Source organism: Martes martes (genome assembly GCF_963455335.1).
Source record: "Martes martes genome assembly, chromosome: 2".
NCBI lineage: Eukaryota > Metazoa > Chordata > Mammalia > Carnivora > Mustelidae > Martes > Martes martes.
The window spans coordinates 107795177-107867265 of NC_137889.1; positions in this window are offsets into that span (position 1 = coordinate 107795177).

The following is a 72089-nucleotide window of genomic DNA, read 5'->3' on the forward strand; positions in this document are numbered from 1 at the left end:
GAGCAGCTCTGTGAAACAAAACTACTTACACGATCCAGGCGGGGGCAAGGCTTGGGCGATGAGCTGGAGGCGCCGACTTTTGCTTTCTCTGACCATCTGGCCCCCTTGGTGAGTCGCCCTTTCTGCCGACTTCACAGGGGAGCCAAGCGACCGAGAGCGAATGGCTCATTTTCCAAACAAAAATGCAGACAGTTGGGAGAGCCTGTGTAAGCGGGCTTACAAATTGCTGTCAGGCCTGGGTGGGAAGTTGGCAGTCAGGAACGGAGCCGCAGGTTCCCTGCCACTGGAAGGAAGGGAAGCGACCTGTAATTCATGCTGGAAGGACAGCGGAGGAATTCCTGGTATGAGAACCGTCGGGCTCTCTCCCCATCTGCAGACACCATGTGGCTGGCCCCTTGGTGGCCTGGGACATTACATAAAGAGTTGGAAGGCTCGCCGTCTTTGTGAAGGATAAACATCTTCCTTCTGCCACCAAAGTGGTAGCAATTGTGGTTCCGGGATGGGAGGTTTCAAAACAAAACTAGGCCAGGGCTGGGGGCATTGCCTTGCCTCTGAGAAGATATCATCAGCTCTCATCAGACACCGATTTTCTAGTCTGTGGATGACCCAGACCTTTATTCTTCCCTTCCCACTTGGCAGAGTCAATGAGACAAAATGAGAGCCGGACAGTTTTTCGATTTGTGAACACCTTATGGAAAAGGTTCGGTTGCAGAAATGATTCAAGCATCTGATCAAAATGTAGCTTGCCGACTATGTGTGCCTATAAGTGTCTCTGGCCCCTTGGAGAGAGGTCTGAGGGAGATCAAAAGGCTTGACCAAGCAGGTTCCGGGTCTCCCCACACCTTACGTCTTAAGTCACCGTGAGGCCAAGAAGAGGGTGAGGCCTGTTCCTATTTGAGCATTTTTGGTCCTCAGGGGGATCCTGGATCCTCTCTCAAAGCTCTGGGCAGCATGAGGTACGGTGGGTTGCTCTCACCACAGAGCATATATATCATGGTCTTGGTGAAATAACCTTCAGAGCGAAGAAGTACTTTGAGGGTTACGACCACCCAGGATGAAGAACTGTCTGAACATGTTGACTCCATTTTTTATACAAAGGATTGAGGAGGCTATAAGGCTGTTTCTCAGGGGAAATTACCTGAAGATTATGTGTCTCTGTGAAGCCTCACATGCTATTGACCTAGTGAAATGAATTTGGAAGGGAACTGAGTCGTGCTTCTGGGGCTTCTGTGCTCTAATCTTTCCCTCACACACTTCAGTTCCATCAGCTATATCAGAATCGAGCCAGGAGAGTTTGGAGAGAAAAATACGCTTTTCAGTTCTTGTCTTGCCACTTGATGGGTGTTGTTTATCCTTCCTGAGATGCAGTTGTCTGATCCGTAAAATTGCGATGATCGTGTCTATTGTAGAGAGCTGCTGAGTGAGGAGATAAATCAGATAAAGCTTGCGGGGTGTCTGGCCCCATGCTAGGTGTATAATTAACACCCAACAAGGGTAATCACCTCCTTTCTGTTCCTTATTCCCCTGTACCCAAGATCAACTGAGAAAAGACACTGACAGGGATGCCTGGGTGGCTCAGTCAGTTGAGTCTCAGACTCTTGGTTTCAGCTCAGGTCATGATCGCAGGGTAATGAGATCCAGCTCCACGTAGGACTCCACGCTCAGTGCAGAGTCTGCTGGAGATTCTCTCTCTTTCTCTGGCCCTCCCCCTACTCGCTCATTCTCTCTGTCTCTCTTTGAAATAAAAAAAAAAAATATCTTGGGCCTCTGGGTGGCTCAGTCAATTAAGCCATCTGCCTTTGGCTCAGGTCATGATCTCAGGGTCCTGGGATTGAGCCCCGCATCAGGCTCTCTGCTGCGTGGGGAGTCTACTTCTCTTCCCTCTGCCTGCTGCTCTCCTTGCTTGTAGTCTCTGTCTCTTTCTCTGTCAAATAAATGAAAAAAAAAAAAAAAGACCTTAAAATAAATACATAAATAAATAAAATCAATCTTTAAAGGGAAAAAAGAAAAGAAAGAAAAAGCACTGACATATGGGTTTTAGCTATTTGAGACATAAACCGGAAGGTCGAGATGAACTGGAAGATCCGTCTGAGCGGAAAAGAACGGGTGCTGTGCCTCAAGCCACCCAATAATGTCCTGGGCCTGACATCTAGCATGTGCATGTGAAGCACAGGCTGAATAAGTGGACCACGGTGGAGAAAATTACAGAAAAAGAAGAGTTAAGGTCGGCACAGAGATGAATAAAAAGTAAGACGAGCAAATGTACACTACAAACTACCAATGTGTGATTACTTGTACAAAACCCTAAGAGGCAGGAAAAAGATGTATAAGTATATGTAGTTGGGAAAAAATTCAAAATATTTCCAAATATGTTGCTAACAGGGACACCTGGGTGGCTCAGTAGCTTAGCATCCAACTCTTGATTTTGACTCAGGTCATGATCACAGGGTCATGAGATTGGACCCCACATCGGGCTCCATGCTCAGGGTGGAGTCTGCTTCTCCCTCTCCTTCTGCTCCTCCTCCTGCTCTCACTCTCACGCTCTCAAATAAATAACTAACTAACTAAATAAATATCTTTTAAAAAGTATGTTGCTAATAAACAAAACTGGGCCAACATGACTGGTACTGAGTTCCCCACTCCTCGGTGGAAGTTTTCCTCTGTAATAATGATATTTAGTAATAAATATCATAAACCAGTGTATTTATTTCTCAATTATTCTGTCTACATTGTAACAAAGATAGAGAATATTCTAGAAACTCTCCTGAGGATTTTGACATTTCCACTGTTAAACCCTAGACCTCAAGATAATTCGCATGTGCCTGGGTACAAGTGTGGAAAAAGCTACAAATCCCTTGACAATTTCTGAAAGATTTGGAGGATGGGGGGTGGGGGAGTGGACAGTGAGCATCTGTTTCTTCCCTCCCCAGAAGTCTAAGTCAGTCATGTCAGCCAGGCACAGGCAGATTGGAGGGTAGGAAGCTGCTGACTACTAAATTGATCCCTAAACTCTCCAGCGGACTGGTAGTTAGAATGGGCTGGGGGTAGAGGAAAGGGAGAGAGAATACTTCTGATGCCAGGATAGACTTCCCATCCTCCTGCCACTTCCCACTCCAGAAGGGAGGCACCGGTAGCTAATTGCACCTGGCGCCCAGGGAGCGACATCTGGGGTCACTGATGTTTGGCCGTTCCTCTGCCCAGTTCCTTTACTTTGTGTGCTTGGGTCAATTTCTTCTCTTGCCCATAAATATTTACAGCTCCTACATGCCCTTGCAAATTGGATTAATCTCAGCATATTTCTGGGACAGAGACGCCCCTGTCCAGCCCTAGTCCTGAGGAATAGGCTGAAGGATTTTTTTTTTTAATGTCTTTATACTGAGTGAGTTCAAGGAGAGAAAAAGAAGGGAGAAAGATGGAAAGCAAATATTAAAAATTTCTAAATGTACGCCAAATGTCAAAGGAGATAAGAGCTCAACATTTGGGGAACAAACTCGGGAAACGGGGCTTGCGGAAGGATGGTATCGGTACCCAGGTCAGGGTGTGAAGAGATTGGGTGAGTGAGTCCAAAAATAGATTGTGGCATATCTCAGTTCTGGAGAATGATGGCAATTAATTGAAACCTTCTTCCCCAGGTGAGGAATCAAGGAGATGCCTTGCAGTCTTTACAACGTTCGGGAAGTGAAACCCCAGATAAAGAAGTTTCTGAGCAAGGTTATTAGTGTGGATAATTACCATAATCATTCAAGTTTTATTTAGATTCATACGGTATCTTTGGTAAAGGAATTTTAAAGCAGTTCAACTGCCAGGAACTCCTTCCTTGCAAATTTTAAACTGCCTGAGGTTTCTATCTTTTCAGATATTCACCATTTTCTGTTAAGAAAATGCCTTCCCTGAAATGTTGCCTGTTAAAGGAAATTTATCTTTTCCTTCAGTCTTCGCAGGAATGCAGGCGATTAGCCACGGAGCCCTTCTCTGTCTAGCACCAGGCATCAGTCGCCCAGCTACGCAGAGACCGTTTGAATGGAACCACAGAATAATCTTCAGAAGAAAAAGCAAGCTCACACGAGTAGCGGCAGCCCATTGTGCGGAGTTAAACACGCTGGACGGAGTCTGATTGGTGGCAGGGAGGTGTGGTGTTAATGACAATGGGGAGGGGGCGTGGCAGTGGTGGAAAGATTGGTATCTGTCTCCCCAAGCCTCGGTAATTAGTATTCCTTGTTACATCCTAATTAAAGACCCTGAGTGCTTTAAAAACTTTAAGTATTTTTTGTTGCTGTTGTTGGCAGCAGAAGACCTTTAAACCCTTTAAACCTAAAAAATAAAGAAATAAATACAGGAAACCCCTTTAAACCTAAACATTATGGGGAATTCCAATATATAAAATGGACAATAATACCTAAAATTTATATAGCATTTTTCGTGTACCAACTTTTATATATTGATTTACTTAGTCTTCATAATACCCTGTAAAAATATTACAGCCATCCCTATTTACAGGTGAGGAAACTGAGGCACAGGAAATGTAGGTAACTTGCAGGAGATCCCGGCTTGCTGATTTGCAGGGCTGTGAGTTGAACTTGGACAGTCCGCTTCCTGCTTAGGTGGGTGGGGAGGACTCTCTGGGCTCTGGCTTCCTCCCTCTCTCCTTCTGCTTTACAGAATTCCTTTAGCTCGGGGCACCTGGGTGGCTCAGTGGGTTAAAGCCTCTGTCTTCGGCTCGGGTCATGATCCCAGGGTCCTGAATTCGAGCCCCGCATCAGGCTCCCTGCTGCGCAGAGAGCCCGCTTCCCCCTCTCTCTGCCTGCCTCTCTGCCTACTTGTGACCTCTCTCTCTCTCTCTCTCTCTCTCTGTAAAAAAAAAAAAAAAAAAAAAAAGAATTCCTTGGGCTCTATGAAACTGCTCACAGCCCCAGAAGCTGCTCACACAAGAAACTGTAAAGAGAAGACAACTCTCTTCTTTCAGGGAGGGGGAACTTGAAACTGAGAGAGGTAAAGTGACTTTCCTAAGATCTCACAATCAGCAAACAAGATGGTGACTCACAGCCTCTTCTTCATGTTAGAGATTCACCAGATTTTCTCCCTATTGGCACACTTTGTGTATTTCCCATTGAGAAAAATGCCTTGAGGGCGGGTGAGACTATACCGAAGAGAGTTTAAATGGATGAAAGAACCGGATGAGCATCAAAATGATCGAAGAGCAGCTTGGGGAAAAAATTCCGATTAATTAAATTGAGTCTCCCCTTCTTCCTCCTTACACGAAGCTCAGAATAAGATGAGGGAAAATGAGATGCAAGTCACAAATTGTCATCATTCACTTACTCAATAAATAATGACTGAGAGCTTAGTATGTGTCATGGACTGATCTCATGCAGACACATACCACGTGTTACCTACTAGGTCGGGGGATGCAGTGGAGAAAAAGTCAAGTTCCTGCTCCCTTGGAACTCACGTTCTAGGACTGGTGGGAAGGCCCATTAATTTAGCATGGAGATGGTATTTAGAGGGCTTGGAGCCAGTCTGTATGTACCCTGGCCAACTGTCTCATGGCTGTGGGCCCTGGGTCACTGGAAGACAAAGTGAGAAGATAGATGGCCTAGAGCAAATCCATCACTATTTCTCAGATGCTCCTGTCTTCCTCATGGTGAACCGTTAGGGGAATTGTTTAAAAGATTTTTACCTTAATAATTTTAAGGTCTGTGGCTCACTTCATATTTGAATAGTGAGTACATGTAACATCCTTTATTTCCATGGAAGCATATAGAAATCTTTAAGGAACTGATAGCAACTTTTCCTGTCTACTAATTCACTAGGCAATGGTCTATTCCCATGGATAAAAAAATATAATACTTTGCAATTTTTAGATCATTTCTAGAGCTTGTGGATGATAGAAACTTTAGTAACAGAAATGTGGTGATTAGTAATGTCATATTTTTATGTGGACAAAATGATAGTATTTATAACTATGCGACCATTCAGCAAATATTTACTGAACAATGTTATGTTAATTTGGAAGCTTTTGACTGCAAGTAACTGAAGCTCAAAGCAGCTTAAAATAAAGATTATTTGTTGGTTAAAAGTAAAAAGGGTTATTTCAAGCTTCAGGATGTGCTGATCAGAGCTCTGTTTTTTAAATTATTTTTTAGTTTAAAGATTTTATTTATTTATTTGACAGAGCAAGAGAGCACAAGCAGCAGAGTGAGAAAGAGCAAACTCCCTACTGAGCAAGGAGCCCCATTACGGGGACTCCATCCCAGGACCCCAGGATCATGACCTGAGGGGAAGGCAGATGCTTAACCAACTGAGTCACCCATGCGCCCTGGGGCTCTGTTTCTTTAAACTTCTCTCAGGACTGGCCTTCCTCTGGGTACTTCCTTTATTCTCAGACTGGTTTTCCTTCTCATAGAAAAATGGTTGTTTTATTTTAAGGCTCATATTTGCACATCACCGCGTCTAGAGTCAGAAAACATTTATCTCCTAATCTGCAAAGGAAAGTCTGGGCTTCACTCATTGGACTAACTTGGGTCACGTGCTTTCTCTAACCCAATCACAGTGGGTAGGAAATTTGCGTCACACTGATTGGTCAAGGCTATTTAAGGTTGGCCCCTGGAGTTGAAGGAGAGGTAGCCCCTCTCAAACAAACCACACAGCAGCTACCCAATAGCCCAGGGGAAGATGCTGTGAGGCAATTCAATTTTGCTTCAACCTACCATGTGCTATGCACTGTGCTGGACTTTGGGAGGATCACTGTGGACCATTCGGTCTAGCCAAACACGCATAGGCAGATCTTGAAAACATTCATAGCACAGCTTTGGGATTCTTAAAATATGAGGTAGGGCAAAACTCCCAATTGCTGTCCTGATATTTCTGGAATGATTGCCTGGTCTCCAGTGCACAGTGAAGGAATTGAACCAGGAGTCAGAGGGCTTGTTCATTGACATCCCCAACAAGTAGATTTTGTGTATGAAACCCAGAACTAGAGGAAGCAAAAGCAGTAGGTTCACTCTGAGGATTTATAATCTTCCCATTAGACTCTGCTTTAGATTTTCAGTTGGAAGCAATTAAGCTCCATTTCTGTATTCTACTAGAAAGAATATATTTAAATATTTAGGTAAATTGAACTAAAATAATTGATTTAGATGATTACATTGTACACTGAACCTAAGACTTAAGCAAGAGTACAGATGGGAAAGGGAAAGTTGTCTGGAAATAGTCTCAGTAACAAGTTGTGTCTGCAGTTTCCTGGCCTAGCAGCCCCCATGTGTGACAGGACGGTCACTAGTGGATCCACCATGTCATTAGGGCTGAAAGTAGGGATGAGAGCTAATGGAGGCATCCTGAAAATTCCATTCCTCATACTTGGGGCTATGCAAGTTCTATCTACTGCATAGGAATGAACCATATCCTTCCCCAAAGTATGCTGTATCCCTGAAAATCTTTAAATTGCTGTCTGAGTAACACTCGTGAGCTATCTTTTATAGATTTCTAAATTACGTGATGCTATAGCCTAGTGATCTTTGTCTTATTCACAGTTCAAGCAGAGATCGACAGAAAGCTCATGAAGTTTGCTCTAGGATGACCATATCAAGCCTTATTCAATGAAGCTCAGTACAATCCAGTCTCTGCCTGTAGTCTACTGTTCCAATCATTGTCACATCACTTGTGTAACACGCACAAGTTCATTGCCTTATGTTGAGATCCTTGGTCAACTTCGAGAGAACTTCAAAAATGCGAAAAATTAGGTATTGAGGTTGAAAGAGAAGAATCAAGTTTCTGCTGTGTCCATTTCATGACACTTAGTTTAGAACAAATTGTACATTTTCCCAATGAACCATAATGATAAAATAGGTAATGTGGAACAACATTTCCCTTTCTCTATGTCTGCCAAGACATCAGGAGTGGGTGGGTGAGAGGGGACCTCATATGACTCAGTGGGCTAGAAGGACAAATCTTCTTACAGAGGGCAATAGGGTACATTTCACCCGAGGATCCCATCTCATAATCCTTTAGTTAAGAGAACCAGGGATGGCCTCAGAAGCACAAAGGCATAGCGTTCTGCCTATTCAATGTGGTTCTACGTTAATTTAGAAATTCTTTGTTGATAACCAAATGCATAGCAACCACATTTAAATTTCCGAACACCACAATCAGATGTGTTTGAATAAAGAAGAAAAAAGGGACCCCAAAGCTATTAAGTGGAGCCTCTAAAGTCATGGGTAGGTGGTATTTCAAAACAAACATGGCAGCTCTATCCTGGTTAAAGTAGATAGAATCCTCTGGTCTCTTTGGGAGTTGTACTTGGAATCTGAAACAGGAATTTTGTTGAGGGCTCTCCAGGTGTGATGTTTAAAAAATATTTTTGCAAATACTCTTTTCAATGCAGTTGCCTTTGAACACGGCAGTCGGGGAAGCCAAGTTAGGTTAACAGATCGACCAGAGAAAATTCAAGAGGGTCCTTTGCAAGGTGAGAGGGAGTCTGTGGCTTGACCATGTGGTTGTGTGGCTCCCCCGAGTTGCTCTGCCTGTTTTGCAGGGGTTTGTGGTGTGTTCGCTGACACTCTGGCGGCTGCAGGGCTGAGGATGGCTTTTCTGCGGGCTCAGCCCGCTTGGCACACTCTCAGCCCCGGGAAGTCCACGCTGTTTTACAAAGAGCAGGTGGGCGAGACAGCTCAACACTGCAGGGCACATTGCGCAGCTGGGAGAGGTGGAATTCCCCTCAAAAGGATCGGCACTGCTTTGAACATAAATTCATCATTAAAATGGGAGGATTTCTGAAGCGGTAGAGGAACACAGGGCTTGATTGGTTTCGAATTAACTCTTTGTACTCGTCTTTCATTCGTCCTTTAAGGGAATGTCTCTGCCTCTTCCAGAGAGGTAACACAAATAATCCTTGACGTCTTTTCAAGGAGGGGAGTGCAATGTTGGAGCACTTAGGCTGCATCTGCTTTCCATTCCCCCCTCATCTTGCCTCTCTCCCGCAGCAGGGAGGGCCCCGGGGCTGCCATCCCAGCACCCTGCTTGACTTCACGTGCAGTATTTCGAAAATGCTCCGGCTGTGCTTCTCCCTGGCGGGAGGGCCTGGGCCTCTGCTGCGGGCCACAGCAAGGTGGGGTGTTGATCGTCGCTCCTCCTTCCTTCTTGCTTTCCCTTTCTCCCCCTCCTCCTTTCTGGGTCCGTGCTCTTCCCTGGGCTCTCTTCCTCCCTCCCCACTCCCGGGGAGGTAAGACCGGCCTCCTCGCTTCTGTTCTTGCTACTACGGGTAAAAGCCTGTTCGCTCTCCTGGGGAAAGCATCTGATAACACCGTTTTCTCTGAGGGAGTCTCTTTATATATCTGTTAAAAGTGTCTTTCACCCACGAATCCCATAAACAATTAAATGCAGAGCGGGGCTAGCCTGTGGAAACCTTTCTGGCTACTTAAGTGAAGTTTCCTAATCCTTTTCTGCAGCGGCGACCAGGACCCAAGCGCTAGGGCCCATTCATTGGCTGTGGCTCCTCAAGCACTTTGATCTCGGGCCTTCATTACAGCTCATTTCAGCATTAAGGATGATCTGAATTCATGAGCTCTTCCCTTTCTAATAAGTGCCATTCATATCCATCCTCGGGAGCCACCACAGCTCACGGAAAACTGGTTCAAACCACACGCAGGAGAATAATGGACCAGCTTCAAACACCAGTGAGAAACGGAGGTTTTATTAGCCAAATGAACCTTTGAATGAGAGGCTTCATTAAACAGGGGAGTCTCATTTCCAGGGCGCTGTTAAATCCACCAATTGCCACTCCGAGATTAGTAAGTGTGAATCTCTCACTTTTTTTCAGGTGGGAATCCTGAGGTGATGAGGAGGCTATCCCCACTGTATTCCAAGCGGGGCTGGAGGTGACTTGGGCTTCATTCAGCTTCATAGATTTCCGAAAACCAGGGATGCTTTTACGTGGCTTTCCTGTTTGATTCGTCTGGAGTGAATTGTGCCCCTCCAGCAAAGAACTTACTCTTTTTTTTTTTTTAAATTTTCTTTAAAAAAAAGAAAGAGAGAAAGAAAGAAATTCATTTGGATTCACATAATACCCTTACAACATCTAAAGCTGTCGAGCAAAAAGAGGAACAGATAATTAGAAGATGACAGGAGCCAGCACAGAGCCAAATGGAGGAAAAGACAGGCACACAGTAAGGCGGCAAAAGCCACCACCTAATCCATCCACAGCCTTCGCTATAATTATGTTTTGCTCTGGCTTTAAAGTGGTGAGAGCACAAAGGAGGCACTATGAAAGTCTTATTTCCTGCAAGACAAAGCTCACCCTGTGTAACAGCACCTAGTGTGCACCAAAGGAGTTCCACAGTTAGCACTCTGGCAAATTTTAATTTAGCACTTAGTAGGAGCATTCAATAACATGGCCCAAATAAAGGGGAAAGAGTGGGTAGTCTTTTGTTGAAAAGTCCCTCGGAGCTCCTACAGAGCATTCCTTTTTGCTGCTCCATTGGTTCATTTTCTCCCTACCTCCCAATCTTCTGGACTCTTCTCCCGCACCCCCCCCACCCCAATCCAGGTACCCTGTTCCTCCGACCCTCCCCATCCAGGCCTTATGAATGTGGCTTTCATGAAAGGTGACTGAGGGGGCATCACGGGCCAAGCCTTCTTCCTTTGGCAGAAGGAGGCATGGCATGGCAACAAGCTTGCAGAGGCAGAAGACTTCAGCTGTTGAGAAAAACAGGTCGGAGGGGATGGAACCTCCACACACCTTTGTGGGGGCACCACCTGTTGTGCCCCACTCCACCGTGGTTTTGCAGGTTTCTGTGGGTCAGCCCTTCAGCCTCTCTCCAGGCGAACCTCATGATTCAAAATGGCTGCTTCTGGCCATCACCTTCACTCCTGTCGGTATCTGGTGAGAGAGCTCACATTGAAATTAGTGGCAGGAAGAGGAGCCTTGAGATCCCCTTCACTGAGCCTTTCAATTAAGGCTACTGATTAGATCCTAGATTCCCTTACCACATAAAAAAGACTGAGGGTTTGTTCACAGGAGTGGTTGTTTCTCCCCGCTTTGGCCCAGCCTGATGTTTTTAATTTTGCCGGGCTGCGGAACAGAGCGTGGAGGCTCCGCGGCTGTGGGGGCCGACACAGGGCATCTAGGATGCTCCTTCCCTCTGGAGCCCTGCTCCTCCCCAGTACAGCTGAATCTTGAATGCATCCAGAGCCCCCTGCAGAGTTGAAAACCCCAGTAAAGGGGCGCTTGGGAGGCTCAGTCAGTTAAGCATCTGCCTTCAGCTCAGGTCATGACCCCAGGGTCCTGGGATCAAGCCCCACATCAGTGGGGAACCTGCTTCTCCTTCTCCCACTCCCCCCCGCCCCCGCTTGTGTTCCCTCTCTTGCTGTCTTTCTCTCTCTGTCAAATAAATAAGTAAAATCTGAGGAAAAAAAAAAGAAAATCCAAGTATAACTTTGACTCCCCCCAAACTTCACTGTTAATAGCTGACTGTTGACCAGAAATCTTACTGATAATACAGTCGATTAACACATATTTTGTATGTCATACATATTGCATACTGTTATAGATGAAGAGTATGTAGTCTTACAATAAAGTAAGCTGGAGAACAGGAAATGTCAAAAAAAATCACAAGGAAAACACACTTAAAGTACTGTACTGTATTTATCAAACAAAATCTGCACGTGAGTGGAATGCAAACCCCTGTTTGTTGTGCAAGGATCAACTGTGGCATGATCCCCCACACATCTTGTCTCTGCCAGTGAATCAGGGTAATTACAGCCATTCCCCCTCAGAGGGAACCATCACTTGGTCAGAGTTAACTCTCCCTTCCCACCCCGTGGAGGCTGAGCAGCCAGTTGGAGCAAGACTTACACATTTTTTGTCCTACTATTAGTTAAGGGCACAAATAATTTCTTTTTTTTAGATGACTGGTTTGAAAAAAGACCACTAAGACATTTGTGTATCTTTGGTGACAATCACTGTTATTTCTCCTTCTCTCTGTGTAAGTCTTGCCCTGAGACTTCTTTGCTTCTGGGACATTCTCTGGCTAAATTCGTGTGTGTGTGTGTATAGTGCTTGCAGGTCAGACATGTTGGAAATAGGGTAGTCGTGGGCGCCAAATATTAGACCAAATCTGTGGAGTGCAAACTAGTGAATTTGACCGTGAATAGAAAGTCAGTGTTGATAACCTAGCATTTTAACTGTTGCTCTGAGGCCTGAATACCTTGGTTTTGATTCTACACAGTTTATATTCATGAAGAATTGCCAAAACTTTTCTGTTTTTGTTATGTAGACCTATTTCACTAAACCTGAATAATTAATTATTTAAACTGACCACAGTGCGCTAAGAGGGCTTATATGCAAAGGAACCAGTATACCCAGTTTTTGTAACTTGTGTTGTTGGAGAAATTGGAAGGACCACTTTTACCTGTTCCCTCTGGTTCCACCACAAATAGAAAGACAATTGTCATTCATTTCTTCCCTATCTTTTGACTTTTCTGTGCCAAATATACTAAGTTCAGGACATAGGTGGGCAGATATTATTATTATCACTTTAGAGACCAGAAAGCTAAAAAAACGTATAGTGAATGCTCTTAGCCAGGGTTGTGTAAATGAACTTACACCTGAGACCTCCTGACGACCAGCCCTAAGAAAATCGTGATTAAGAATGGTGACTCTACAGTCAGCAAGCTTCACTGAAAACGCTGGCTTTTGCATCCTTTTTGTTTGTTTGTTTGTTTAAGATTTTATTTCTTTTGAGAGAGAGAGCGCTTGAGCAGTGGGGGGAGCAGAGGGAGAGGGAGAAAAGCAGACCCCCCACTGAGCGTGGAGACTGACGAGGGGCTCAGTCTCACGGCCCATGAGATCATGACCTAATCAGGTGCTTAACAGACTGAGCCACCCAGGCGCCCCCAGCTTTCACCTTCTTAAAAGCGCAGGTGAGTCACTGCACCTCTCTGAGTCTCAGTTTCTTCACCTATAAAAAGGGGGCATAATGGCACCACCTCAGGGCTGTCGTGAGAGTTAAAAGAGATAAGTGTGTGAACTTGTTAGAACAGAGCCACTCTCATAATATATGTTGAATTCCCAATAAATGTACTTGTATTATTATGGTGATTATTACTGCTATTGATGAAGAAACCAAGGATCAGACCACACAATTAAAGAAAGAGTTAGGACCATGGCCAAGACCATGTGTTTTTTTTGTTGTTGTTGTTCTTTTATTTTGTTTTGTTTGTTTGCTTTTTGGTAGCTTTTGAGCCCCTTCCCTAGCCAGAGCTCGTAATTCTTTTTCAGCTAGAACTGTGAATTTCCTCTAAGACTGCTGTTGTTCAGTTTGGTCAGTTTCCTAAGAATATACATGTTTTTAAGCAGGATTAGTTTGCAGAAGCAGCCAGATGGAGAGCTGGTGGAAGCACTCATCCTAATACTGCTTCAAACATAAATTCTAACGTGGCCGAATGCCTCTGAGGACAAGGACTCTGTTTAGCTGGGTACCAAGTATTCCAACAAGTATTACTCCTTGGGGGCGCCTAGCAATGCAATTGCCCTAAAATGCTATACCATTTGGAAACGAGCGAGCAGTCAGATTTGCCAACAAACATGTCTGCAATTCTAAATCCATCATTCCAGCAGCGCTCATGAAACAAGGTCCAGATTTATTTTCCACTTGCTGTTTATTCTGCTCATTAATTATATTCATATCTGCTTCTTTGAAGTGATTGAGACTATTGGGAAATGCAAAAGAAAGCTGTATTGATTTCAGTCTTAATATCATTCCATCTCTATTTCCTTCATCTCTGAGCGCTCAGGCATGTTGAGTGACGTGTGGTGGCGGGTGTAGCATGTTGGGCACAGAGTAGGGCATTATCAACAGAGCCCAGGCTCTCCAGATCCGCAGTCTCTTTGGTGTGAGGGTTTAGATTTAGAACGTCTGGATTGTATTCTACGAAAATCTCCACAGCCTTTCCTTTCAAAATCAATTTCAGTTGTCAAGAAAGGGGGGGTAGTGATGGTGGTGGTGAGTCACTTTGAAATCATATAGCTTATTATGATCATCGTTTTTTAAAAGCTTATTACTTTAATTTTTCTCCCAAGGGAGTTGAGTTGATTTATAACCCCACCCTCCTTATCTCAACATGTGGCTGAGTTCAGAAGGGAATTAAAATTGGGGGATTTTTTTCCCCTCCAGGAAAAACTGATAGAACACACCCCAGCCTCATTTTCAAGTTCAGTGGGAACTTTTTCAGCCCCTTGATTTGACTTTAAAAATGCATATGCAGCAACTAAGCTCCCACCTCACTCCCAAATGGACATATTTGTGCTGGGTATTTTGGAGGCAATGCGTACCTGCGAACAGTCTTCACAGCCGTGGAGTGTAGACTCAACAATGCCGCCATATAGACTGGGTCAAATGTAACTTCTTGGAGGCTGGGGATTCCTGTCTGATTTGTCCTTTGTTGTATCCTAAGCACCTAGAACAGCGCCTGCTTCATAGCAGATGCACAGTAAATGTTAGGTAATTGGTTTTCTTCCTCCAAAGATTTTGTCGTTGTTGTTTTGTTTGTTTGTTTTTTTAAATGAATGGGGAAGTAACTGAGAGTGGTAGCTAGGAGTCAGGACATTAGGATCAAACAGACAGACCTGGGTTCAAATTGCAACCTGCTGCTCATGAGCTTGGTGAGCTTACCTAGGCTGTTTAGCTACAGCATCACCCTCTGTAAAATGGGCATAAGCGTGAGGCCCCCTGCTCAGACTGTGGGGAGGCCATGTGTGGAGAAGGCGCGGTGGGCTTCTGTGGATGTAAATGCTCCATACTCGGTTCATGCTCTTATTCTTGCGAATCCTCCAGAACGGGGTGTGAAGGTTCCCTTCAGGTCAAGGTATTTGGGGCTCAGGAAGCACCATCTGTCTTCCCAAACTGTGCTTCACATTAACACGTGGAAGTAACCCTCCCCCTGGGTCCCATCTCCCTTCACATTTCTCGGATGGTGGGAGCAGCTCCTCTGTGTCCCTGCCCAGGGCTCCTATCACTCACGGGCTAAGGGTCTAGGTCATGCCATCCCAGGCACAGCAAAGGGAGAGGAAGAAGCCGTTTTAAGCTTGGATGACTGATGGCCTGGGATTATTATTCTTCAGCTTCCAGGACACAGCGCTCCTATTATTTCCAGAGCGCTTTCATTTATTTTTTCAATGTTGAAAGCTCTTGCCAGTAGGCTCCGAAACCTCAAGGCAGCATATATATGAGCTGATCATATTCCATTCTTGGTTCCCCTAAACAGGGTGCTACTGTTGCAGAAAGGAAGTTCCAGAGGTAACTATTCCCCTGTGACTCCAATGTGGTCAGCGGAACGGTCTTATGCAAAGTAGCCTTTGAAAAGGTGTTTGCTGGCTGCAGCGCAGGACTTGCCATTCCCAGCTGGCCTGTGCGCCCATCCTGGCGCGTATCCTGTCTCGCCGCGGCCACCACGTGACATGCCAGACGAAGCTTTCCTTTAGCTCCCTTCTGTGAGAACAAAGACGCATCCTTCTCCCACCTCTTAGGCCCTTCCAGAAGAGACTGCGGGTGTGAGGGAAATCCGAGAGGGGAGACCCGCGGGAGCACACACGTGTTGGGAATGGCAGTCCCGAAGAAAGGAAGACCCTGTGACGGGATGGGGAGTGCAACATGCCTGACAAGGGGCCAAGCTGGGGGCGGGGGACACTGCTAAATGAGTGAAGAGGGCAGACCATGAGGCCGAGACACAGAAGGAGGGACAGAAACTGGTGTGGCAAACTGCAAAGTGAATGTCTTGCCCCAAGGGGACAGCCATGACTCGATTTCGATTCACGGTCCTGTGTGGGAATTGAAGCCTAATGTGGCCAGATCTTTTGATTTTTAAAAGAGAAGCCAATAATCCACTTTTTTTCTTTGAAAACTCTGAAATGGTAAACATTCACATTTTTATTATTATTTGTAAGTGGCGTGCTTCAGAAAGAAAACCCATGCGTTGGGCTTGAGACTTCTCTTGAGACGAGAAGTCATTCTACAGTCATTGGCTGAGTACCTCAGTGTTCCTGGCCCTGTTAGGAGCCAGCAGATCTAAAATGCAAAAGACATGCTATGTGTTTTCATAAATTTTGCTAAAAGAAGGAGAGAGATTCAGAAGTCGATATAATACAATGGTGAAGATCAACAGGACAGGATAGGAAGAGACCGTCTCAGTTTCTGAGGTGGGAGGTCCTCAGAAATCAGGAGAGGGGTTGTACTTGCCAGAGAGACAGCGGGTAGGAAGGGAGGCTGGCGGTGGTGATTAAGGGCTGTCGTGGCAGAGGGAAGAGCCTTACCAAAAGGAGGCAGGGGAGACCCTGCACGCACACCTGGGAAGCCATGAGTGGGCTTGCTGGGCTGGTGTGCAGGGCAGAGACAGGCGAGGCGGCTGGCTCAACCAGCGCGGGCTTATCTGACTTTCTTGGGTCTCAGGTTGGTCCAGTGATGGCAGGACACACTTCGGCTCACCTCCAGCCCTCACGGTGGCACAGCAGCAGCCTGGAGGACTGTTGGGGAACCCACATGGATGTGTTTGCCTTTATCCACGTCCAGCCCACATCTGTCGCCATTCTGTCTCTGCTCACCATCTGCATTTCTCGTCCCATTGTAACTGTATCCATTCAGCATCTGCACACTTCAATACCCACCCATACCCAGCATCTGTTTAGAGTTGTGTACGCGAGCTGGAGGGCAGCAACACTGATTTCCAACAGCTAAAATTCCAATATTAGGTAATTGCTTATCCTCCTCCAAAGTTTTTTTAATACACAGCTGCAAATTCATATGGTTGTCTTTAATAATCTTGGAATAGGATTCCGTTGTGCTGGGCCTGTCTAATATGTTTGTTGTTCGTTTTTTCTGTGTCTTGCCTTTATCCTCTTACCTGAGTTGCACAGGTCACAGTATGAAATACATACATACATTGCCTTTCCCCCACACCAGTTGTAATATGGGACAGGGCAGCATGATGGTTAAGCATCTAACTTGTGCCTGGGTTCAAATCCCAGCTCTGCCTCTGATGTCGTGACACTGCAGGGGGGCTACTTTACTGTAATGGGTTGAATTGTGTCTCCCCCCACCACCCCCAAATCTTTGTGCTGAAGCTCTAATCCCTAGTACCCAGGAACGTGACTGTATTTGGAGGTAGGGCCTGTAAAGAGGGTGATTAACTTATAAGGAGGCCTGTAGGGTCGGCTTCAATCCAGTGGGGCTGGTGTCCTCATAAAAGAGGGAAATCTGGACCCACAAAGAGACCTCAGGGAGGCGGGTGCACAGAGGAAAGCCCATGTGAGGACACAGAGAGAAGGGGGCTGTGTGCAAGGCGAGAAAAGAGGCTTCAAGAGAAGCCAACGCTGCTCACACTTTGGTCTCCTTCTTGCTCTTCCAGCCTCCAGAACTGCGAGAATAGAATTTTTGGTTGTTTCTGCCCCCTGGTCTGTGGGATTTTGTTATGGCAAACGAGTATGTTTACCTCTCTGTGTCTGTTTACCATGTAAACCCCCACAGGGTTTTTCTAAAGATTAAACATGCTAACATAAGGAAAACACTTAGATGTATATAAGCATTAGCCACCATTAATAGTAATGATATTATTTCTAATGGCCCAAAGTCAAAGAACAGTATAATAAAATTCTGTCTTCCGCTGGTCCACACGCTTCTCCAGCTCTATAGTCGAAATGTGCAATTTTTGTAGGTGGATAGAGTAGATCAGTTGAAAAGGGCTAAAACATTTTAGCATGCAGACGTTGGTGAGTATGGCGTATTTTTTTTACTTCTTTGTATTAAACTGCAGTGTGTAATTCTAGAATTTACTCGCAGATTGGTTAGAAGAGGTTTCCTCTCTAGATTGAAGTAATAATAATCTCATTTGCCCCAACTCTGAAACCCTTTGAAGTTAAACATTGAGAGAGAGGATGGCGGGCCCACTCAGCAGAGATTAGATCTTGTTTTAAATACTAGCTGCTCTGAGAATAATTTCCTTAATTAATATTCACAAGATATCATACACTTGAGACTGTATTTTCATGTAACCTACTTGCATGTAATTGTTCTTCGCTAAGGCTCTTCACCGCGTTTGTATTTGCCTTTTGTGTCCGTATTCAACAAATCATTTCCATCTAAAAGCAGGGCTGAAGGGGGTGGGAAGTTGGTTGGGTCTCCCTTCTGTGTGAAAGCTAGCACACATGGGCTTTCATCTCATTTCTAAAGTTAATATTGTTTTGTGCTTATTCCTATTCTTAACTGGATACACATGGCTCCCAGACCCCCTCTCCCTTCTGGACTCGAGGCCCGGACATTTTCAGGTGCTGCCCTCTTGTCGTCTCACAGCACATGGCGCGGAGCCTTTATCAAAGCACCCTACAGTTCCCCTGGCCCAGGGGCCTGAAAACCTCCAAGAAGCCACATCTGCGATCAGTAACAGCTTCAGAGGTTATCAATACACATCTGTGTCAGGCAATCAAACATCCTCAACTGAAGGAACTATAGGTTATTTAAGAGTCTGCTTGCCCAAAGATCCGTGAAAGGAGCTAAAAATGACTTGGAAAGAAATCTTTCTGCATGTCTAATTTCAAAGCTTTGCAAGTATTGCATATATTTCTGAGTAAATTGAAAAAATTAAAAGGCTACCTTTTAAATACATTTTTTTAAAAAGAAGTTTAAATAAATTTGCTCACTGCTTAAGATCTCCAACCAGTGACTTTTCTATATTTGCAAGCAGATGCCTCCCATGGGAAAAGAGCATCCCCTACCCCCAACACACCCTGCAACACACACACACACACACACACACACACGCACTCACTGGCAAAAATATTTTTTCCTTGTTTTGTTTTCACAGCTATTTGTTGCATAGAATTTTTAAAATAGTTGATGATTCTGCCATCAAACAATCAATGGTTGAGCTAACTCTCAGGATAGATGAACATTACTGTCATAAAGGTACAAAATACTTGAATACTAAAACATATAATGTGTATGTTATTATATATATTAAATACAGTATATTCTATGTATGTATTCATATTCATCTATCTATCTTTCTAGCTACATATTTTTCCCTCCCTGGATTCAGTAACTTCAAGACCAAATTTCTTTAGTGCTGATAGGTTAGGGGGTCTTACATGGGGAGGGTACCAAGTATTTTCAAGAATTTTTGCTTGTCTTGCAATTTCCTGATTGTCCTGTTCAGCTGCAGCATATCTGCCAACAATTCTCTCTCTGAAATCATCCCCCATCTGTGGATTTGCTGGCATTAGGGACATGACCCAAGAACTGTCTCTGTGCCCAGCTACAGGTCGCCACTGTCTAAATTTGCATCGTGAAGCACGGGGCCCCTTCCCCGTGACATGACATCTCACCAGCGCGACCACTGAAGTAATTGCCCCGGCATTTTCACACCTGTCCTGGTAAGCCTTCAGACATCGTGTGCAAGACAGTTCACAAAATGAGAATGCACGGGTAACTGAAATGTATGGACATTGTTTGCTCAGCCTCACTCAACTGAGATTCAGCATGTCACCGATCAGATAGCCGAGATTAAGAAGTGTGATAGCGCTGCATGGTGGCAAGTCTGAGGAGATGGGCACTCTGTTGGGGGGGGAAGGGGGGGAGTCACTGCTACACCTCCAGGGGAAGGCAATTTGGCGACATCATTAGAGTGATAACTTCTCACGTACTCTGACCAGCAATTTGTCCTGTAGGTGTATTTTCACATGAGCTACAGGATGCGTTTAGATTATTTATTGCAGCATTATTTGTGATAGAGGTTGGAATGTTCAAGAAGGGACAGGTTGAATAAACTGGGGAGCATCTGGGCCAAGGGGCTATCATGCAGCTACAGAAGGGGATGAAGAACTTCTTTTGTAATTTGGGGGATCTTGAATGTATTCTTACAAGGGGAGAAAAAACCCAAGAAGAACAGTAACCACTATTTATGAGAAAAATATGAAAGTGTGAGGCTGAGTGAGGGTACAGAATATAAATACACAGTTGTTTGTATCGCCTGACTATTGCTGGAAAGATTCTCAAGGAACTACTTACTCTCATTCTGGGGGGTGAGGGATAGTGCTGGGTGGCTTTGGGACAAGAATGGAAAAGACACTCTCACCATATGCACTTTTGTAACTTCTGGATTTTGAAGTATAAAAAAGTATTCTCTACCAAAAATAGTAATTGAACTAAAAATTAAATAAAATGACAAAAATCATGCTTGTATCTTGTGTGTTCATTCCTCTGATGTACAAATTACTTGAAGTGTGGTAAAACTAGAGAAATTAGAAGAGAAAAATCAAAATTATTAAACGCCTTGGTTCAATGGCTGTAAGAATTGGGATCATCTAGCTTCTTCTTTTTTTTAAGATTTTATTTATTTATTTGAGAAAGAGAATGAGAGAGAGACAGAGAGAGAGGGAGCAAGGGGGAGGGGCAGTGGGAGAGGGAGAAGCAGACTCCCCACTGAGGAGAGAGCCCAATGCAAGACTTGATCCCAGGACCCCAGGATCATGACCTGAACTGAAGGCAGACGCTTAACTGACTGAGCCACCCAGGTGCCCAGGATCATTTAGCTTCTGAAAGAAGAAGCCAGAGGCAGATTTTCTAACAGTCTTTAAATACCGGCAAGCATACAAGTAAAGTTGCTGTTCTCTTGTGCTGGGTGTTACCATTAAAGTTTCACAATAGATGTTGGCGAGGAGAAAGGGGAATCCTCCTATATTGCTGGTGGGAATGCAAGCTGGTGCAGCTGCTCTGGAAAACAACATGGGGATTCCTCAAAAACTTCAAAATAGAGCTTCCCTACGACCCAGCAATCTCACTACTGGGTATTTACTCCAAAGACACAAATGTAGTGAAAAGAAGGGGCACATGCACCCGAATGTTTATAGCAGCAATGTCCACAATAGTCAAACTATGGAAAGAGCCCAGATGTCCATCAACAGGTGAGTGGATAAAGAAAATGTGGTATATATATACAATGGAATATTATGAAGCCATCAAAAAACCCCCAAATCCTGCCATTTGCAACGTTGTGGATGGAACTAGAGGGATTATGCCAAAAGAAATAAGTCACTCAGAGAAAGACAATTATCATATGATTTGACTGATACGAGGAATTTGAGAAACAAGACAGAGAATCATAGGGGAAGAAAGGGGAAAATGACACAAGATGAAACCAGAGAGGGAGACAAACCATAAGAGACTCATTTCAGGAAATAAATTCAGGAGGGGAGGGGAGTGGGAGGGATGGGGTGATGGACACTGGGGAGAGTATGTGTTGTGGTGAGTGCTACGTGTTGTGTAAGATTGATGAATCACAGACCTGTACCCTTGAAACAAATAATACATTATATGTTAATTTAAAAAATTAAAAAATTTTAAAAATCACACACAAAAGAAACCCCAAAACAAAAAACATTAAAGTTTCGAATGAGAAAAACATAGCTGGGAAATTCCAAGTGAATTGGAGTTACCAGATTATCACTTGCACATTCTCTGAAGGAAAACAAAAATCAAAGAATTGGCTCTATGGTTCTTGGACACCTTCAGCCAGACTGTGGCCCAAAGTGGGTCAGAGTATGTGGGAGAGGACCAGGAGCTATTTGCAAGGAAATTTCTCTTCAAGGGAACTGTGGGTACACTGTGATTCCCCACTCCCTCCAAGATTGGGGTGCTCTTTCCTTCACTGGATTTTAGGAGGCATTGTTAGGGGATTGGTCAGAGGACCTGGCGATGAAAGACAGGCTGGTCTTGAGTCTGGTCCTTGGGCAGGTGTAGAGGACGGAGGAAGTGAAGGGCTTTGATGGCAGCCTCGGGAGAGTAAAATTCAGCTGGGGGTGGGCTGCATGTCTGATTTCTTGGAGGAAAGGATGCATGGATGTTTCCCGGAGATTATATGTGGGCCACGTCTGAGAGGAGAACACAGTAGAACTGCTCAAGTCCTGCACAAGAGGACCCCACCTGCGGGCCCACCTGCGGGGAAAGCTGCCAAAGGGGCTGCAAGAGGCGGGGTCCCAGGAAGGAGAATCTTGGAAAGGTAAGTGTCAATCATCTGCTAATGGCAGAGAGCACAAAGCCGGCAACCAAAGGATTAATTCCATTCACTTTCCTGGCCTGTCTTGCCTCCCAGTGCATAGTTGGAGTTAGCGTAAGTGGTGAGAAGTTGGCGAGCAGGCGATCAGGGGCAGAAGCTGCCACATTCCCCTTCCTTCCAGGAAGGCAGAATCCAACTACAGACCTCGAGGAGAAGGAAGAGGAGGAGCTGTCCACTCTCCGATTGAAAATTGAAGAGTTGATTATCATCTTTGGCTGGATACATTCTGTTTACTGATTTGAGCAAATAGGCTGTTTTCTTATCCCGGAATGATCAGAAAAGCAGTAGGGCCTGCTGGGTGTTCATCAAGTGGCAGAAGAGTAAGTTTGAAGGAGACTAGATGGCAAGAGACAGAACTTCAAAGGAAAGACAAGAATAAAATTAAGTTTGGGTCCTCTACCACGTATCCAGTTCCTTGGTGAGATTTATTTTCATAAAATCAATAGAACTGAATGTAAAGTGCAATCAGGAATAGGGAGGCAGAGTGGACACCGTGAGGAAATTTCTTGCTCTAAAATTAGCAATATATGAACTTGCTTGCTATGGAAAATTGTGATACCTTTCTATTTTTGTAAGACACAACTTAACCAATACAATTTTCTTTTCTTTTCTCTTCCTTTCTCTTGTTTTCTTCTTCCCTGTCTCCTCCTCCTTCTTCTTCAACTCTCTTTCTAAACAAGGTTAAAAAAACAAAAAGTTGATCTCAGAAAAATTTAAAGTGAAAATTAGAAGAAGGAGATGAAAATTTGACCTAACCTGTGAAGATGGGACATAAATGAAGTTTGGAAAATATTATATTCTAAACAAGGTTTGTAGAGAAGTCAGAAAACAAAATGCTGAGGAGTTCTATTCTAAATTAACATTCAGAGGAAAGTGTGTAGAATTACCTTCAGCTAAAGTTTTCCCATGATTAGTTAAAAATAATCCATAGATTTATGATGTTTTTCTAAATGATAATTCCAATCAATTGGGTCTAGTGGCAGTCTCAGGAATCAGTAGTGTAGGACTCAAAAAAGGGGGGGGCAAAAAAAAACCCCTTAAAATAAAGAGAAAAGTGAAAGAACAGAAGGAAGGAAGGAGAGGAAAGGAAAGGAAAGAAGAAAGAAAGATAGGTTCCAAGCAATGGAATATGGATTATGAGCACTTTGGGCCTTTAATTTCATTTTGATGGCTCTGATAGCTCATAAGACACTTCGATTTGCACTCTTGCTTTAAAATATTAATTAAGCTCTTCTGACTCCATAATTCTGGGCCTATAATACATAGGCATTATTCAGTTTTCCCCGTTATACATTTAAATGTACAGACACTATGATTTTATTTAGCTAATTTCAAGATTAAAGATTTCCTTAATTGTAGTCTTCCGTTAGTTCTTTGTAGTTGCTAAAACTGCATGCTTCATAGCTTAAGGGAAAATTTCTACTATTTGAGTCCTTGTTAAAAGTAAACCATGGGCTTCCGCTTCCAGGAAGATAGAGTAGACATTGCTCCCTGTTACTCCCACTAAGTACAGCTAAAAACTCCGGCTTATATATAAAGCAAACATGAGAAGACTATGAAGGGTAGAGACAAGAGGGCAATCCAACTAATGAGTTCAGGACCTAGAAACAATACAGTGGTGAGTTCCTTGGGTTTTCTTTTTTGCCTCATATCCTAGCCCCAGAACTAAAGAAGTTGACCGCTAGAAACACCAATGGGCCTAGATGAAGAAAAAAATAGAAAGGTCCCAACAAAAGTTGGCTCCCTCCAACCAGTGGAGCAGAAATGGGACAATGTAGCAAAGCAGAAAACTTGACAATAACTGGTCTACTCCAGCCAAAAACTACAGGAAAAAAAATTGTGGCCACACCCCCTCTAATAACAGTCTATGCTGAATGGAGCCTAGATGTCTACTCTCACCAGGTTTTAATGAGGTACCCCAACCCTTGCTCCAAGTTGGTGCCAGAGAAGGCCAAGTAGGGAGTCAGGACTCTCACCACTGCCCAACAAGGCCAATACCTCCAGTGGTGTCAGTGGATGGAGGACACATGAAGAACAGCAGGAGGCACTCCTACCCTGCCCAGTCCAGGGCTCAGTGGGGGCTCAGTGGGGAACACAGCTCCTACCACTGCCCAGCAGTAATGAGGAATAATCCCATCTCAGGTGTCAATAGAGGTCAAGAGGAGAGCTTGGAAGTCTACTCCTTCCTGGTTATAATAAGAAAATGCTCCTTCCTTCTTCCTCTACCAGACCCGTATCACAGACAGTTAAAACTGAGGCTTAAATATGATCCAGAGTCTCATAACATAATACCCTAAGTGTCTAGGTTTTAAGGGAAAATCATTCACCATAGCAAGAATGAAGAAGCCTTAAGACTGAGTAATGAAAGAAAATCAATAGATGCTAGCACTCAGATGACAGAGATAGTAGACTTACCTGACAAAGTTTTTAAAGGTGCCGTTATAAAATGCCTTACCATTCAATTAGGCACATGCTAAGACAAATAAAAATTAGAAAGTCTCCAAAAAGAAATAAAAAATGTAAACATGAACAAAATGGAAATTAAGAAATGAAAAATACAATAATAACCAATAATAACAATCAAAGCCAAAGGTTAGTCTTGACAGTGGAGTGGAAGGGACAGAAGAAAGAATCAGTGAACTTAAAGATTAAACAACATAAAGAATATAATCTGAACAACACAAGAAAAATAGACTGAAAAAAAAAAAAAAAAAGAACAGAATCTCAAGGAGCTGTAGAACTATAAATAAAAATCTGATACTCCTGTCATCAGTGTTCCAGAAGGAGAAGAGCAAGAGGATGGGTATGAAAGAGACTCAGAAAAAAAAAAAAAAGTCATGAAAACTTGCCAAATTTGGTAAAAAACATACATCTGTAGATTCAAGAAGCTGAGAGAATCTCAACTAGAATCCGAAAAGAAATCTACACCAAGACATATCATAGTCAAACTTCTGAAAACAAAGCAAAGAAAAAAACCTTGAAAACAGCAAGAGAAAACAAAACCTATTCCATATGGGGAAAACAATTCCAATGACAGCAGATTTCTTATCAGAAACTATGGAAAGCAGAAGGAATAAAGGATATGATAAAAGAATCTTGGGGGCACCTGGGTGGCTCAGTCAGTTAAGCCTCCAACTCTTGATTTCATCTCAGGTCATAATCTCAGGGTCATGGGATCAAAGCCCACGGTGGGCTCCATGCTCAGTGTGCAGAGTCTGTTGGGGTTCTCTCTCTTCCTCTGCCCCTCTCCTCACATTCTAAATAAATAAAGCCTTTTAAAAAAGAGAATTTTGGAACATTAGGAAGGAGGAAAAAATCATAAGTAAAAATATGGCTAAATATAACAGACTTTCCTTCTTCTCTTGAGTTTTTAAAATTGTTTCACTTGAAGCAAACAGGGTAACACTCTGATGTAGTTCTCAACATATGCAAAGGAAATATTTAAGATAAATATAATGTGAATTTAGGCAAGTAAAGACATATAAAGGGAGGTGATGTTCCTATAATTCACTTATACAGCTAACACCAGTTGGCTGGAAGAAATTATGTGTATGTAATGTAATGCCTAGAGCACCCACTAAAAGGGCTTTATAAAAATACACATTTAAAAACATTGATATGTAATATAGATATAAATACAATATATGCTTAGTTACATGCGTATATATCCTAGTGGCTCTGCTTCTCTTTCTTATTGAACCTAGACACATCATACAAAATATATTCTCTGACAATAGTGGAATTAATATAGAAATCAGTAATAGATACTAAAAATCACCAAACAGTTGGCAATTAAAAAACTATTATAAGGAATGAAAAAATGGTTATCACTAAAAACACTGTAAACATCAAGAGATAATAAGACAATATTACAAATACCTGTGCACATTTAAATTTGACTTAGTTGAAATGGGCAATTTCTTGAAAAATATAAACTAGTACAACTCCCCCAGTATGAAACAGAGAATTTGAGTGGATCTCTGTTAAAGAAATTAAATTTGTCATTTAAAAATTTCCAATAAATAAATCTCCAGGCCCAGATGGTTTTACTGGAGAATTCTACCAAATATTTTTAAAAAGAATGCAACCAATTCTATACAATATCTTCCAGAAAATAGAAGAAGAATAGTGCCCTGTTCATTTTATGAAGCTGGTATTACCCTGATACCTGAACTAGATAAAATTAGTACAACAAACAAACAAAAACCCAAGAAAACTACTCCTTCATAAGTATAGATGCAAAAGTCCTTAACAAAATATTAGCAAATAGAATTCAGCAATATAAAAAAGAATTACACACTATGGAAAGTGGGATTTATTCCAGGGATACAAGGCTGATTTGATATGTGAAAATCTATCATAATCTACCATATCAACAAGCAAAAGAACAAAAATGGTGATTTTATCAGTCGACACAGAAAACGCATTTGACAAAATTCAATACTCTTTCATGATGAAAGTTCTCAGAAAAATAAGAATAAGGAGGAACCTCCTCAACTTGGTATAGAGCATCTACAAAAGCCAACAGCTAGCACCATAGTTGATGGTGAAAAACTGAATGCTTTTCCTAAGATCAGAAACAAGGCAAAAATGTACACCCTTACCACTCTTCTTCAATATAGTTCTATAGCCAGTGCAATAAGTCAAAGAAGGAAATAAAAGGCATATAGATTGGAGAAGAAGTAAATCGTCCCTAATTTCAGAGGATGTGATTTCCAACGTAGAAAATCCCAAGGATTCTACAAATACTGCCTATAGTGAATAAGTGAGTTCAGCAAGAACACCGATAAACATACAAAACCTATTTTATTTCTCTATACTAATAATCAACATATGAGCACCAAAATTTAAACTATAATACTATTTACAACTGACATAAAAAGAGGCACATAGACCAATGAGCAGGATCAAGAGCACAGAAATAAATGCAAGCATATCCAGTCAACAAACACTTGGCAAAGGGACCGAGAATATTCAATTCATTGGGGAATGATTAGTCTTTTAAATAAATGGTGCTAGGAAAACCAGATATTCTCATGCAAAAGAATGAAATCGGACCCCTATCTTAGACCATTCACAAAATTAACTCAAAATGGATTAAATATTCAAGTGTAATACCTGAAACTGTAAAAGTCGTATCAGAAAATATAGGGTAAAAGGTCTCTATGACATTGGTCTTGGCAATAGTTTTTGAATATCACCCCAAAAGCATAAGCAACAATAGCAAAAATAAACAAGTAGGACTACAGCAAACTAAAAAGCTTTTTCATAGCAGAAGAAACAATCAACAAAATGAAAACACAACCTATGGTATAGGAGAAAATATTTGCAAATCATATATCAGGTAATGAGTTAATATCCAAAATGTACAAGGAACTCATACAACTCAATAACAAAAAAAACCTAAATAATCCAATTAAAAGTTGGGTAGAAGACTTGAATAGACATTTTTCCAAAGAAGATATACAAATGGCCAACAGGTAAACAAAAAGATGTTCAGCATCACTAATCAGCAGGGAAATGCAAATCAAAACCACAATGAGATATCACCTAGTATCTGTTAGAATGGCTACTATTGAAAATAAATAACAAATGTTGCCAAGGACATAGAGAAAAGGAAGCTCTTGTGCACTATTGGTAAGAATGTTAATTGGTGCAATCACTATGAAACACGGTATGGAGGTTCTTCAAAAAATTAAAAGTAGAACTACCATATTATCCAGCATTCCCACTTCTGGGTATTTATCTAAAGAAAATGTAATCACTATATTGAAGAGATATCTGCACCATCCCCATGTTCGTTGCGGCATTATTCACAATAGCCAAAACATGAAAACAACCCAAGTGTCCATCAGTGGATGAATGGATAAAGAAAATGTGTGTGCACACACACACATGCATGCACACACAATCATTACACAGTATACCTTAGATTTACCCAATGTTGTATGTTAATTATATATCAATAAAGCTGAAAAAATTCTCGAAAATATTATATAAAAATATATAACAAGATGCTATCTATAATCACGAAAATATGAAATACTTAGGTTAAATCAAACAAAACAGGTATAAAAGAAGTCAAAAACAATCTTAATAAATGGAGAGACATACTGCGTTCAGAGACTGGAAGACTCAGTATGGTAAAGTATGTCAGTTGTCCCCAAATTGATATACAGATTTAATGCAATTCCTATATAAATCCAAGCAAGACTTTTTGTAAATATAGATGAGGTTATTCTAAAATTTACATGGTAAGGCAAAAGAAGTAGAATTCTAAAACAATTTTGAAAAGAATAATATAATAAGAGGAATCAGCCTACCTATATTAAGCCTTATTCTATAGCTACAATAAAGAGGACTGTGTGGTACTGGCATAGAGATTAGTGACACAGATAAATGAACAGAACAGAGAGCCTGGAAATAGACCTCCAACTGATTTTTGACAAAAGTGCACAAGCAATTCAATGGAGGCAGAACAGCCCTTTCGACCAATGAAGATGGATCACTTGGACATCCATAGGAAAATACAAACAATCAAAACCTCGACCTAAGTTGCATGCCACTTACAAAAACATTAAAAACAAAAACAAAACAAAAGATCATAAAACCTTTTTTTTTCCCCTAAAGATTTTATTTATTTATTTGACAGAGAGAGAGTGAGCATGGGCAGGGGGAGGGGCAGAGAGAGAGAGAGAGAGGAAGAAGCAGACTCCCTGCTGAGCAAGGAGCCTGATGTGGGGCTTGATCCCAGAACCCTGGGGTCATGACCTGAGTCTAAGGCAGATGCTTAATCAACTGACCCACCCAGGTGCCCAAAAGATTATAAAACCTTTAGAACATAGTAAGAGAAAATCACTGAGATCTAGGGCTAGAGAGAGAGTTCTCAGACTTAATACCGGAAGCATGATCCAGAAAAGGAAAAAAAAAAAGGTAAACTGGATTTCATTAAAATTAAAAACTTCACCCTGCGAAAAAGCCATTTAGAGAATAAAAAGACAAACTAAAGACTGACTGGGAGAAAAAATATTTGAAAAGGACATATCCAACCAAAGACTAGCATCTAGAATACATCACAATCTCTCAAGCTCAACAGTGAAGAAACAATCTATTTAGAACATGGCCAAAAGATGTGAAGAGACATTTTACTGATGAAGATATACGGATGGTAAATAAGCAAATTAGGCAAATTAGCAAATTAGGCAAACGCAAATTTAGACTACAACGAGATATTACTACATACCTATCAGAATGAAGAAAATAAAAAATAGTGACAACACCAAATGCTGATGAGGATGGGGAGAAACTGGATCACTCGTTCACTGCTGGTGGAAATGTAAATGGTACAGATACTCTGGGAAAAAGTTTGGCACTTTCTTAAAAAAAATCAACATGAAACTACCATATGATCTAGCAATTGCACTTCTGGGCATTTATCCCAGAGCAGTGAAGAGTTGCATTCACACAAAAACCTGTACATGAATGTTTATAGCAATTTCTCTTGTAAAAGCCCCAAACTGGGCATAACTCAGATGTCCTCCAACAGATAAATAGCTTAACCAACGGTGGTCCATCTGTACCATGGAATGTCATTCAGGAATAAAAAAAGGAACAATCTATCAATGCATTTAACAATCTGAATGAATCTCTAGGGAACTATGCTGAGTGAAAAAAAGTCAATCCCCAAACTTTACATACTATCTGATTCCGTTTATATGACATGTTTGAAATGACAAAATTGTACAAATGGAGAACCAATGGTTTCCTGGGGCTAATGTGAAAAGGAAGTGAATGTACTCTAGGGCCACATGAGGGATCCTTGTGGATATGGGAAAGTTCTGTCCCTTCACAGGAAACGTACTGATAATGTCAATATCCTGGTCATGGTATCGTACTATAGTTTTGCAAAATGTTACCACTGGGGGAGACTGGGTAAAGGGTACATAGTGTTTTCAGTATTATTTCCTTTAACTGAACATGAATCTATGATGATCTCAAATAAAAAGCTGAGTTTAAAAGTCAAACACATTATAATATATATGTGTGGTGTATCAGCCCCAAACAGCTGGAGGGCTACACACCCAGCTTTACCAGAGATTACTCCTGGGAAGGTGGGCGAGTGGATCTGACGGTCAGGTGGGGATGAAGGGAGGCCTCTTTCCATTTTACTTCCTTTGGAATTGTATGAAAATAAATTCTTAGCAGGAGCATGTACTGCTTTTATAATAAAAGGAAACAAGTTAATAAAATTTTAAAAAAGTAAACCATGTTCCCTTATTATGACTTCAAGAGGATCTTTTCCACACTTTTCCATGTTAAAGAAAAAAAAAGTTTTTTGGCAGAAGCAGCCCTGGAATTTAGGAAATGTGTTAAGTTCAGTCTTTTACAGAAGGAGAAAAGTGAACCTTGTCTTTCTGAAGAAAAATTCACGCCAAAACCAATAGCTCACAAGATCTAGGCATTATGAAATGCAATTGTGTTCTACAAAGTGCTTCTCAGCTATTTCAACACAATCTCTGACCCAAAGTGCCAGAGGTGATTTAGGATACATCAGGGTCATTTCTCTCATTCATTCATGGAAGTAGAGGGTGTGATCAACACACCAAGATACCCACATATTGTAGTACCAAGGGACTGGGAGCCCAGCTGTCCCTGAGAAAAACCTAACCATTGGGAACACCCCAGCTGAGGGACAGGAAACTGGGACAGACCAGGCGACTCTGACTATTCTCCTCTAAAGAAAAGTTCCCACCCCATGGTAGGGCAACCCCTTTTGGGTGTAGGCAACATGGTAGAACACAGGACAACTTCATTTACCCATTAAAGTCAGGTTGTATTCTGTCTTTATCCTGTAGACCACTTTCTATCGTGGTTCTCCACTGGTTTCACAGCTTTGGGAAAAGGAATGAGGCTATGGGTTCATGACAACAGGTTTGGGCTTTCCACATCTTCCGAATATTGGTGAGAAAGCTGAAAAGAGAAGATTGTTGGAAAGCTCCAGAGAACATCTTTAAGTGGATAGAAACAGAACTTTGTCTATTGGAATTGCTTTGAAGCCTCAGGTTATTTGACATACTCTTTCCCCACAGATTTGGAATCAGATGAGGGAATGCTTGAGTGCAGTCAGTGATGAAAAAGCTGACCTGGCAAATGTGGGTATCACCAAAGGAGAGTTGGACCACGATAAGGACACATCGTAGGTGGTGATGTCATCCTTTTGACCCAGGAGAAATGAAGAGCTAGACTAAATGAAGATCTTCTCAGATTGCTTTATTCCAATGAACCCTAAACAATAATTAAAGTTCCTGGTTACTGAACATTTACTATATGCCAGGCACTTTCCTGGTGCCTAATTCTCTCCAAATCACGTAAGGTCAGAGTCATGAGAGATTTGCAGATAAATAGATAAAGGCTCAGAGAGATGAAATAACTTGTCAGCATCATACAGGTGAAGAGTCTCAGGATTTGGATCATACCCACGCCAGTCTGATGCCAGAGCCCACATCCTTTTTATTCTTGAATGTCTCCATCCACACCATATCTTGGATGTAACAGGGCTTTGGGAGGTTTTGCTATCACATCTCAGAATATGTCACCGAGATCCTTCAATCTTTCCTCACTTAGGAAAGTAACCAGCTGGGATGGCCATGTCCTCAAAAGGGAAAATCTTAACTCCTGGTTCCCCCATTTTGATGGGACCTCCTTTGCCTGTGCCCTACTGGTGAAGACACTCTCCCCAAATCCTAGGCTATTTGATAGGAAAAAGTCTTAGCGATTAGTGATTTCTTGGTAGAAATAGGCCTGGTAGAAAAATGGTAAATCTAATATAATGCTTACCTTGCGAGCTTTTGATAGGAAACTGAAGTCAGAGAGGTAATTGATGTCCTCAAAACCATGGGGCTAGCTGATGCTAAACAAGACATATGCTCAGACATAGTGAACCCTAACGTCAAGTGAGATTATGATGGACTGTGTGTGGAGAAAAATTCCTCCACAGAATAACATTCAATGACATCTTTAACCACTAGATCCTTCCTCTCACCTGTGTATGATGTGTCTTATTTCGTTTGAATGTCAAAGGGATAAATCCTTTGTTACTCACACTTGACAATTTAGCAAGCACTTTCTTACACATCATCTTACTTAATCATTAGACACTGCTATTAGATAGAGTAAATGGTATTTTCTTTCATACGAGAGTCAACCAACGTTGGTGAGATTAAGTGATTTGCTTGAGGTAACAGAGCTATCAAATAGGAGAGCCAGGACCCAAAGTTATCTCTAATATTGAGTTGCAAAGTAGTAATTTTGGAGATTGCTTTTGACATATGCTTTGTTCCTAATATTTGATTATGAAAACTCAGATATTTAAAATTAACATTTTTCTTATTATAAAAGTAATAGGTATTTATGCTAGAAAATCTAGAATATATAAGACAAAATAAAAATCACTTCCTATTTCATTATCCAAAGATTTCCCTGTTACCTGTTTGGTGTAAATCTTTGCAGTCATTTCTCCATGCCTATATATGCTAAGACAAAACAAAGCAAAGGCAAAAGGGGAACATGTTGTATGTACTGTTGTATGTACTGTTTCCTCCTTTTTAGCATTATATAGTAAACATCACTTCATGTGTTTCACATTCAAAAAGGTCATCATATTCTAGTGTATGAATGCATTGTAGCCTTAGCAAGGCAATACCCTATTGTAAAACAATAGGTTATTTGTAGTTCAGGGGTTTTGTTTTGCAATTACAAGCAATGATGCTGTGACTAACAATCATTATAACTAAATCTTTGCACACATCCATGATATTTTTCTTTGAATGAATTCTTAGAATTTGTCAAAGGGTTTGCAAAATATTAAAGCCTTTAAGATGTATTTGGAGAGTCCAAATTAAAAGTTAAGGTTGAGGGGCGCCTGGGTGGCTCAGTCCTTAAGCACCTGCCTTAGGCTCAGGTCATGATCCCGGGGTCCTGGGATTGAGCCCCACAGCAGGCTCTTTGCTCTGTGGGAAGCCTGCTTCTCTCTCTCCCATGCCCCCTGCTTGTGTTCCCTCTTTCACCGTGTCTCTATCAAATAAATAAATAAAATCTTTTTAAAAATTAAAAAAGTAAAAAATAAAGTTAAGGTTGATTTGGCATGGGATTTGTTTAAGCAAATTTTTATAGTATCTCCAGGGTTTCACTAATGGCAATGTCTGAGGATTTTAATGCTAATTTTCTGAACCAGATGATAAAAGAGTCACAAGACCGTACTTACTGTTTTGCTCTTTAGTGAGGACTCTAAAAAATTCAAACCTGCAGATGAAAATCAGAACCGAGGTACACAAGGCTACAGTATGAGATGTACTGGTCACTGACAGACCTAAGTGCTCCCCCACTCCCCTCCCAGCCCTTGTCCCTGCCTCTAGTGTTACCGCCTTTGTGTCATCCCTTTCCTTGAGAGCTGACATGGCCTGAGACTTGCTCCTAACCAATAGAATGTGGCAAAGGCAGTGAGATGCCATGCACAGGATTTTCTGTTATCGCAGACTCCCTCTTAGAATGGAGCTAGAGACCCTCCCTGGGGGCTTCATGATGTAAATGGACATGTTGGAGAAGCCTGTGTAGCTACAAACTGCTTGGGAGTAGCTCTGGGATCCAAGGACGGCCTCCAGCTGACAACGAGCAAAAAACTGGGCCCTCTCTGTACAGCCACGAAGAAGTGGATTCTGCCAACAGCCTGAGCGAACTTTGAGGCCGACATCCCCCTGGTCAAGCCTCCAGGTGCAAATGCAGCTCAGCCTATACCTTGATTGCAACCGCTGAAGACCCTGAACTTCACCCAGCTAAGTCATGCCCAGGCTCCTGACCCGTAGAAACTAGAGAGAATAAATGTATGTTGTTCTATGCCATTAGATTTGCATTTGTTACCCAGCAACAGATAACTAATCTACCCACCCGTGCTGAAACCAGTGAGCTTCTATGGCTTTGACTTTCACCTCTTTAGCCCATTCTCACCCTGGACTTGAACTCCCTTCAAAGTCGTCCTCATCCTGCAAAGTACAATATTATCTATGTGGGTTGATCCTGGGTATGATTACCTTCCAATCCAGTTCCCATCCTCCCCGGGCTCTTCTCCATACTGGAGGGGACTGACCCTGCAGGAGGCACACTCCAGCTTCCCACCCCAGGGGTCTTGTAGTTGGAATAGGCTAGTGGAGGCACTGGCCAGAGACTGGAAGAAGGAAGGAGAAGCCCTTATCTCTCCATGCTCTCTGTGTCCAACCCGGACTGGGTCTCCTTGGTGGCCCCCATTCCTCAGGACAGGCCCTCTCTGGTTCTGCCCTCTGTCGGCTGCCCTTGCCCTCAGGCTCTGGGAATGCCCACCCTCTGTCTTTGTCTCTCCAGCCCTCGAGTCCTAGCGGCTGCCATCTGTTGCTAATTTCTGGCTTTGCTTTACTTCTTATTTGGCTTCTAAGGTCCTCTGACACCTGTGAAACCCATTCCCTGCATTAAATTCTCTTTACTAGAACACTTCAAGGGGTTCCTATTTTCCGTGCAGACCCCACACATCTGACCCCGTGTGTCCTTCTGTTCCACACCAAGAGCATCAGCAATCGACCTCATGTCAGTGCCACCAACCCCGCATGTGTTGCGTCAACAAATGGTTGGTCTATGCCATGTCCTGGCAATGCTTTCTCCGGTGCTCTCGGCAGGTGTTGGGGAAACAACATTGGATGGAACAAGGTATCTGTCCTTGGGCATGTGCAATCACAGAACTATACTTAGATCAATGTGTTAAAGACTACAAGAGAAGACTACAAGAGAAGTATATTCAAAGTGGGATGGGAGAAGAGAGTTGGCTGGTAGAGGTGGTGGTTGGGAGGGAGATGGAAGGGTGTTCCTTTCAGAGGGAATAGTCTGTGCAAAGTTGTGTCGGCTTAAAAGAGCATGGCGGGCTCTGTTGTAAGTGTGGGTAGTCATGGGATCTAGCTAATAGGTTTGTTTTCACTCAGTACAAAGTTACCATCCCCAAAATACCAGTAGAATTCTACCGATCTACAAATACAAGTTGGGACATTTTCTGGTTGGTACTAAAGGAAATAATCTCATTTTGCCAGTCCATGGCACTTTCTTCTTTCTTCCTAGGCTTCTTCATAAAATATTTTCAGGATGACAGTGTCTCTGGAACTCAGCAGTGTCCCGTGGAGAGGTCTCTGAAGGCTCTAAGGGCAGGCAGCTTGATGTGGTAGAAACGGAAGGTGGCCAAGCTATGTAGACCGGCAGGTCCACCACTCATTAGTTATGTGATTTGGGGTAAATTGCTTTACTTGTCTGAGCCTCTTTCTATATGGGTATAATACCTACCCAGGGGGCCAGGGGAATTATCTTGTAAAGCACATTTGCTGCTTACTCTGTACTAGGCACTGTGCTAGAATTTACTACTCATTATCTCATTTTATCCTCAGATAATCCTATGAACGAGGTACTACTATTAGTTCTAGTTTAGAAATTTAGAGATTTGCACTTAACTTCTCTAAGCCTGATTTAAACCTAACTTGTCTGAGCATCAGTGTTTTTACACCTTTAGTTAAGAGAGGCTCAGAGAAGTTAAGGAATTTGCCCAAGGTCACACAGCAGTTAATAGGCAGAAACTTGAAAATCCATTAACCGTTTCCTGAATACTGCCCCATGGCAAAGTGCGGGTCGTGGTGTCTAGTTTGAATGAAAGGCATGGGGAATTTCTGTTCTTCCCCTTCCTGCTGAATTTCTGTTCCCTCCTTTTCCACTCCCAGAGGGGAGGAAGTGGGATGGGGAGCAGTAACAGCACAGTGTTATTTTATGAAATTCTCATAGCAGGAGGAACACATTGTTATGTATGTTCTCCAGCTGTGAAAATGAGGGCCTAACTCCTGTGTCCCTATCCCTGGGACAAGGATGTCAGGAGGGAGGCTTGAACCCAGGGCTCAGGTCACCCAGAAGTCCCCTGCGATGGCATCATGATCTCCTAGTCCTATGCTCCCTGAACCGTCACAAATAAGCCCCATGTTCCACAGCACAGCCCGAGGGGCAGGCAGAAGCTTGGTGGTGTCCCAGTTAAACATCCCTAACTTCCAACCCTTCCCCGCGGGCCTCCGGGGCGTGGTGTTTTAGCTGCGCTTTCTTTTCTCCTACCCTGGGATTTAGCTCTTGGAGCAAGCTTGGCGGGACGTGGGGCCAGCTGCATGGGGACGCCTCTGTGCTAACATCAAAGAGTTAAGGGCAGGCCTGTCTGCACAAGTACTTGCCCGCAGAGCCTGCACACATGTCGCACACACACACACACTCACACATCCCCCCACACTCTTCTATGTCACATAGAATACACACACACACCACACTTGCTCATATGCACCACGTGTAAGACATACACAGCCACACTCATACATATCATATATAATACATATGCCACACGCACTCATGTATACTACATAGAACATGCCACACTCCCTACCTTCACATCACATATGCAAACCACACACACAAATACAATCCCCACACCCTAAATACCATACACACCACATACACATAGCCCACAGACCCTACAAACACACACACCAAATCTCACATCCTGCATCATGTATGTATGCCTCATATACATAAAGACTCCACACACACACCTTACACACGTAAGTGCAACACACACTACAGCACATTATCATCCCTAACAGCCTCAGGAACGCATGCTGGCGCACCACACACATATATTCTTCATACACATGTTTATAACACACAACACACATACATGCAGTATATGCTACCTCACATTTTCACATGGCACACACATGCCACATTTCACATTCTCACTTCACACAGGCCACAAACATACGTCACTCACACACACACACACACACACACACACACACACACACACACACAGAGTTTTGAGTTCATTCATGTCCAGGTTTCAGCCTCAGCCCAATGGTACCCAATCATTCTGAGGAAAAGCCACAGACAGACCCCCCCCACCCCGCCCAGGGGTTCTTTTTCTCTTCCTGGCATCATTATAGCCTTGTTGCTGGATAGATTAATTACAGAGTTGAAGAAACAGAGATTCAACGCCCACCCACCAGCCCCCTGAAGTATCAACATTGTGGATCTATTTATGAACTTCAAAATCCGAGGTGTGACACGCGTTGTCACTGGGCAGCAGGCGCTCTGGCAGCAAGCCGCGTTCCGTCGCTTTTATGTGGTGAGAAGTTACGCCTCTCTGCTCGGCTCCCCTCTCCAGCATTCACCTGGAGTGTGTCACCATGGAGGGAACCGACGTGTGTGCAGTGCCTGTGTCTGGAACACACCCAGCCTGGGCGGGTGGGGATGTCAGTGTGGAAGGGGAAGTGGGGTCCACTCAGGGTAGGGAAGAGAATTCTTCCCATGGGCTTGATTCCCTCTTTGGTCCAATGGGGGAATTTTGCCTGCCAGGCAACCAAAGGGCCAAGGCATTATGGGAACCATGTTGTTTAAACTTTTTTTGTGTGTGTGTGATTTTTAGGATTGTTCCATTTTTGGAATGATGGGCAATGGAAGGTCGCTCCTGATTTTGGTGCTGTCTTGTCTGACGAGTGTCATCCGCATATTCGTGATTTGGGCCTTATTCAACTTCGGGCACTCCTTTCCCCACTAGTATACTGCCTGGGCATACTTCACTCTCCTCAGAAGCCCGTGTGTAAACCGTATACACCTACCTGTTTCAACAGCAGGTTCGAAGCGCATGAGATGGGCAGGACAAACACTGTCACCCATGGTCAGCCAGTGAGATGCCACAGGAGGTCCCAGACAAAGACCCATCCGTCAACCCACCGGGCTGTGCCTGTTTCTGGGAGCACACAGTCCACTGCCCTCCTGGGTTCTCTGAGCCAAACCTTCTCCGAGAGACCTTCCAAACTTCTTCCCTAAGTCTCTCTCCCCACAGATTCAGGGAGGGCCGCCGAGGGAAAGCTCCTCTTTCTCCATAGCTCTGGCGGGTGCGCGCTGCCAAATGGGAGGCAGAATGTGGAGCCAAAGTGGGAGAACCGAGCTGAATGGTATAACGATTTGTTATGTTTGGTTCAGCACTTCAAAGGCGATTAGCTTTCATTAGAGGCCAAGTCAAGACACTCTAGATAATGCTTACAGCCGGGGCTTCTAGATTCGCCACAAACGTGAAGTGGGTGGTCATGGCAACCTTTAGGCTGTTGAGGAAAACGTGAAGGGGCATGAGGAGAAACGCAGGGTAGGGATGGGGGGCAGTGGTTCTTAGCAGGTGATACCAACTGGAGAGCAGCAGCTGAGGTGGTCGTGGGGTCTGTGAGAGAACTGACAGGAGTGCTATCCAGCAGGGTGGGCTGGGTAAAATTCGGGTCTGCAGGGGTGCGGTCGTGTTGATAGTGACCTGCACTTCCCTGAGACTAGATGCCTCCTCGATAAGCCGTTTTCATTTCATTTCAAGTCACGTTTTCTCCTGACCCACCTCCCTCAGCCTTAGTATAAAGTTTCAGCCCCATTGCCAGCTATTTAACGCGCATCCTTCTCGAACACAGGGAGTTGGGGGCCCACTTTGAGGAGGCAGCCAGAGAAGTGTTCCAGTGTGAAGGCAGCCAGACGGCTCTTGAATGCCTTGCGAAGGAGCTCGGCCAGAAACTTGTAGGAGAAGGTTCCCGCAGTGCGGCCTGGCCTGTGGTCACATTTCTGAACGTAGCCTCCCAAGAATTGTAGGGTGGGCTGAATAATCCTGCTTCCTGAGGGCGTGTATGTACCATGCATCCCCTGATTTCAAGGAAAAGCTCAGGAAATATGTGGTCCGAGGAGAAAGGAGCCTCAATAGGGTTTTTGTTGTTGTTATTTTGCAAGGATCTTGAAGTGAATGCCCGCAAACTGCCCACACGATGAATAGCAGCATTCATGTCCCAGGGCAGGGAGGCCACAGCTGGGCCTGCTGGGAGATCCTGCCTTCCTTCAGCCTCTGGCTACCTTCAGCTGCACCGCCACTTCTCCCTGATGCGGGCTCAGGATGGCGGGAGTTGGAGGGGAGGAGGAGATACTCGGAACTTCTTCCCCCACCTCACCATCCCGGCTCTGACACTGACTCTTTTCTGCCTTGGGCCATTTGCTTGGCTACTTCACCTCAGTTTCTCTATCTATAAAATGGGGATAATGGTGTTTACCTACTTACCTCATGAGTAGTATGGGAATTAATTACTGTTTGTAAAGTGCTTTGAAGATGAAAAGTGTGAGGTGGCATCATCATTATTATTACGAAATATCTTCCACTGCTACCGACCAGGTTCTGCCGGATTCAAGAGAACGTCTTGAGACCAAGTGAGACCCTCACAGCCCCCTACAGGCACATACAGGCGCATGCGCACGCACACGGCCCCAGTGGACCATCTGGATGTGGAGAACCAACCACTTTCACCTAGAAAGGGCTCCTTCCTACGTATGAGTGGTGGTAGTTAGGAAATTTGGCGGTGAGGAGGAGAGAGAGGCTGGTGGCCCGGATATGCAACGTGATCTATCATGTGGATGATGAAGCAGGAGTCGAGCCAGCCATCTCCACTTCAACCCTGGGCTCGTGATGTACAACATAGATGTTAATGCTACTTTCTTATGGAACATTTTTGTCTTTGTTCTTGCGGTCCGGGGACCATACCACGTTGGATATGTAAAATTTAGCTGTTACTTTGACCTTCACTATGATGAAGTGCCTCTGCCAAATTGCCTTTCATCAGGGGCCACGGAAAACAGAGAGCATTCTCAGAATTTCAAAGTCTCCCAAAATATATTAGATCATCCTTCTTCTCCAATGAGTGTAATCTGACTTTTTGGAATATTTAGAGGCAGAAAATGAAGTTTTGTCAAATTGCCTTTTATTTGGGTTTTGGTATTGTCCCTTGGCTGACTGTGGGAATTTTTCTCATTCTGTGTATCTGTATCTGGTTGAACAATGGTTTGTGTAGCAGGTTATGCTTGTTAATGGGCCTGAGTTATGTGGGGATGCCGGCGGCAAGGTTATTAAAGAAAAAAGGGTCTAAACAGGGGGAAGAAATATTGCGTTGGAGTCTAAGTCCGACCACCACTGATGATCTTTTTAAAAGTTCTAAGTTTCTAATGTAGCATATACAAGTATATGTAAATTTGATTTTACTATGAAAGAAAAATAGGCAACATCCCAAATTCCAGAAGATACCATTTATGATTATGCTGTTTGTTTATATAATAATCTAGGTACCTCTCTTCCTAGTAGAGTAATTATACCTAGGAAGCCAGGAGGTAAATATGTGAATTACCCTACAGGGCAGGAACACCGGGTAGGGAACCAGCCAACTCAAATTATTTATTCAAATGGAGTGTACAAAGTTTTCCCATTTCATGGCAGATTGTGTTCTTGAAATGGGGTTTGAAAATCCAAAAGCTGTAAGTCGCATGTGATTTTTAAAGAGAAACAATGGTGTGATGAGAAATTAGGTCCCTAGTTAAAGATGTAATGTCAATTTGGTTTCTTCATTACAAAAGTAATTCATGTTCACTATTTTATAAATTAAATTAGAAAAAAGAAAAGATACTTTACATTTAAAGCATCCATAACTCTTTTGACCAGAGGTAGCCACTGTTCATGTCTCAGTCCACTACTCTTCCAGAACTTAGATATATATAAAAAAAATACTGAACACATTTTATACACTTGAAACATTTCCCTACATCAACAAAATATATTTATTTTAGTGTGGTTTGGTAGGATTACACATAAGGATGCAACATATATCATATGCTTATTGGCTATATGCACACACACACATATGAATGTACATATGTGTGTATAAATGTATGCACACATATATGTGTATACACGTATACACATGTGTATACACATATACATATACATATATATGCATATATATATATTTTTTTCTGATTTGAGTTTCATATTGTTCCAAGCCCATATTTTTCAGATAGGAAGTTCATTTTATTCTTATTATCACTAATTTGTTAGCTATTTTTAAAAAATGAAAACATGAACATATTTTCTTTTTGTTTTTTTTAAAGATTTTATTTATTTATTTATTTTTTTGGACAGAAACAGACACAGTGTGAGAGGGAACATAAGCAGGGGGAGTGGGAGAGGGAGAAGCAGGCTTCCCGCCAAGCAAGGAGTCTGATGGGGGGCTCGATCCCACGACCCTGGGATCATGACCCGACCCGAAGTCAGATGCTTAACAACTGAGTCACCCAGGTACCCCTGAACATATTTTCCAAATATTTTTTCAATTTGTCATTTTCACTTATAAGTTTGTTTATAGCATTTCATTTTATTTTGACTTCAGAGAGAGAGGTTTGAATTTTATATCATCACATCTATAAATCTTTCCCTTTATGATTTTGGCCTTGGTGTCATGCTTAGAAAAATTCCTATACTCTAAAATTATGTAAATATTCAATAATAGCTTAGCATAGAAGTATGTGTGTGTTTAGTTCTCTTAAAATTATGTGAGTATATCTTGTGGGGAGATATTTGGCTATTTTTGGTAGACAAGGTTCTAGGAATGTCTTTCTATTATTCTGGGGTTTCCCCCTTCATTTCCATTTTTCTTTCTTTCTTATTCTGAGAAGGCAAAAAGCAGAGAGTTTAATTATTTGGCTATTTGTGATCTTTCTGGGGCTTTCTTGGACTTCCATGTCATTAGGGCTCACTCTTTCCTTTTTCTAGCAATGATGGTAAAAAACTATATCTGTCCTTTTAAAAAGATTTTCTTGATTTTTTTTCGAGAGAGAGCACGCGCCTGTGCACATGAGCTGATGGAGGAGCAGAGAAGGAAGAGAGAATCTCAGGCAGACTCCCCTCTGAGCAGGGAGCCTCAGGCTGGGCTCTACCTCCCGACCCTGAGACCAGGACCTGAAGAGAAACCAAGAGTCGTGTGCTTAATCAACTCAGCCACCTAGGCACCCCAAAATTATCTGTCTTGGGGCTGTCCAACCTTCCCTATTCACAGAGAATTTTCACCATCTGATCCCTCTGCATGTTGTGTACCACATCAAATGCCTTCAAAGTCTCTTCTAACACCCAAACTTAAGATTTGATTTGAATCCTGACCCCATAAAATAGAAACACTTCCCACCTTTAGCCATATCTAATGCTCAATAGCCCCTCACAGAGTACCACTCTATCCCCGACTCTGGATTCCAGTCTTGGGCCCTACTTCCTAGTCATGAGATGTGGAGCACCTTCATTTAATCCCTCAGAACCTCAGTTTCCTCATCTGTAAAATGGCATTAATAATAACCTTCCTTGGCTGGTTCACAACATTACTGAAGGATCAAATGAGATCATGGTCGTAAAAGTGCTTAGTAGGCTGTAAAGCAATATACAAACATAAGATGTTATTATTTCCCTTTTATTTGACATTATAAAGGATTAAATATGATGTGTGACCATAAAATAATAAGAATCGTTTTTTTAAAGTAACATGCCAGACTATAAACACCCAAAGAAGGGGAGTCCTTTCAGGAGGCCTCATATGAAGCCTCACATTAATTTCTATGCTGTTATCCATGCTAAGAAGGTGTTCTTCTTTTTTTTTTTTAAAGATTTTATTTATTTATTTGACAGAGAGAGAGAGATCACAAGTAGGCAGAGAGGCAGGCAGAGAGAGGAGGAAGCAGGCTCCCCGTGGAGCAGAGAGCCTGATGCGGAGCCCAATCCCAGGACCCTGCGATCATGACCTGAGCCGAAGGCAGAGGCTTTAACCCACTGAGCCACCCAGGCGCCCCTCAGAAGGCGTTCTTAACTTCCTTTGTCTTTGGGATCGTCATGGACATTCTCCCTTGGCATGACATTTTCTGTCACATTCACCTACTTCACCCTTCCCTACCACCCTTCTCTTTTCCTTGAACTTCCTACTCAGAGGACCTGAAGGGGAGATAGAAGCAATGAGAGAGAGACATCTCAGGGAACGGGGATGTATGGAGTATAGGACTAGTCTCCATAACCAGACTGAAACTGGCTGCTAGAGTGAGTCTTCTGGGGTTTATCTCAGGAAAAAGACCAGCTTACACACACTTATGCGCTTTTGTTGCAAGTCTCCCTTTAGGGTATTGGTGAATACTCTGTTGCTAGGTATCATCAGAAAGTGAATTTTACTCTCTGCTGAAGTCTGTCCAGTGTCATTAGGTAGCACTTGTAGAATCATAGCAGCTGCCGGGACTAAAAGGAAATAAACCTGAGTTCTGGTTCTGGCTCTGCAATAACTCAGTGACTGAGTGATGTTCAACTGATTTGATTTGTCTGAGTCTCAGTTTTCTCATCTTTAAAATGGGGAAAGTATCTACATCTTATGGGATGTGTCGGTTTGATTGTTTGATTTGATTTGTTTGATTTGTCTGAGTCTCAGTTTTCTCATCTTTAAAATGGGGAAAGTATCTACATCTTATGGGATGTGTCGGTGTAGGTTCATCACTTGTAATAAATATACCACCCAGGTAGTGGATGTTGATAATGGGCAGGTTATGCATACAGGGAGGCAGGGGACATATGAGCTATCTCTATAGCTTTCTCTCAATTTTGCTTTGCTACTCTAAAAACTACTCTCAAAAATTAAGTCTTAAAAAGAAAAAAGCAGAGCTAGGAAATGATCGGTAACTCCACGGTGGTAAAAACTATGATGAGGAAGGCCAGTGAAATCCTAGCTCTAGATGGACTGCTGTGTCAATACAAGAAGTCTTAATCATTATTTTAAAAATTACTTCATTTCCATTCAAGGGTGTCAAAAACTGAAAAAATAACATTGTCTCTACTTGCAGATGTATGTTATAGAAAACCCCAAAGAATCTACAAAAAAACTCCTAGAATTAGGGAGTTCAGCAAAGGTTGCAGAATACCCAGTCAAAATAAAAAAGTTAATTGTATTTCTGTATTCTACCAAGAAAGAATTGAACTTCAAAATAAAAAGTATATATAGTATTCACAATGGCTGCAAAAAACAAACAAACAAACAAACAAAACAAAAAAACCCAAACGAAGTTAGGTACAAATACATCAAAACATGTACAGGATCTGTATGTTAAAAACTTCAAAACAATGATGAACTAACTCAATGAAGATCTGCATAAATGGAGGGATATTTCACCTCAAGGGTTGGAAGGCATATTATTAAGATGCCAGTTCTCCCCAGTGTAGTCTATAGATTCAAAATCCTAGAAAAGTTTTTTTTTAATCTATCTATCTATCTATCTATCTATTTATTTAATCTTATTTATCTTATTTTATTTAAAAGTTTTGATATCTATAAGGATATCCAAAAGCCGATACACACATATGGGAAGACAGAGGACTCGGATTAGCTAAAACAACTTTGAAGAAGATAAACAAAGTTGGAGAAATCCCATCACCCAATTTCAAAACTTATTTTAACACCAGTAACTAAGACAGCATGGGCACAGACACATAGACCCAAAGAACAGAGTAGAGGGCCAAGAAATAACTGATTCACATAAATATAGTCAACTTGTTTCACAAAGGTGCAAAGGCAATTCAATGGAGAAAGGATAGTCTTTCAACAAATGGTGCTGGAACATTTAGGCATTCATGGGCAGCAGAAAGAACCTCAATATGTAACTTACATAGTGCACAAACACTCAACTCCATTACTCAGAAAGTATCATAGATCTAAATGTAAAACTATAAAAGTTCTAGAAAAAAAAATAGAAGAAAATCTGTGTGACCTTGGGCTAGACACAGTTTTTAGCTATAACATCAAGAGCACAATTCTCTTTCTCTCTCACACACACAGACACACACACACACACACAACTTGGTAAGCTGAACTTAATCAAAATTTAAAACTTTTTGCACTATGAAAGACATTGTTGAGAATGAAAAGACAAGCCACACATTTGGAGACATTTACAATGCAAGTAACATTTCTAACAAGGATTTGTAGCCACAATATATAAAGAAATCTTAACACTCAACAATAAGAAAACAGTCCTTTAATTAAAAAATGGTCAAAGATCTGAATAGACGCAACACTAAAGAAGATCTACAAATGGCAAGTAAGCTTATGAAAGAATGCTATAAAAGCACTGTGAAATGCAAAATCAAACAACAATGAGATACCAGTACGCATCTACTAGAATGGCTAAAATATAAATAACTGGCAATATCAAATGCTGAGGAAAAGTGCAGAGAAACAGGGACTCTCATTCATTGCTGGTGTGAATGCAAAATAGAGTACCACTTTGGAAGACAGTTTTAAATTTCTTATAAAGTTAAACCTAGACTTACCATTTGACTCAATGGTAACTCTCCTGGCATTTATCTAGCTGATCTGAAAAATATGTCTGTACATAACTTCCATGCAAATTTTTATAGCAGCTTTATTCATAAAAGTCAAAAACTGGAAGTAACTAAAGGTCCTGCAAATAGTGAGCAGAGGAACAACAAACTGTGATATATCCATACAATGGAATACTACTGAGCAATAAAAAAGAATAAAGCTGTCATTCTACACATCAACACGAGTGAATCATGAATGTATTTTATAGGTGAAAGAAACCAGACCATTAAGGCTACATACCATATGATTTAATTCATATTATATTCTGGAAAAGGCCAAAATCATAGGGATATATTTAGATCAGTGGTTGCAAAGAGGAGAAAAATATTCTACTAGGGGAAACACTGGAAATTCTTTGGCATGATCAAACTAGTCTCTGTGGTACTGTGGTGGTATATACATGATTCTACATATCTGTCAAAACCCAAAGAACCTTATAATAATAGTAAACCTTCATATATGCAACTTATAAAAGAATGTAAGGGTCCAAAAGATCTCAGAAAAGAATGTAGATTCTGACATAGGAATTATCTGTACTACAAATATATAATATAACCTCACTGAGGAGGATGGAGAGAAAAGGTCTTGACCTAAGTAACTTTGGAAAATGGTGTTTTCACAGGTAACTGTAAGTCAAAAGATAAAGGGAACTGAGCGTGAATCTGCATTCTTGTTGGTAAAGTTGTTTTTCATGGGATTTGTTTTAACAATTCTGAAATGGCCATGTCTGTTTACTGGGACTGAATAAATAAATGAATGGATAGCAGGTAGTGAAAGCCAGGTTTCTTAGGGAGGTGACAGATAAGCAAGGAGGGAAAACTAGAATGAACCATGTGGTAATGGATTAGAATTAGAGACATGAAGATGAACTCATACAGTTAGTTCAATATAGATACAGATGAACAGGTACAGAAATAATTACAGATTTGTGCACACACAAAGATAAGTATACACACATACATTTCCTAGCTCTGTCTGCTAAAAAGGACTAGAAGCAATGGCACCACAGTAACAATGAACACACATATTGCCTAGATCTTAATTTCTGATACTGTCCTCCAATAAAAGAACCTGGGATCCCAGGAGAAATGGCTAATTGTAGGACTGAGACGGGAAATACACAAGATGAACCCAGGACATCTTTTATTGCTAGAAAGTAAGAAAGTGCTCAAAAAAACCAAAGGATGGAGGCATGTCAGAGAGACCCAGGAGCCAACTTGAAAGAGCACTCACTCGCTGAAACTGCAACACTGGGAACAGGAAAACAAATAATGTGGTGTTGGATTATAGCTCCAAGTTCAAAACCAATAGCCTTGAATCCATACTGAAATGAAGAAATGAACTAAACATGTAAATAAATGAAGAAGAGACAAATCTCTCATACAGAAGTATTGCCAGTAATTTATGTTGCATCTTGTTCTTCCAGAAGGCAGAGCTCAACTCTATTCCCTTGAGTGTGGTGTGCTTAGGGACTGGCTTCCAAAGAGAAGAATGGGAAACAAAGGGACAAGTCCCTCTCCAGGGAAGAAACCTGGCCAGGACTACTTCAACCAGGTGATCAAAGTTACCATAATCAGTGCTAAGTCATGTCGATAGCTGGCACTCCTGATACATGGTGTGATGAAAATGGGACTTCACCTCCACAGTCTTCCTCCCTAGACCCACCGTCTTAGCCTGACCATGAAAAAGAAAAATCAGACAGATCCAAATTTGGGGGGCATTCTACAAAATGCCTGACCAGTATTCCTTTGATGCCAAGGCTATGAAAAATAAGAAAGTCCTGAGAAACTGTAGCAGTCAAGAGGAGAACAAGGAGACACTACAACTAAATGTAAAGTGCTGTCTTGATGGAATCCTGATACAGAGAAAGGACGTTAGGGAAAAATTAGTGAAATCTGCATAAAGTGTGGAGTTCAGTTAACAGGGATGTATTGATGTTGTTTGAGCAGTTGTAGCAAAGGTACTACAGGCATGTCAATGTGAGCGACAGAGGAAATGGGTTGCGGAGTGTATGGAAATTCTCTGTACTGTTTTTGCAACTTTTCTGTAAACGGGTCTAAAGTAAAACATTTATTTAAATTAAAAAACATATTGAAGAGAAATATTAATCGTACAGGATGTATTATAAAAAGCATGTATGGAGTGAACTTCCTTTCTTATAACTAATAAATGAGTGTGTGCCAGAGGGAACCAGATATGTGTTGTGTATTCAGAGACGTGACTTTTATTTCTCCTTTTTGCTTGTCTATATTTTTTAAATGCTGTGCTTTACAACAAACAGGTCTACTTAAGTAATTTAAAAAGCTATACTCAAATCAATCAGCAGGAGACCATGATACTGAGCAGTGGGAAGAGGCGAGATGGGCTCCCCCTGAGAGAACAGACACTGTGTTTGTAGACAGGCATCTTGAGTCTGACTCAGGAGACAATAATTTTTTTAGACACTAATCCCTGAGTCTCCACGATCATCATTTCTGAGTCACAGTGGAGAATGGTTCCATCTTTCATTTTCCTACCTTAAGAAAATTGAAACTAAGTGACTCAAGTAAGGCCCCATGGTTGGTTAGCATGCTAAACCATCCAGATGTCTTTTATTTGTAGTATATGGTGTTTCAAATTTGAATATGAATGCCTTTAGGTGATGCCTCATCTCTCTGTTCTGACTATAGGAAGCTCAATTCACAGGTGGTTTCTTTAACTGTCTGGCTCCCGGAGGAGTTCTTGTGCAAGCCCTTGATTTAGGTCAAGCGTCAGAAAGGAAGAACTATGTATAGGAATCAGAGTTCTGAGATTAAATGAGGAAAAAGTAACTTCTTTATTAATTCAAGGAGGGAATATGAGGGAGTTCTTACCACTGTGGGTTATTTTCTGACTAGAGCAGGCATAAAAATCTAGCAGGCTGTGTGCGTGTCACCACCACTGTGAGCGGAGCCCGTGGAATTGTGCAGCGCACTGACTGTGTAGCCGTATGTAACAGCTCTGACTCTCCCCTCTCCCTGTCAAACTGTAAAAATAGTGAATTTTACAGTGTGGTTTAACGTCTTATTTTAATAAGGTGTGGTATTGAGGAACAACTTAATTCAAAACTCCATTCAGTCATCATCATCATCATGACCTCATAATATTTACTGAACATTTACTACATGTCAGACTCGATGTTGACTCATTTGTTCCTTCGACTGGCCCCATCCAGAAGTTGTAATGTCCTCCCCATTTTACAGATGAGAAAATGGAGACTTGGAGAAATAAAGTAATTTGTCCAAGATTGCACTATGGAGCAGGGATCTGAATCCATCCAGTCTTGACTCCAGCCCACCTTCTTAACCACCAAACCATAGGACTTTCCACAAAACTCTGCTTCTTCTCTTCTTCCACAGATAGCACAATATTGCATCTCAGCTCAGTAGTATGGAACCCTTTCTGAGGGGCAATACGTCTGTGAAGATGTTGCAGTTAATGATTTTGTTTCATTTAGAAATAATAACTATTCCAACCTATGCAACCCTGATTTTCTGTATTGGTAAATTATTACATATATTATCACTAATAATTTCTTCATTCATTTACTTAGGTGAAATAACTGTATTTTAACCTCTCATTTTTACTCTGTGTTAAATTTTGCTTTTCAAATTACATTATTTTCTTGATAGTTTTCAATATATGCAATACTTTAATATTTGTCATGCATAGTTTTTTGTATAATGGCTTATGATAGAGGTCAGTGTTTAGAATTTTGTATCATCATAGTTGTCTCTTTTGTCTTCAGAAGTGATGGAGATATTTTTAAGCTGCTAGGAATCTGGCAACACCTTGGTTATTTGGATACTAATTATGTTAAAATCTATTAGCTAATCTTCTCATTTAATCTCCTCCTGCATTGGGCAGCATAACCAAAAGGATTTCCAAAGAGGACATATTGAAGCCCAGATGGTTTTTTGGTCTCTCTCAGGGAAGTCAAGCACTTAAGGAAAACTAGAGAATGATCATATTTGAAAGGGGGAAAGGGAATTGTGTCCAAGAAAACAGTGTTAAAGCTGTTGAATTTAGTGCCTAAAGCAGCAAGCCTGCAAAAGTTTCTCTGGATCAAAATCAAGGCCAAGAATTTTCCTGATGGCTATATTTATATCACCTTTTGAATGTGCAGGACAAAGCTGGTACCACAAATACAACTTCACTTCTCAAGTTATCAAAAATGAAGACTTTTTCCTCCTCATTAAACACATCTCCATGAATGAGCTGGACATATTCCACAACTTCTAAAAACTCTCAGATCTGCATCTCCAGGGGAGGGCTCTCTCTGGAAACCCAAACCTGTGTCCTGCTTTTCACTGTATCCTTCATTTAGATGCTTTACTGTTATCACCAACACTTGTCATCACCATCTCCTCCTCCCACCCATATGTTGATAAGCAGAATAACAACCACAACTCAATTCTACCTCTTGTATATCCCATTTAAGGCCTGGAAAAGCCAACCAGACAATCAAATTAGCCATCTCCTTCCATCTACAAACATAGCCAAATACCAATTCATAAAGATTCTATTTCTTCAATACCTCCCACATCTGTCTCTCTCTCTTACTCCCAGGGCCATCTTGTGCGCCTGTCCTCCTTCCTCCACTTATGGGCACCTTCACAACAGAGCGCCTAATCCAGAGCTGAAACAGTTAAAGGGCCCCTGATGTCCATCACCCAGATAGCGCCCAACAGAATGTCTGTTTGTTATTGGAAAGAAGGAGAAATTAATGAACTGCTACAGGGTTATTATTATAGAAAATGTGTCTGGTTTTGGTCATTTGAATCCGAAGTGGAGCAATTTTGTTTTCTTTGGTTGTGACCCTCCCATCTAAAGCTTTAAGAGACTTCTGGAATATTTCTTGGATTTATCTGAAAAAATTTTCCTTAAACTTTGTGACTATGTGAAAGTTAAATTTCAAGCACGCACAGTTATTTTTAAGCCACTTTAATCATCTGTGTTTCTGGGAGAGGCAATTTGTATCTATCTCTTGTGACTCCGGGCCTGGGCCTTTAGGTGTGGTGTTTCTCTACCGGCCTTCCTCAACCAGTTCGGAGATGGAATTAAACCCTAATTGCTGTAAAGTATCCTATGTAGAAGTTGAATTAACTTCTCTTCTGTGCATCTTCCAGAATGGCACTAGCTCTCTGCCATCCTTGGGAGGACTGAGAAAATAGTCACTCAAATCAATTTCCATTTTGTGGTTCACAAGAAGAACCCCAGTGGAGAAAAGCAGTAGAGTCTCAAAAGAGGCTTGAAGAAAAATTTCTCATTAGAGACCCTCAGAGATGGTGAGTCTCTAAATAATAGGTCAGTCTCACCTTTCCCTGGCCAGCTCATTCATTCACTGTCTTCTGCCCCGAAAAACCAGAAGACCCCACTAGGCAGTGGATCCGGTGTCAGAAAAATATTTTTGCCCTTTATCTTCTAAGTCCTTTTTAAACATTCTACCAATATTTTAGCCTTAAGACCAGAAATTTAGAAGAAAAAAAAAGTGACCTTTGCTTCATTTTGAAACTCTCTTTGCTAGGAACTAGGCTGGCGCAAGAGAAATGGGCATCAGAGAAAGCTGTGTTTTCTTTTGTTTCTCTTTGGGGAGAAATGGTCAGGGGCTGTGATGGCAGACATGAAAGTAAGCCCTGGCTTTTACAACTGGCATCCTTTGAAAGGCCTTTCCTTGACCTCTGTTCCCTAGGAAGAGGAAGGTTGCTAACGGGAATATCACAAGGTTCCATTGATGAAATGTCTCTCTAGCCAAACCATGTATGATGACAACTAGCGGGTGGAAAAATTTCCCCCAAATCAGGACTGGCTATCCGCCCTCCAAATTACTTCACCGCACGCCAAAAGGTTATCTGTGAGGAACTAGGAAAGGAAGTGTATTTGAAAACATCACTGGGACTTGTATACAACATCTTAAGGTGTTTGATCCTTTTATGAACTGTTGACAGCTTTTTTGCCATTGAAGTCTATGTGAGAGTTACCAGCCAAGCAAAAGGAGGAAGCGGGGCCCGAGTGCTTGACCGAAGAAGCCCCGAGAGCCAGTTAGATCACAAGACATGAGACAACCAGAGAGCGGGATTCCAAGAAAAGCGTCGGCATCTGTATTAGCAGTTTCAACAAGACCTATTCTGGCAATCCAAACGCATCCCTTTTCACTCCTAGGATCACATGCATTCATTCAAGGATCGAGCAAATGGTAATTCCCAGAGCGCCCAGAGAAGTATATAGTGGCCAAGGATTATTAATAATCACTCCAGTGCACAAAATCAATAAATGCCTCAGTCCGTCACGAAACAAACTCATTTGGGTTTCTTAATGCCGTGACAATTGCTTCATTGGGATAAGTAACTCTGCTTAATTGGGATATATTTACCACCACTTGGGCTAGGGTGTCTCTCCCCAACTCCTGGCGAGTCTGTCTGTCTGTACTTCATAAGTCCTCCTACTCCTTCCCATGTGGGGAAGTGTTCTGGGTTGCGGCTCCTGCCCAAGACTCTAGCACTGTTGTAAGATGAACAAGCCACGAGTTGGAGGCCCTTACCTTAAAAATGCATGTGTTGCATCCCTGCTCAGTCCTGACTTCAGTGTATATTAGGTATATATAAGTCAATAACAGTACAAAGTTACCCTCATTCACATGGACAAAGAATCTTTACCCAAACCTTCTCATCCATCACTCCTACTCTTAGTCTTGGTTTCTATCCCCTCCTCATTGCTCCCTTTATATATATCTAATCTTTCCAACACAGGCTTTGCATTTCTCCTGCAGCTCAGCTCACAGCTTATAACCCACAGCTTTTCCCCACACCTCTCACCTTAGCTCTTTACTCAAAACTGACCCTGTGGCCTCACGGTTATCTAGGTTGCATTCCCATTAGCGACCCATTTTATATGAGCAGCCATAGACATTGATGTCAATACCCAGCTCCTTTTCACTGCTGTCTTCTGGTCACTATCTCCATCACCCAGTGCCCCTCTAACAGCAAGGCCATATCATGGCAAGATGATTCCATTTGTGCTATAAATTCCTACCATCTTAGGAGGATCCATAGTTTTAAAATCATACTGTAATAGTCAGACTGATATTATAGACAGCCAAACAAAAGCACGGAGTGAAGAGATGACTTTTCCGGAGGCTCTAGTCCATCAGGCATTCACAATCTGGGGAAGGGGACTATGTTGCAACACTTGACCACACTCAACAACCATAGGGTTTCTTAGAAAAGCCTGATTTCCTTCCAAAACAATCTGCTTTAAAAAAACAACACAACAACAACAGCAACCCCCAAAACAACTTAATTATTTCTTTTGCTTCATTCAATAGGCCTCAAATTATGTTTGTTTTTTTTAATAAGTTTGACTCATTTTCATATTAAATCACTTGATCGTTTCTTTTAAGTTAGTAAGGAGTTTCTGTGCTTTGAAGTACAGTTTTTGGTTTTTTGTTCCCCTTCAGGGTATGACAAACTATTACATTGTCTTGAGAATTGAGGATAAACTGGATCAGAGAGGGAGAACAAGTAGAGCTCAGAAACCTGATTTCTAAATAACAATTCCCATGTGAGTGCTCCTACAGCATTTCCCTTTTACTCATGTTTTTGTGTTGGTGTTTTTGTTGTGGTCTAGACTGGGACGAAAAATGAAATAGTGGATCCAGATGTGAAATATATCTTTTGAAACTGATGTAGGCATAGACAAACACACACACACACACACACACACACGCGCGCGTGCGCACACATCTAGTCAAAGGGCAATAGAGCCTAAATGTTTCTGTAAAGACCTCCGGATAAAATAAGGAGTAGCAAAGGGACCTCATCTTTATGGATCTCACAAACAGCTTTTTTAAAAAAGTTCATCTTCTCTATTACACAAACGATGACATTGGCAGATTTTTACTTTGAAGTTGTTTCACTGTAGATCTTAATTTCTACAGTTTGAGAGAGAGAGAGTGTGTCATGGGGGGAGAGGCAACAATTTTAGGGTTAGCAGATCTGAGCTCAGGCCTGACATTAAGCTGTTGACCTTCAACAAGTCATTTTTCTTTCCTGAATTTCAATTTCTCCCCAAAGCAGAAACAGCAAAACCTACTTGACAGAGGAACCGAGTATTAAATGTCATTATGTGCATAGTACAGAGCGTTGGACCCATTTCGGCCCAGAGGTCATTAGCAAATGAACTCCTCCAGCCCACCTCATTCCTAGAGAGAGCGTACAAGGTTGTGGCCACTGTCTTTGGTCAAGTGCACAATGGTGCCCCCTGCTGCCAAGGCAGCTGACCCAAAGGCAGGAAGTTTTCCAACTTTCAGCTTTAGCAGGGCTTACTATAAAAAGTTTCATCAACAATACAGTCTATATCATTATATAATACTCTGTACTTCTTGGATATTTAATGTATCAAAGTGTCAACTAGATGACTAGATCTAGTTGACTGAGGTGGACAACCAATGCATAGTCTCCTACCAGGCTGTAAACCCCATGGGGCAGGCACCGTATGTGTTCTCCTTAACTACTCTATCTCCAGAACTCAGCACAATTCCCCAGCCATGATAGATACTCAGTAAATGGAACGACTGAATTAATGAGGCCAGTCATAACCCAAGAAGAAGTCATAACTTGACCATTTAAAGGTTTTTCCTATGAAAAAATGAAAAATTATCTGGAAAATTCATTCCCCTATATTTCAGTAAGATCAGAGAAAGAGATTGTTAATGACTTTGCTACCCTGAATATGGTTGTTGCTTTTTTTTTTTTTCCCCACCCAGGGTCATTGAGTAGACGAAGGTTTCTAACTTCACGTTGAGGCGAGCTATGAATTACAACCTCTTTGGTTTTCACCTTCTTTCCAAAGCCAATCAATATTATCTTACTTTTTGATTTGTGTTCACTAGAAACAAGAATAGTAGAGGCAGCTGTCAGAAGAAACACATTCTAAAATGGTCACCATCAAAGGACATTTATTGAACTCCTCGGCAATGAAGGAATCCGTACTGAGGAATACTAGTAGTTCTTGGGTTTCGGAGCGGCTGGAGTATTTTTGGTCTTGAACAAGAGAACCATGTCAGAGGGCACTGGCAAGAATTGATATTTTTAAAACGTTCCCTACTGTACCATCAGCCAGGATGGGTGTAACTGAGTCAGAGGCCAGAAGAGCCAGAGGAAAAGGAAGGAAGCAGGGTGTGTTAGCCACATGACTAAAGTGATAGGGCATATGTTCTTAAGCAGGAAAAGACGTGTAGGCTGGACAAAAATGTAAACACTGGTGGCGTTTGGAGTATTCAGGAGGGCTGGGAATAAAAAGCTCTGTGAGTCTGGTGAAAAGAAAGGGTGGCTTTGATGTGGAACAGATTTTCAACTGTAGCAGAGTTGCCATCTCTTGTGGTTGCCAGAGAACATTTAAAGGAAAACGAAGAGGGTGTTCTTTGCTTGGGGTGGCTCGTAAGGGGAAGAATCCTAAGTGTTTTCAGGTTGAAGGAGAAGACATCGTTTAGAGTCTAATGGACGCGACATGTCTGGTCAGTAGCCATCAAATGCTGCCAGGCTGATGACCAGCAACCTCTGTGGCGGAGGATAGAGCTGAGGAGACTGGAAGAAACCCCGCCCCAGCTGAAACTGGGTTGCTGGGTGGGCTTCCTTAACCAGTGCGCTGTTCTCCCTCTGGGTCTCATATTGGGTCTTCATAATCCCAACGAAGGGCAGGTAGTCTCCTAGAGCAGATAATCCCTGGTGGGAATGTGGAACGAAGCACGACCTTGGGGCTAGAAAGCTAGAAAGCTTCCATAGAAACTTTCTTCTGGGGCTCACTTCACAACTGCCTAGGTGGGGCCATATTCAGCCTGTGTGAACGTGGGAAGAGATCTGCACTAGGTTTGAGGGGGGCTGGATTTTATTACAGCTCATCACTAACTATCTTTGCAACCTTAGGCAGGTCATTAGATCTTTCTGTACTTCAGTTTCCACAGGGAGGATAGAACCAGATAATTACTATGAACTCTAAGGTTTCAGACCTTCATGATTCCAAGGTCATAGGTGAAGTTCCGTTCTTGCTTCCTCGTGTCATTTTGGGCAAGTTTTCATTCCACGCACAGTCTCAGTTTCCCCATCTGTAAAAATGAGTAAGTCACACTAGTTTTAGAGTATTTTGAAAACTTACAGATGAAGGGTATTATGCAAATGTTAAGTACCATCAAAGCCTCAAAGGCAATTACAGTTACTTAACTTTTGAACATCTCCTTTGCGATTGAAAATGAGTCCCTGGTCATCTGCACTTGAGTAAACATTATTTCTTTTTAACTTGCTACAATTTTGACCTGCTCACTCAAATCCATTCTGGTCCGTTTAAGTTGGTTTGCTTGTCTCCTTTACTTACTTTTATAAATTTTTCTGTCCTGATGTCCACCTTCTGTAGAGGAGCCTGTGGAGCCACGGTTTGAGTCAGGACTTGATATTCCACAGACCTGGCTTCTAGCTCTGGCTCTGCCATTACAAGCCTATGTGCCCCCAAGCAAGTCATGTCATCTATTTGAGCCTAGTGTACTGGTCGCCAAATGACAAGGAGATTAGGCCAGATCATTTCAATGGTACCTCCCAGCACCAGTGTACAACTTTAGAAAATGCTTAAGGCAATGGAGAAAAGGATGAGGCAGAAATCATATATATGGAGTCCTCAATCCTATAGACCCATCAGAGTTGAATTTCTACAATAACCAAAGTCATGGTGCTTAGAGTAACTTACTATACAATCCTTTGTGGCCTCATTAAAGCCTTAATTCCTGAAATATTATTAGTATACTGCAGTGGTAATTATATTTGTGGGATTCAAATTCCAACGATGAGACTATACACTGCTCTTACTGTGGAAAGGCTATGACAAGGAAAAAAGGAATGGAAGTCTTGGGATTTATACATGTCATCTTGAAGTTTGGATTCAGGCTTACTTGTATTTAAAGCAAATAAGTTGTACTTAAAATGGAAAACAACCTTGTTTATCTTTGAATATCTGTGGTGGAGAGTAGCTTTGGTTGGTTGGCGCTCTTGGGAGCCATCTCCCCTCATCTGTAGGGGTAGTTCGTGCTCTTAGCCACTCACTGGCTTTTGTGTCTTTCACAAGTTCTGCCATGTACCAAACACTGGCTTGGAGGATTCCTTTGGGTTTTCTAGAGTTGTTCTTACTAGTGAGGCAGAAAGACCTCTCTTCTCACTTTACATTTACAGCCATGGATTGGAGTTCTTGTATATGGTTTTCTTCTCTTAGATGAAGTGTCCCTATATATTCTCTATATTTATTGGGATTGTTGAACTACTTCCCCAAAACATGCATCTCCAGTTTCCCTGCAACAGGGAGCCAAGGCTGCTCTGGGCCTTTTCTAGGCCTCCACGTAGAATACACTGCTCAGTGATCTCCCCAGAGTTGGTCATAAACTCGCCATGATGTCCAACCAGAAATTTCAGAGGTGTCTCCAGGTGTTTCCCTGCTCCCCTCCCTCCCCTCTCTTCCTGCTCCCCTGCTTATATTGCTACGAGGAGGTCTTATTACCTCTTAATCTAGTGTCAAATCCTACATGACAAAGACATACCCCATTCCTGAGTTTCATTTTAGAGGTTCTATCCAGTAACCCAGTAATTTGTTTGATATTTTCTTTTTATTTGATTATCTCTTTTGGAACATCAGGATGCTGAAGAAAGTCTTAGGTGTTCTTGAGAGAGAAGAGATTTCTTGGTTCATGACTAAAAGTATCCATACCTAAAACTCAGTGCTCAAATTTCAAATCACCGCGTTTTAGAGCATTGACATAAGTCTGTCATTCGATTGTATCACCTCAAGAGTAAAAGTTCCAAGGACATGGTGAATTGTTAAACTGTTGGGATCATAAAAACTATCTTCACAAAATTTAACAGAACTGGAATATAGAACATTGGCAGTTGGAGGAAAGTGAACATTGTATTGCTTAGGACTTTTTTGGTGATAAGTGACAGAAGACTCCATACTTAGAGAACTTAAGCAAAGAAATGGTCATTATAGATTCCCTGAACCAAATCACAAGAAGGTAACCATGGAGGTGCCTTCAGTGTCAATCAGACCCAGTGACCTGAACACCAGGTCTTTCTCCTCATGTCTTTCATCTTGGCTTCAGCTTGGCTTCTGCCTCAGGCTGGCCCTTTGCTCACAACTCTTTCATGGGTTAGGGGATATGAGAACAGGCAGTTTTGGGGTCACATCCTTAAAGCTTGAGTTCCAAAGGGAAAGATACATTTTCCTACCAGCTGCTGTATGGAAAATCTCAGAGAAAGACTTGGGTTGGCCTGATTTAGTTCATATGCTCATCACTAGTTCATCCCTGTGGTCAGTGGGTGGAGCAGTCTGAGTGTCTGCCACACCAGAGTTATAAGACAAGTGCTGGGGAGAGGGGAGCAGTTCACCAAGGCAGGAGTATGGGCAGGCGCTGTCACTGAAGAAGGAGGAAAGGGTTCTGGGAATCTCCAAGCAACAGTTACACAGAGAAGCAAGAGTGGAACTTAGCCTATGACCTTGCTGTGAACCATAGAATCATGGAAGGTTTGAAATGTATGAGTCCTAGTAATTATCTGGTTCCATCCTCCAAGCATGAAAACGAAGGTGTAGAAAGTCTAAGGCATAAAGCCACAAACAACAGGTACCATTATATAGGGTCAAAGACCATTCGCAGTGTTCCTCTACAGCTTGGTCTTAGTTTCCAGCTAAATTTTTCTTTTATTTTTTTTTAAGATTTTATTTATTTATTTGTCAGAGAGAGAGAAAGAGAGAGTGAGTGCACAATCCGGGGGGCAGGGGAGACAGCAGGCAGAGGGAGAAGCAGGGCCCCTGCTGAGCAAGGATTTTCCCCAATGCAGGTCTCAATCCCAGGACCCTGGGATCATGACCTGAGCTGAAAGCAGATGCTTAACTAACTGAGCCACCCAGGCATCCCTCCATCTAAATTTTTTTAATCTAAAATGCATATTTGGTAGGTTTGAGCTTTGCTAATTCCCAATGTGGCAGAAGAGTAAAATAGACAATATGGTAGTTGACAATTTCCTGGACATTTGTCTACAATTATTTCAACTGTAGGGAGATGGCTATTATCTGGAAGCAGGAATGATTTAACTAATAAAATCTCAGAATCTTGAATTAAAAAACAAATAGAAATATAGGTGAATCATTTAGAAAATGTAAGCTGAAGAATTTTAATTATGTAATAATAAAAAAACTTTATTAACACTGAATTATTTTAGTAATTTAGATTTATTTCTTAGTTATCCTTTATGAAGCGATGAAAGGGGTGTCTGGTGGCTCAGTCAGTTAAGCATCTGCTTTTGACTCTGGGGTTCTGGGGTCAAGGCCCACATAGGGCTCCCTGCTCAGCTGCAAGTCTGCTTCTCCCTCTGCCCCTCCCCCCTGCTAGTGCTGGTCCTCTTGCTTTCTCACTGTCAAGTAAATAAATAATATCTTAAGAAAACAAAAGAAAATCAAGTGTCCCTAGTAAACAATTAAGCTTAAAAGTTGTATTTTTTGTTTGTTTATTTGTTTGTTTGTTTTTACAAGATTATTCCCAAGTTACAGATTCTGTTTTTATGACTGGGTTTCATATGACTTATTTGGTTTTATCAAATAAGCTAAAATGCTGAATATGTATGTTTTTGAGAGTCTGAGAGTCTTATATTTAAATATTGGACATGTAGGCTAATTATTTGAATACTTGGAGGTAGACAGAACTTTACATTCTAGTTTAAATTCTGATCTGCCAGTTCTTCTCTATTATATGGGCATAATAACAGCTATCTCTTAGCATCAATGGGATAGTCAATGAGATCTGCTGTGAAAAGGTGCCTGCTATATATTAGGCCTCAATAAATATTACTTTCTTTCTCCTTTCTCCTTTAATTAAGCAAAGAGTTAAGTTTGAGAAAAGCCAGTCTCTTACACCAGACACTAGCCAAAGTTTGAACTAATGTATGAAGACACCATCTAATGTCTTTTGTATGAAGATAGTAAGTAAATTATAATCTTAAGAAGTATACTGACCCTTTTTAACAGTACACTGAATTTGCTCAAAATAAATCAACAGTCTATAAAGTTATCACCAAACCATTAATAATAATGAAATAGTATGCAACATCTCAACACTGAAAAAGTGACAAGTATGGGCAAGCGTAGGTACTGATATTGGTGTTATTATTGGTGACAATAATAATGTTAAGGGCCACAAAACAAGTCTCAATAAATTCTGGAAAATTTAAATCATATCAAGCATCTTCTATGATCACAATGGTATGAATTAGAAATTAATTGTAAGAAAACAGGAAAAACCACAAAAACATAAAAATGAAAAAACATGTTACTGAACAACCAATGGGTCATCAAATAATCAAAGGAGAAATTAAAAAAAAAAAAAACAAACAAAAAACACCCAGAACAACCTAGAGGCAAATGAAAACAGTATACAACATAGCAAAATCAATAGGGTGCAGCAAAAGGAACACTTAGAGGGAAGCTCATAGCAATACAGGCCTACCTAAAGAAGCAAGAATAATCTCAAATAAAAAAATCTAATTTTATACCCAGTGGAACTAGAAAAAGAATAAACAAAGCTCAAAATTAGTAAAAGGAAGAAAATAATAAAGATCAGAGAAGAAATACATGAGATAGAGACCAAAAAAGACAATAAAAAAGACCAATGAAACTACAACATGCTCTCTGAAAAAAATAAATAAAATCAACAAACTCTTAGCTAGACTAACCAAGAGAGAAAGAGAGATACTCAAATAAATAAAATTAAAAACGAAAGAGCAGTCAGAACTGCTACAACTGCAGAAATGCTAAGGATCATAAGACACTACTATCAACAATTAAACACCAACAAACCAGACAACCTAGAAGAAATGAGTAAATTTCTAGAAATAAGAATCTTCCCCCCTCAAAAAAAGAATCTTCTAAGACATCTTCCAAAATCATGAAGAAATAAAAATCTGAATAGACTAATGTCTAGTAAACAGATTAAAATCATCATCATCATCATCATCATCATCATCATCATCTCCCAACAAACAAAAGTCCAGAATTAGCTAGCTTCACTGGTGAATTCCACCAAACATTCAAAGATTTTTAATACCTATCCTTCTCAAACTCTTCCAAAAAACTGAAGAGGAGGAAAAGATTTCAAGCACATTTTATGAAGCCAGCGTTACACTGATACCCAAACCAGACAAGGATATCACAAAAAGAGAAAAATTACAGGCCAATATATCTGATGAAGATAGATGCAAAAACCCTTAACAAAATTTTAGCAAACCAAATCCAACACACAAGAAGGATCACACATCACAATCAAGTAGGATTTATTCCAGACTTGCACGGGTGATTCAACATCTACAAATTACTCAGCATGATACATCATGTTAACAAAATGAAATACAAAATTATATGGTCATCTTAATAGATGCAGAAAAAAGCATTTGAAAAAATTCAATATCCATTTATGATTAAAAACTCTCAGCAAAGTAAGTATAGTGCGATGTATCACAACATAATAAATGCCACATATTACAGTCCTACAGCAAACATACTCGATGGTGAAAAGCTGAAAGCTTTTCCTTTAAGAACAGGAATAAGACAAGAATGCACACTCTTACCACTTTTATTCAACGTAGATATTGAGTGTCACAGCCACAACAATCAGGCAAGAAAAAGAAATAAAAGGCATTCAGATCAGAAAAGAAGAAGTAAAACTGTCACTATTTGCAGATAACATGATACTATAAATAGAAAATCCTAAAGAACCACCAAAAGACTGTAACAATTACTAAATGAATTTAGTGATGTTGCTAGATACAGTATCACTATAAGAAATTGGTGGCATTTCTATACAGATATAATAGAACAGGAGGAAGAAAAATTAAGAAAACAATCTCATTTACAATTGTATCAAAATGAAAAAAATGTAGGAACTAATTTAGCCTAGCAGGTGAAAGAAGTGCCCATTGAAAACTGTAAGACACCAACAAAAGAAATTGTAGAAGACACAAATAAATGGAAAGATATTCCATTCTCATAGGTTGGAAGAATTAATATCGTTAAAATGTCTATACTGTCCAAAGAAGTCTACAAATTCGATGCAATACCTATTAAAATTCCAACGGCATATGTCATAGAACTACAGCAAATAATTTTAAAGTTTGTATGGAATCACAGAAGATCCTGAATAGGAAAAGTAATCTTGAGAAAGAAAAACAAAGCTGAAAGTATCTCGCTCTTGATTTCAAACTGTACTATAAAGCTATGGTAATCAAAACATTATGATATTGGTACAAAAGCAGACTCACAGATCAATGAAACAGAATTGAGAGTCCAGAAGTAAACCGACATATATATGAACAATTCATTTATGACAAAAGAGCCAAGAACATACAATGGTTTTGGGGAAAGTGGGCATCCACGTGCAAAAGAATAGAACTAGACCACTATTTTATACCATACACAAAAAATAACTCAAAATGAATTAAAGACTTAAATATAAAACCTGAAAACGTAAAATTCCTAGAAGAAAATATACGTGGTAAAGTCCTTGACATTGGTCTTAGTGATGTCTTTCTGACTCTGACTGTAAAAGTAAGGGAAACAAAACAAAAAATAAGCAAATGGGACTATACCAAACTAAAAAGTTTCTTCACAAAAAGGAATCCATTATCAAAATGAAAAGGCAGGGGCGCCTGGGTGGCTCAGTGGGTGAAAGCCTCTGCCTTTGGCTCAGGTCATGATCTCAGGGTCCTGGGATCGAGCCCCGCATCGGGCTCTCTGCTCAGCAGGGAGCCTGCTTCCCTTCCTCTCTCTCTCTCTCTGCCTGCCTCTCTGCCTACTTGTGATCACTATCTGATAAATAAAATCTTTAAAAAAAAAATGAAAAGGCAGCTTACTGAATGGAAAAAGATATATACCTTATAAGGGGTTAATATAAAAAAATATATAGGGGGGTGCACCTGGGTGGCTCAGTGGGTTAAAGCCTCTGCTTTCGGCTCGGGTCATGATCCCGGGATCCTGGGATCAAGCCCCACATCGGGCTTTCTGCTCCGTGGAGAGCCTGCTTCCTCCTCTCTCTCCCTGCCTGGCTCTCTTGCCTACTTGTAATCTGTCTGTCAAATAAATAAATGAAATCTTAAAAAAAAAAAAAAAATATATATATATATATATGGAATTCACACACTTCAACTACAAAACAAACAAACAACCCAATTAAAAAATGGAAAGAGGATCTGAACAGACATTTCTCCAAAGAAGATATACTGATGGCCAACAGACACATAAAAAGATATTCAGTATCATTAATTATTAGGGAAATGCAAATCAAAACCACAATGAGATATCATTAACACCAGTTAGAATGGCTATTATCTAAAAGACAAGAAATAACAAGTGTTCGAAAGGATGTAGAGAAATGTACATTGTTGGTGGAATGTAAATTGGTGCAGCCAATATGGGAAATAGTATGGAGATTCCTCAAAAATTTAAGAATAGAAATATCATGACCTAGCCATTCCATATCTGGGTATTTATTCAGAGTACAAAAACACTAATTTGAAAAGGTATATGCACCCTTATGTTCACTGAATCTTTATTTAGGAGAGCAAAGATATGGAAATAGCCTAAATGTTTATCAATAGACGAATGGATAAAAAAGATGTGGTATATATGTATACTATGGAATATTACTCAGCCATAAAAAAGAGTGAAATCTTGCCATTTGTGACAACATGGATGCACCTTGAGAGTATTATGCTATGTGAAATAAGGGCAGATGGAGAAAGACAAGTACTGTACGATTTCACTCATGTGGAATAAAAAAAAAAAAAACTTCAAACAAATAAACAAACAAAATAATACAAACACAAACTCATCGATTGAGAGACAGATGGTCACCAGAGGGGAAGGGGCTTGGGAGATGGGTAAAATGTTAGAAGGGGTCAACTGTATGCCAATGGATGGTAGCCGTTGGTACCAAAGTGGGGATCTCTTTGTAGTGTATACAGATGTCGAATTATAAAGCTGTACACCTGAAATTTATAAAATAAAAAAATACTGTTATAAGGAAAGAGGCAAGCAGAAACAAGGTGTAGCAGGTCTCAAGTTGTAAACCATCCTAATTCGCCATGCATAGAAACAAGGTGGAAACACACAGGATGTGAAAAGTTGGAATAGGCAACCATCCTATTGACGGGTCAGGCTGGCCAGGGGCAACTTCCTGAGCCTGTCTTTGCTGAGGTGATTCTGGTGACGACAAAACGTTCCCTGGGGTGTCTGAGGGGCACTCAGGGGAGGTTCTGAGTTGCAGATGCAAACAGGCTTATAGAGTTCAAGATTGTCTGGTCTAGGGTATCCTCATTCACAGTTGCTTGGTGGCCAGCCTTGACGGCAGTCCCTGCTCAGCTCCCAGCTCCCAGGATTACACGCCAGAAATGATGTCCGCTGCCCACTCTCCAGGCAACCACCCCCCCCCCCCCCCCCCCCGCTAGAAAAGGTCTCTGCCCCTGCAGGGGGGATTGTAAACACATCCTGATGATCCTGAAAGACAGGCACGAATACAAAACAATGTTTTTGACAGGCTCCTTGCCCTCCAGTGTGAAGTCAAAGAACAGGTCAGGAGGAAGGCTTTACATTCGAGGTCAGGATGGCAAGAAAGGGGGAGATTTTCTTAAGAACTAACATCCAATATGGAAAGGCTGTTTACAATAGCCATGGAATTCCGTTTGAGAAATGGGGTGGTGGGGGGAGGAGAGGTATAGAGGGTAAGGAATGTGGGGCTTCCTCCGGATAGAAGGGGTCGCGCGGCCCACTTGGCTTACTGATTCTGCTTACGCATCACTTCCATTAGAGAGCAGAGGTTTCGTAAGAATGGGGTTGCCCTCACTTTTTAGTGCCATGTTACTTGAAGCAGTTAATACGTTTATGGATAATGTCTCATTACTGCCTTTTAAGTCACATTCCAGACCCCCTACCTCACTTCGATAATAACACACCTGTCGGCGTGACTCACGGAGCCCGCGCCCTCTCGGTCTATCACAGGCTGCTCTTCAAACAACCTGCGTGGCCATCTGCCTCTGTGCTGATAATGTTGTGCCATAAAACACGGGGGTGCCTCGGGCTCTGCTCCCCTCCCCTTGTCCCGCCGGCCCCCCGTTCCTTCTGGCGGGGCACCTGGTCAAGCCTCGGGAGGTCTCTGCCCTTCCCGGGACCCTCTAGTGGGTGTGTTCCCCCTTCGAGATGCGGCCCAAGCTGGGGCTGAGGGGCCCGAGAAGGGGGAGGGCCCTGCTGGAGTCGATGCCTCCCCTTGGCTTCAGTACCTGGTTTAGAAGTTTTATTACGTGGGAATGGTGTGGCTCAGGGGCTTGAGAAAGGGGTGGTAAAGGGTGCCTCAGGGTTTTGGTGCTGGGAGTCTCCCCAGGTTGGCAGGAATCCAGGCCTGCAGGGCAATGGCCAGATATTATTAGGCTGTGTGAGGAGGGTGGAAAAGGAAACCGGAGGCTCCATCCCGGTGAGCAAGTGTGGTCCCAGGTCTAGCGCTCTCACACGCCAGGCACAGCAGAGAAGCCAAAAACAAAACTGCTTTGGAAACCATAGATCTTTTTCTTTTCCCAGAGTAGAGGCCATGCTATGGGAAGGAGATGTTAGGGGAAAGAAAGAAACCAATTTAATTCAAGTTTAAACCTATTTATCAGTCAGATGAATCCCGTAAGTAAATCTCGTAGGTAAATACGAATCAACTACTGTTGGAATTTAAATCTCCTGGTGGGATTGCTGGCTTCAAAGTACTATTTTGGCATTATCATCAAAACTTGATTAAATCTCTAATTTGGTTACATAAAATCACAGAAGATTCTGAGAACCGCAATTGCCCTGATGCTCTTGGGTCTTGAATATACATGTACCTGGACAGGACATGGTTGTATGTTGTACATACAACAAACATGTTGTATGTTTTTTTTTAAAGAACTTTTAAAATTTATTTGACAGATAGCACAAGTAGACAGAGCGGCAGACAGAGGGAGAGGGGGAAGCAGGTTCTCTACTGAGCATGGAGCCTGACCTGGGGCTGGATCCCAGGATCCTGGGATCATGACCCTAGCTGAAGGCAGTCACTTAATCGTCTGAGCCATACAGGCACCCCGTATGTTTTTATAGGCTTTCCTTACCCACACCCATTGCATCAATAATGTCCACTTCTGATTTTTCTTTTATAAAAGATGGAATATCAGATCTATTATGTATTCTTTTTAGACAACTTCTAATAACAATTAACATATGTACATGTATATTTCTTATAGTTCTGAGTTTCTCATTATATAATATTATTATTATTTTTAGTGCTTATTATGATACATTGGAAATTTTACTGCTAGTTTACACAAACTTGTTTGTTCTATAAGAAATCCTTTCACTGAGGAGTAGCTGAAGTATTAAAAAAATGTTGAGGAGCATATTCTTGCTATCAATAGTAGTTTCTTCCAGAACAGGCTGGGGATTGCTGGTGACTTTTATTTTCTTTTGTTCTCCTTTCCGTATGTTCCAAATATTTTCACAATAAAAATAGTTTATATCTGAGGAATACTTTCTCTATGTTAAGTATTCTGTATTCAGTAGCACATAGTATCTTCACAATTGCCCTCAGAGGTCCTATTTTTATCCTCACATTACACATGAAGAAATTAAAGTTTAAAGGAGTTTAAATAAATTTGTCCAATGACTCATATGTGTTAGGGCCAGAATTCAAACTCATGTGGAACTAGTTCTAAAACTTGAGTTATTAGACCCCGTGCTAAACTTCATTTCTTTTGTACTCAGAAACACACACACACATTTTTATTTTAAAAATAAGCCATAAACCCCACTATTGCATTTAGCATATAGCTTGCATGACAAATACAAAATGTACACCCAAATCTCCAGGCTAGTTACTAAGATTAGAGTCCAATAGCTGATTAAGGAAAAAACTTAGGATTTACTTGAATTGAGGCTCACCATTTTTAATCAGCTTCAAAGTGTTATTTGTTCATGATGTCCACTTTTATAAAATTCAGAAGTACATTAGAAAAAAGAGGACATAGGCATAGAAATTATTCAAATAATGAAAAGTAAGTAAATAACATTATTTTACCTTAAATATTAAGTAATATTTAAGAAATGACCATGTAAATTGGGTTGTTTTCGCTTTGTCTTGTTTTGAAAAGGAGGAGAAAATACTGCAGGAAGATTAAACCACCATTTTGAAATAGAGTCAGAACTCTGGTGTGGTTAGTGGGAGCAGCTGTTCTCCGATCTCAAACCACATCTGGAACATTACGTTTAGTTCTGGGTACCACATTTTGAGAGAGACCTTGATCGACTGGAGTGTGTCAGAGAGGGGTGAACGGGATGGGATGTACCTAGAAACAGTAACATGTGAGTTACAGTTGCTGAAACTCTGGTTGTTCCAGGGAGAAGGCTAGAGGGAAACAAAAGATCTGGGTCCAAAGCTACGAAGGTCTGTCCTGCTGAAGAGGGATTTGGCTTTTCTGTACCATGCCAGAGGGCAGGAATAAGACCAGTGAGGTCAACTGTCTGTTTAATATAAAAAGAAATTTGGGGCCTAATAAAATGGGCTGTAAGTGAACTAATGAGGGTCCCTGGGACTCATCAAGCAGAAGAAAAGTGTCTGAATCTTCTAGTTACAGGAGAGGCAGTAGAACTACCAGTGGAATCAGTAGAATTTTCGTAGTTGTAAAGAAATGAGAGGTAACTTTTTTAGGGAATGATCCGACGGTTCCTTTATCAGATATTAGTGATTATCTTGTATAACCTTTCTGTTAATTTCCACCACACACTTCTTTCTTTTGTTCAGTAAACATGTCTCCAAAATTATGTGACATGGTGCTGCCATTTGGAAATTTGCCTTCTCTTTGTAAGATTTTACTTATTTATCTGAGAGAGCGAACATGTGCATGAGCTGGGGAGTGATGGAGGAAGGCAGAGGGAGAAGGAGAAGCAGACTCCTGCTGAGCAGAGAGCCTGACAACAAGGTAGGGCACATTCCCAGGACCCTGAGATTATGACCTGAGCTGAAGGCAGAAGCTTAACCAACTGAGCCACCCAGGCGCCCCTGGAAATTTGCTTTTAAGCAGTGAAAAATATCTCTTTCATAATTGTCTATTTAACACAACTCACTAGGAGAAAAAGGAGGGGGGGGGGGAGAAAAAAAAATCCCACAACCTTTGAAAACAAGCTGATAAATTTTTAGACAAACGTGAACAGAGCGCATGAGATCTAAACCCATTCTCAGTTAAAATTTTAACGTCCCATGTGGCCTTGAGTAAGTGAAGTTACTTAAATTCTCTGTACCTCAGTTCCTTCATCAGTAAAATGGGTATAATAACTCTTGCCTCATGGCTCTTATGGGAATTAGTGAGTTAATGTGTGCCCGGTTCTTTGAGGTGTTCGGATGAAAGGTGTTGTATAAATACTAGGTATCATTATTAACATTTAATGACCATATCTATTCTTAGGATACCAAGTATCCTAAGAAACAAAAGCTGTTACAGGCCACAGACAAGCTTTCAAAGACAGCTTCACAAGTGTCTATGAATATAAGCTAGAATTATTGAGAGAGCTTTGTGTCTTACTGTCCGCTTAAAAATTGCAGTCCCATGGATTCAACCTGACCATATAGCTGTAGATTCAATGGGTGCTTTTGAAAGCACTTTTGCTGTCTTCAGACTAGTTTTCATTACTACTTTTAAACTAGTAGTAATTTTGGAATCTTCAAGTCATTTCATTTTTCTTTCTTTTTTTTTTTTAAAGATTTTATTTATTTATTTGACAGATTGAGAAGAGAGAGAGAGACAGTGTGCAAGCCAACACAATCAGGGAGACAAGTGGGAGAGGGAGAAGCAGGCTTCCCGCGGTGTAGGGAGCTGGATGTGGGGCTCGATCTCAGGACCCTGGGATCATGACCTGAGCCTAAGGCAGATGCTTAATAACTGAGCCACCCAGGGCCCCTTATTTCATTTTTCTTATCTCATTATAATTATCATCCATAGAACTCTCTCAGTAACATACACTAAATGTGGCAGTTTTTAACTTTTTTTTTTTTTTACTCTTGCAAGTAGTAGCTTTTCTCCTTATTGTGGGGAGAACACATTGGCATATCTATTGCCTGGGTTAAAAAAATAGAGCCTGTCTTGCTTCGTCCTTTCTCCTGGTGGCCACTTGCTGTAAAGTCCTGATTGAGTCTGCTTGTTACTCCGCTCCTTGTAGTTTTCAGAAACAGCAGAAGTTGGTAGGGAGTAGGACGGGGGAGGTCCTTCTCTGATCTCACAAGATGAACTTAAACAATAAACATTTAAAGAGAAGGAAAAGCAAGTACGGAAAAAGGAGCAACGCTGAGATACTGAACAGCTCATTTGTTATCTACGTATCGGCTTCAAGATGGAAGAGTCTTTCACCTGAAAAAGCTAATTACCCAAGAGAAAAATGGGCAACAGTCATGAACAGGTCGAGAAAGATGACTGACTGATCAATAAATATGAAAAGTTGTCTGGAAAAACGTGAAACCAGCAGAGACAGTGTTTCACACTTTAGGTCACAAAACATTTTCACTTAAAGAATACCAAATGTGGAGAAGAGAGTGACAGAATACTGATGTTGGAAGTATAGATTGATAGGATCCCTGGAGAACAATTTAACACTATCTAGTAAAGTTGAAGATGGGTTGGGCCAACACCTTCATTTCACTTCCAGACTTACACTCCCAAGCTCTTGCACGCGCGTACAAGGAAATGTGAACAAGAATGTTTCATAGCACCACTGGTTTGTAATGGTGAGAAACAACCTGAGTGGTGGAAACAATCTAAACGTTCAGCAAAGGGAGGCCAGTAAATCAACTGTGGTATATTAATACAACGAATACTATGCATTATACAGTAGTGAAATTGAATTAAGTAAAGTTACAAGTATCACTCTGGATCACTATAGAAAACTCTCAAAAAACGTAAGTTTCGGGACCCCCCCCCCAAAAAAGCTGTGGAAGTATAAAGGAAAAATAATGTTTACTTTAAGTTTAAAAATATTCAAAGGAAGATGACTGCTGGTAGAGAAATTCAAACTCTTAATGTGTGTATAGAGTATGAATTCCCAGTCTTGGCAGTCTCTTTCGAGTTAGTATTTCAGGACTTTCTTGAAATGTTCACCTTGCTAGTGCCAAGTAATTGCTACAATCGAGATTTCTGTAGAAGTCAGTAGGAATGGGCTCCAAGGGTCTCCAGACCGCTCCAAGATATATTTGTTCTAACCCAGAACTTTCTGATAGAAACCATGTATGTAATTTAAAATTTTCTGTAGCCACATTTTAAAAAATGAAAATGAACAGGCAAAATTGATTTTGATAGTAGATTTTACTTAACATACTCAAAATATATGTAATCAATAAAAATTTTTCATAAGCTATTTTAAATATTTTTTATACTAAGTCTTTAAAACCTGTCATGCACTTTAAACTTAGAGTGCATCTCTATTTGGATGTTAAATTTTCATTAGAAATACTTGCTCTGTATTTAGATTCATAAAATTTAGAATTGCAAAGATCGATTCACATATCCAACTTATTCTGAACATACATAAAAGTTTTCTAATCACTGAATCAAGCATTGGTTTTTAAATTTAAATTCAATTACTTGAAATTAAATAAAATGATACATTCAATTCCGTAGTTTCACTTGTCATATACAAAATCTCAACAGCCATATGTGGCTCTTGGCTACCATATTGGACAGAGCAGGTCTAACCTGTCATCCCCATAAACTATCTATAGCCACCTACCTTTCCTCTCTGGAATTCTTCTTTTCATACGATTAAAGTAAAACTAAAAAAGTATAGAATGGCTTTTCTGGACAAAAGTAGCCACACAGAGCCACTTGCAGTAAAAAGGTCAAGGCCAAATAACAACAAGGAGTCTAGCCTGATTTATATGTATAGCCATCTACTTCCTAAATTCTCAACTGCCTGTAGTAGCTCTAGTCTCCTACTACACAAAACTGGGGAGAATTTCCCAAGGTTCTGTGTTCTTGGATCAACTCTGTGCCCGGATAGCTTGTCTTAAGTTAAGCTCCCCAAAGGCAAGCCATTGGGTTTTACTAAAACACTAGTCCCTTTCCGAGTTTGGTGTTTGAGTGTTCTCTGGGACTCCTTGGTGATTTCTAGATTGAAAGTTTTAACCCAAAAGTCTAAAGGAACTCACCTGAGGAAAAATACTCAGAGCCTTGCAGAGGAGAGATGGTAGGGTCCTCAGAGGCCATGATGATAAAGCAACGTTACAGGGAGGCAGAGAAAAAAGGATATTGGAGTATTCAAAGAGAAAGGGAACCTGTGAAATTTAGGCAGATGCCGGGGGTGGGTGTGATTTGGTAGAAAAGGGTGGGAATCACTGGGTTGGAGCCTTAGAACTAGATTCTGGTCAAGCTGACCAGAAACTGAAGTGAAATAGATCTATACTGTCCTTCTGGCTGCCACTTGGGAGTCCAAAGCAGTAGGGAACATGTCTTGTTGGGGAACAGCAACCAGAGTACCAGTGGTTGAAACAGAGGGCTCTTTGATTTTTAAATGAAAGTCAATCAGACTCTACAGTACTCTCAAGTATTTTCCCACTTTTGTTAAGCTTAATGTCAGCTTATGCACACAACACACTCACTCACACACACGTTAAACAGAACCATAGAAAGGGTCTCAAATAGTTCCTTAAGAAAACAACAGCAACAAAGCCTTTGAAACTATTGATAATTAATAAGCCAGGCTGTAGCAATTAATATGTGCAGAGATGGGGCGCCTACTGTTCTCCGAGCCATAGCTCATTTAAAATACTCACCCTGTAATTTATGAGTGATATTTAATACCTCAGTGACCATAAACCTCAATGTTTTATTACCACTGCTTAGCATACCTTTGATGTGCTGCCCAGCACTACACAATCCAAAACAAATTACTTTCAGGAAGCTGGATATTATATAAATGCAGGAAAGTCATAAATAATGCACAGGAGGAACATTTTCTGTGGGTTCCGATGGGCCACAATGGGTCTCTGTGAGTCCGACTTCTCAAGCATCCCCCGGGCCCTAAAGGAAGGGCAAGAGCGCTATCCGTCTGAGGAGTAGTTGTCAGGCATGGTGGAAATGCTGATTTCCAGGCTCCACTGACACCATTTCTTAGGCCTAATGCTATTCTATTAGCAGAAGCTAATGTAAATCAGTTGAGGACCGTTCAGGAAGCAGGCAGTCGTACGCACTGTTATCATTAAGTGTGAATTCTATGTCCCAATTCCAAAGGCAGTTTGACAACATCTCAGTGAGTACACCCTTAGATCCAGGCAATGTCACTTCAGAAGATCTGTCCGTAGATAAATTTGCACATACACAAAATGATGTTGGTGGTCTGTAATGTTGCCGTGTCATTCACTGAAGCTGTGTTTGAACCAGAAAATATTGAAAAGAGCCAGAAGTCCACCACTTGTTACGGTTCACTTGTGACAAGAGACTGGTGAAATAAATTATGATACATCAGCTGGAAGGAATATTTTGCAGCTAATATAAAGAACTGGGAAGATCTCTATGCCCA